This window comes from Bidens hawaiensis, unplaced genomic scaffold (assembly GCF_021521415.1).
Source record: "Bidens hawaiensis isolate Kalapana, Puna unplaced genomic scaffold, B.hawaiensis_p1.1 tig00001087_1, whole genome shotgun sequence".
In the NCBI taxonomy this organism is placed as follows: Eukaryota; Viridiplantae; Streptophyta; class Magnoliopsida; order Asterales; family Asteraceae; genus Bidens; species Bidens hawaiensis.
This window is the reverse complement of record NW_027491062.1, coordinates 2,975,050-3,047,138: the sequence shown is the minus strand read 5'-3', so window position 1 is coordinate 3,047,138 and position 72,089 is coordinate 2,975,050. Positions and strand designations below refer to the sequence as shown.

The window sequence follows — 72,089 nt, the reverse complement described above, 5'->3', positions numbered from 1 at the left end:
TGAAAACAGAAGCAAATTTGGTTGTGTTGATAGAAAAAATGCAATAGGAACTCATAATTGCAATAATAAATCCAGGCTAATCATCCTGAAAGTAGGTTGGATGTAATTAGGTCTGTTTTGGTCAGTTAAATCAATAATCACAAATCACAACAAATTCAGAAAATTACTCATAGTCTTCTATGGATTAATGCTTAACCGTAAATCCTTTTATATATAACACAAACCGAACTACATCTGGATAATGGGTAAGCGAGCAACAAGCTGCGCCGCTATCCCCTTTTGAATCGCAAAGCCTATTCTACTAAATATAAATCCTTGGTTCCTCGGGCTCTGCGAGTCACCGTGGACCACATTCTGCACCCGCTCCAAGAAGCGAACCGCCTCGGGAGCTAGGGATCCAAAAGTGTCGAAGGCAAATGGAATGAACACGTGCTGATTCTCCAAACACGATGTCTCATGCTTAGCAACCTTCCTAGACTCCGCTCTCAAAACCGCCTGTCCCGGTACGAAGCCACTGTCTCTCAGCCCCACCAACGGGGACACCCCAGCGAGGTCAACACAAGCATGCTTACCCCCTGCCCAGCCAAACACAAGAACATCCGCAGGACTGAATCCAAACCTGTAGAGAATAGATAAGCCCTGACTGAATCCATCGTATTAGCCACCGAAGGCGACGGGGAATAGGATGACTACGGCGTATCCTGATTGGCAATCGACTTGGGAATGGCTTAAAGGGTTCAATTGAAACGGTATCGTGCTACTAATTTTCATTCTGCTGGGGTTAGGGCTTTAAAGTGAGCAACAGTTGTAACGACATACGTTTGTTAATATCAATCGATGGAGAATTTATGGGAGGGCTGTTACAATCGGAAGAGAGTAAGAGTCGCCGGAGTGGAGGAGTGCAATCAATTTTCAGGCGGTCCGATGATTAAGCAATTAATACTAATACAGGAAGGAAGATGAAAGGCTGTTCTATATACATATATATATATATATATATATATATATATATATAAGGGAGAGGATAGCGAGAGAACTCAATTTTATGGAGAAAACTAGAGAACTAATAATGAAGTATTTTTAGTTTAATTAAAAAAATATTTTTCTAATTTTTTTTCGTTCATCCTTCTTATATGTTGTTATTCTTCACCACAAAAAAATATAAAAATAAAAAAAACTAACGAGTAATGCATATATACAATACACCGACTTTTTTTATAATGCATATGTACAATAGTGTGTATTTTGATATTTGAAATAGCGTTGAATAGCATATATATATATATAGTTGTTTGTATTGTATATTTGCAATAGTGTTATATTATATACAAAAATTAAAAAAAAATCGATATAGTGCATATGTGCATTAGTGTTGTATCGATATATAGTGCATATGTGTATTAGTGTTGTATTACATATATGCGATAATGTGTTTTGCATACAAATATTAGTGTCGTATTTGCATATATTCAATAGTGTGTATTTAGATAATGTATTTTTGGTGTATTATATGCAATAAAACACTATTTTATATATACAATACACATTAATGCACATACGCATTACATCGACGGTTTTTTTTTTTAGGAACAATATCATCTTATTAGGAGGAAAGAAAAAAAAATCACAAAATAATTTTTTTAAAATAGTTAAAAATAATTCTTTACTAGTTCTCTAGTTCTCTCTTTAAGAGGAGTTCTCTCTAGATCCCAGCCGTATATATATAGGGGATGGATCTTGCGAGAAGTGATATTACAGCGAGAAGTGCGAGAAGTGAATGTATAACTCCATTAATCCCTGATTTCACTCCATTTCATATGATGTTACATACATATATGTAGGTTGGTTGTATTTATGTCTTAATTACACATTCAAACCTACCTACAAACATATAAATGTACCGAGCCACATTCAAACCTATGTACCTACACACATACAAACATGCATACACATATACAAACATACGTGCACATATACAAACATACGTACCTACACACTTACATATGCACCTACACATAAGAAATGGAGTGAAATTAGGTATTAATGGAATTACACCTTCACTTCTCGCACTTCTCGCTGTAAAACAACTTCTGAAATGATCCAATACCTATATATATATATATATATACATCTTCACCATCTTCCTCCACACACTTCACCACTCCACCGCCGCACCTCCACCCGGCTCCCCGTCGCACGTCAACCCGACTCCCCCATCGCACCCTTCGCACCCGTCAACTACACCTACAATGATTTTGATGTTCAATGTCAACTACAATCAGGCTCTCTTTGGAGTCCCGATTGAAGTTAATCTTCGAGTCCGGATCCGGATTCGTAGAATTTCGGTTCGTTTCTTGGTTATTTTTGCAGGCGGTGCCCGAATCGCCTTTGTAGGAGGTGGAAACTCGGGCCGCGTCTCCTTCCGTAGTGTTCGGATTCGGCTCGGTATATGTAAAATTCCGAAGTTTATAATTCGGATGTTTTGTTATATGTATGTATGTATGTATGTATGTATGTATGTATGTATGTATTTTGTGTGTATTGCGTTCGTGTTATATGTATAAAATAAATGTTTGTCTTCATTGTGTTCGGGTTCTAGTTCAGATTCGTTTTGGTTGTTTTCGGGTTTGGTTCGGGTGAAAAGTTTTAAAAAAATGAAATGTATCGGTTCGTTTGGTTGTTTTCGGGTTCGGTTCGGGTGAAAAGTTTTAAAAAATGAAATATACCGGTTCGTTTGGTTGTTTTCGGGTTCGGTTCGGGTGAAAACTTAAAAAAAAATGAAATATATCGGTTCGTTTGGTTGTTTTCGGGTTCGGTTCGGGTGAAAACTTTAAAAAAAATGAAATATATCGGTTCGTTTGGTTGTTTTCGGGTTCGGTTCGAGTGAAAATTTAAAAAAAATGAAATATATCGGTTCGTTTGGTTGTTTTCGGGTTCGGTTCGGGTTAAAAGTTTTAAAAAATGAAATATATCGGTTCGTTTGGTTGTTTTCGGGTTCGGTTCGGGTGAAAATTTAAAAAAAATGAAATATATTGGTTCGTCTGGTTGTTTTCGGGTTCGGTTCGGGTGAAAAGTTTTAAAAAAATGAAATATATCGGTTCGTTTGGTTGTTTTCGGGTTCGGTTCTGGTGAAAAGTTTATAAAAAATGAATTATATCGGTTCGTTTGGTTGTTTTCGGGTCCGGTTTGGGTGAAAAGTTTATTAAAAAATGAAATATATCGGTTCGTTTGGTTGTTTTCGGGTTCGGTTCGGGTGAAAAGTTTGTAAAAAAATGAAATATATCGGTTCGTTTGGTTGTTTTCGGATCAGGTTCGGGTGAAAAGTTTATAAAAAAATGAAATATATCGGTTCGTTTTGTTGTTTTCGGGTCTGGTTCGGGTGAAAAGTTTATGAAAAATTGAAATATATCGGTTCGTTTTGTTATTTTCGGTTCGGTTCGGGTGAAAAGTTTTAAAAAACGGATATTTTAAATTTTGGAGGGAATTAAGTTTCAAGGGTACACTTGTAAATTATATGAAACACAGATCTTCTAATTGCGCAGCTGAAAAGGGCATATTAGTCATTACACAGGTCAACTGACGGAAGGGCAAATACTGAGCCCGCCCAAATTAAGCAACAGTACAAATGCAGAAATTCTTTTTCAGTGGTTAATCCATTTCGTGACGATATATTCCAGGTTGGCAAATGGTAATTTTCTCTTATTTACATCAATATGTGTTTTTCTACACAATGAGTAATTGTGTTTTAGGTAAATGGAAGAGGTGATAGGTAGGACTTTGAAGATATAAAGAATGGAATTTGTTTAAAGGAAAAAGGAAAATAGAGAAAACATTAAAATTACTAAAGTACTATTGACTCAATAGAAAAAAATTGATAGAATTAGATAAAAGTACTAAAATTACAAGTTTTAGAAAACTAAAGTAGTCATTGTAAAAAATTCAAAAACAGTACTAAAGTTACGTAATTAAACAAACCACATATATTAAATGACAAATAACTCTAAAGTTTTAAATGAAACATGTTAATTAAAAATAAAAATATAAATTGAGTAATTTAATATGCCTAAAAATTAGCATGCGTTCATGTCAAATTGATTTTATAGTATTAATATTATAATAAATGTTGTTTAACTATTATGGTAATTGGTAAGAACATAAATTGTGAAAAAACATGACATATTGAGACAGCCACATGACATTTGTTCTCTTTGACAAAATTGGTAAATAATAATAATAATAATAATAATAATAATAATAATAATTCTTTATTTCCACATAACTACCTTCATCAAACAATTTTTCTTTTTATATATCAACCCTCTGATATGATGGTGTCTTAACTTTCCAACCATCGCACAACAATATATATAGTCATCGATCGAGCTCTCAGTTCAAGTTTCATGGTTTCAATCAAGTGATCTCCGGTTATGATTTTCACTAGTAAGGTACGGATAGCCTATTATCATTATGTTTACCGTATTGGTAATTTATTGAGTGTTAATTTTATAGCACGGGTATTTACTGATTGATACAAACTATTAAAAATGAACCATTTGTTCTCAGTTTATGAATAAAGATTCAGTTTTGCATTCCAATGACTTTTTTAGGTGACCTATAAATGTTTCAATGCAAATTTACAAAAATAACCCAAATCTTTCAAGACAGCTTCTATGATTGCTAATCATATAGCAAGAAGTATTATTATTAGATATAGTATTGCTTATTTTTTTAGAAAAAATTCAATACAGGTTTAAATATTTGGTTATTGGATACGGGTCAAAGTAGTTATGTTGAGGTCCAATTTTATCGGTTGTGTTTAGTTCGGGTTAGTGTAATCAGGTATTCGTTAGCTTCATGATGGATTGGTAATCAGGAGTGATTCAAAACAACATATCTAGTGATCACTTTTAATAATAATTTTTTAAATCTTGGTATAACTTTTACATGGTATCAAGAAATTACATATGATCAAACATATTGTAGTAAAAATATATTTTTTTTATAAACTATATTGCTAGCTACAGGCATAGAATTCCTTAATCATTGAGAGAATTATACTAAAGAACCATTGTTTTTAATAATTAACAATGTCACTATACTTTTGGTGTTTTCATTTATAGCGGCATGACTATATTAGCTATAAATATTGGTGTAAAAGGGGTCGTGTTCGTGGGTTGACAGGTTAACCCAACACGAACCGAAAAAGTTGATACGAACGCAAACTCAACCTAAACCTGAAAATCGTGTTAGACATGTGAACCGAACATGAAACACATTTACGGGTTGACCCGAACACGATCCATTTGACACAAAAGTTTATTATTATATTATTTTAGTATAGCAAAAACTAATTATAAAGAAATAATGTTTTGAAACATAAAACAAGTTCATCACGGTAGTAATTTTAAAGTTCCAAAACTACTATGGGTAGGTCCCAAGGGATTCTAAAGTTGTAAAACTACCATTTGTAGATCCCATATCACAGCCCCCGACCCCTATACCTCGAGATGGGAAGCCGTGAACATTGATTGGTAGTATCGGTGTTTATTAAATTATTTTGCAGCGGAAAATTTCATCAGAACCGTAGTTAGGAAAAATGATCAGAGTTATAAAAACACCATGATTATTATTATGATAAAACGGGAATTTAATCCCTTTTGATACAAACATAAGTTTTACAGGGTTAAACCCTTATTTACAAAACACGTTTCTTTATTCTAGTGACAAACCACTTATTAAAGCTGGAAGCCCGCAGGCATCATTCCTTTGTCTTTAACAAGTCACCTGAAACATGTTTAAAACATTCGATCAGCAAGAAATATTGGTGAGTACATTCATTTGAAAATGACACAGTTTACAGTTACATCATTAAGATGTTTTTACATCTGCCTGCTTACAAATTACCGAAAGGTACTTGTCACTTGACCGTATCTATGACTGTGGTCATATTACTTATTGGCTAACACTTGTCCAATAAGTAACGTGTAATAGCCCAGTAGGCAAGCCTTGTATACAACACCCCACAATACCAGTAGTAATCATCCCGTAAGTCTACAGAGTCTTAATCACTATAATGTATTTAAAATACTTTAAAAATATATTTGAAAACATTTAGATCATTTGCCATGAGTTTTATAGGTTTTGAAATCATCATGACAATGTCGGAAAAATAGTTATCTCACGCAAATGTGAGTTGTATAAAAACTCGAATGTCTCACCTTGCAGGTTTAAAATTAAAGAAAACCTCCTGGTATTAAGCACCTAAGATAAACACAATGTAGTATCACTATATTAGTATAAAACCAATAATCATAACGATAATCGCGAGAGTAGAAACTTTACACGATGGCACAATGTCATACCTTAACAGGCAGAGCTTTTGAATTCGTGTATATTTCTTTCGATCGGATAGGGTATCGTTACGACACTCGGGTATTATACTATCTCTTAATATTATATGTATGTGTGTGTTTTCAGAGAAAGAAAGAAATTTTGTGCGAAGAAATGAAGTCCCGTTCACTTCCTATTTATAGCAAGTTTCAGACCCCATCGCGGTACGCGATGGCCATAAATAGAAAGTCGTCGCGTACCGCGAAGCATCTTATAACTTTGTTTTTTTAAATTTCCTTTATTAGCTTAGATGATACATTCGAGTTAAGAAGATCTACACCAAGTAACTTGTAACACAAAGTTGGTTCATAATTCAAAGTTAAATTTGACAAGTCAATGAAGTCTCAGCAACTGTTTAGTGATCTCATGGTAAATTTACGATTAATCTCAATTTGAGCAAATGGATGTGAGACTAAGAGATACCTAAAGGTCATTATTGAGATTAGTAATACCATCAGCCATAATCATATCAACATAAGGATCTATAAAGCAAGATAACAAACTCAAAATAAATAATCATATTTCCTTCAAGTATATTGGAATATGAAGACAAATAGTAAATTTATATTTCCTTCAAATATATTTTAATTTTAGTAAGCATGAAACATTATATGTATCAAAATGAAAAAAAAAACAATTTAAATCAAAATTTTGAAAATATACTACAGTGACCAGCTTTCCTTGCTGCTAGCTACTGTTTGTCAATTGAAGAAACATGTCAAGTTAGTCGGTCTGTGACACACTCACATGCAGCCTCTTTACCCCATCTGAAAACTCTGAACAAGTTCCGGCAGGGTGCCGGAGGAACCGATGGCAGTATTCGGGTTATGCGTATTAGCCACCACCATACCCGCTGGCATATCAACCGGTGGGGGTTTTCGGGTTGTGCGTATCAACCGGTGGGAGTTTTCGGGTTGTGCGTATCAACCGGTGCGGAACGACTTCCGACAGGGTGCTGGTGGAACCGGGGGAACCCGTATTAGCCAACACCATACCCGTCGGCAGTATTCGGGTTGTGCGTCAGCCCGTAATTGTAGGGGTAAATACGTAGAGAGGTTGTGAGAATACAACATAATTGATTATAGAGTTTGTGAAATTGATTTGAGGAAACGAGATTGACTTTGAGTAAAAAACAATAATTTCACATAAAATAAAAAACAATAATTTCACATAAAATAAATTGAATCAGTTTAGCGTTTAAGTATTGATCAACACTATTCATTCAATGACTATAATTAAAATGAAATCGAAATTGAAGATGTAGGGTTCATATTATTGATGAAATCGAATCAATTTGGATTTTATAATTAACACGAAATAGAAATCGATTGGGTTAAAACAGAGCAGAGGATGAAGGGTTCAACGTTGAAGAAAGGAAAATCGCTGGCAATAATACCTTTAAACCAGAAAACGATGATCGATATTAAGGATGGTGACGCCTGTAAATCAAAATCAGGGTTAGTATAATAGTTATAAAAATGAAGATAATGATAAACGGAATTGATTAACACCTAAATTGTTGTTGAAGACTTACAGTTGAAGATGATGAATTTGCTATAACTGTGTTCATTGTTAGGGTTTGTAGGGAGGAGTGCGGATTTGATTTTGTAAATAAGAAAAAAGGAAAAATCAGGAAATGCCACGTGGCATAATAGAGCTTTGTGGTGTAACAGGTTGTGAAGTGTCCACTCTTTTATTAGATAGATAGAGAGATAATTAGGGTGTGTTTGGGATTGCTTATTTAAGTGAAAAAGGACTTCTTGTTAAAAGGACTTACAAACTTATGAATTTTTGAAAAGAAGTTTTTAAAAAAGTGTTTTGATTAACTTATATGTTGGGGAAAACTAAAATGACCAAAATGGACACTCTTTTTCAAAAGGAGTGAGGGTTTGAGGGTTTGAGAGGTGTAATAGGTAAATCAAATCCATTAAGTTAATAAGTTAGAGATTCCTAACTTTTCAAAACCCGATTATTTTGCCTTCATCATAAGTTAAAATCCAAAAGGCCTTATGGTTTGCCAAACACCTTATACACTTTATTAACTTTTCAAAAAGTTTATAAGTTATAAGTTGATAAAAATAAGGAATTCCAAACACCCCCTTAGTATCTTCTTTAAATATATATCGTTATTAAAAAGAAAATAATAAGAGAGGTAGACGTGAAAAAAATTGATAAGAAGAGATAAGACGATCACGCTACATGAATCATTCTTAATTATATAGTATAAAAAAATAAATGGTTGTTAATTAAAATATATTAAAAATTAAATGTTCATTTTACATTTGTAGTTAAAGTATTAAATAAATATTAAATGAAAATTCATTTTTTTTATAAAAATGTAACTCTTGAGCTACTATAAATTTATTGTAGGTGAGTATCCTAATTTCACAACATAAACCATCTTAAGCAAACAATCAGAAGATATGTCGGGCGCCTTGTTCAAAGTTGTTTTTTAGCCACATTATTGCTCAATGTTTACGGTTATTCTCGTACTCTTTCTTTTATGTTATGTTGAGATTTGCTATAGTTATTATTTTTTTCAGTAAATACAAAATACGATTGATAATTTAGCTTTTCTTGTTATCATAGTATTAGAAGCGAGATTGGGAGACTCGGCCAACAAAGTTGTTGAAAATGTGGCTAAATATGTACCCTTTTTCCAAGAATCTGTTACACTTGCTTGTAAGAGCATGTCTGGCTAAATATGTACCCTTTTTCCATTAACAATGCGGCCCAAGGTTTCTTAGATTATGCGTGATGGGATTTTGCTCATGCAATTAGACATAAAAGACATTATAATCATAAGATTTACAACTTCATTATTTGAATGCATTTTATTTTAATTATTATGTGTTTCCATCATATGAAGAACAAATTATAATCACAACTTAATTGCTTTAAGCATTTATATGATTATTCCCAACAATATTTCTACCAAACCAACCATTAACTAGAAACTCAAAACCTCTATACTTGATCATATGACACATAAATGACATCACAAACTTTTCTCAAACAACTTATTACTTTTAATATCTAATTTAGTTTAATTTGTTAAGTAAGTAACAATGTGTGTAACTTGTGATACCCGACTATTTCAAGTCTAATACATTAATAATAAAATATTATGTATACTAAAATAATGCTATTGTTGTCCAAAAAAAACTCCAGAAGTATATGCATCATATTTATTGTGTTCAAAAATGTAAGTTTTGTTGTGTAGCGAACACTGCATGAAACGAATGTCGGTGACGACCCGAGTAAAGTTAAAAGTCCACAAATATCTCAAAACATCATGAATGACTCAAAATGTTATATTTTTAGACTCAAAATAATATATTTTTGATGAAAATATTAATAAAGTGTCATAAACTTATTTTTAGAAGCTTCGGTTCCGGAACTTATAAAGTATGCGCATAGGAGCCGGTATAGCACACCGTAAGAGCACCAAAACCCAACTTTCACCAAAAAAATAATATATCAACTAAGAGACTTGAGTGGTAATATATATAGACCGTTTATCCATCTTTAATTACCTCACAAGTTAAAATGAACTTCAGTAAACTTTCACTCGTTAGTCGTTACCTTGTTATACTTGGAACTTGATTAACACACTGAATATATGAACAACCCAACAACTCTCATTAAATTTATTTTAGAAAATAATTTACTTTTGTAAAAGGATATTATAGGTGCTTTGCGAATGGATGAAAAAAACATTGATTAAGTACTGTTCACACATATAAATTAGAGTAAGTGTGCCGGGAACCAGAGTCATTTACTAGGTTGGATTTAAAAGTTCACCATAATATAGTCTTTTTAAAAAGTCACCTTCTGTCACAAAACAAAATAGAATAAACACGGATATAGAATATAACTATTACTATCATTTTCATCTCAAAAGCTTTCATAAAAAGCTTTCATAGCTCAGTTGGTTAGAGCACCCGTTTAGTAAGCGGGAGGTCTTTCAATGAAAGCAAACTTTTTGATATTTTCACGAATTCTAAGGTTTGAAAATATATTTTTAGTTTAAGGTTACATACCGGTCCTCGAAGTTAAAACAACATTTTTCAAAACAAATAAATCAGGAAGTTTCATATTATTTGTTTCGAATAATTAGATACCGATAAAGGTTAACATATTTTCTTATGAATAATAATTATTATGGTAACTTTCATTATCATAGTAATTAGTTACTACAAAACGATTACAATAAAGTTGGATAGACTTCCAACTAAAGAGACTTTGGCTAAAAGAAATATAAAATTGGCTCGAACATGGGTGTTTTTTTGCTGAGACGTTCGGTAATCAGTGAAGCATGTACTCACCTCATGCTATGTGACAGGTGTGGTTTGGCAGGAATTAGTTAATGGCGTGGTATTCCACCCATCTTTGCATTCATGGTACAAGACTTAATGGAATGCAACAATCACTTACACATGAATGATCACACTAAGTAGGCAATTCAAAATTTTAGAAGGTAATCGTGACTACGTGTTGGAGTATTTAAAGATCAAGAAACGACCTCATATTCTCAAATAAGGAGGCATCGGCGGTCGTTGGTGGGGCTAAAAGTGTGGGGTTTGGTTGGGTTAAAAGTAGGTCAAAGTTGAATTTTGAGTGGAGTCATTTGTGTAATTTTGATTTCGAAAATGACACTATTCGATAGAGATTGTTTGTTTCTTGCTCTAGCTCCTTGCTAGAGGCTTCGTTTGTTTCTAATATATCATCGTCGTTCGAAAAAAAAGGCAGCTTAAACCTAATGCCGTCGATTGATTTGTTTTGAACTTGTTTCTTTGAGAAAATTTGATGGTCCGGGCGACTGTATTGGTGATTTTCCCGAAAATCTTGTGTGTTTAATCAAAATTACCTTAATAAACAGCTGTCTTTAATCTGCTAAATAAAATTCATGGTTATGATTACACTAGACAAGTGCCCGCGCGATGCCGCGGGTGTTTAAACGCGAACCCTATTAATCACGTAACAATTATGAGTGTTCATGGGTTTAAAACCTTGAACCGGTCATCGGTTTGGTTTCACCGCTGAGTTTTTTTACTTTCAATCGGTTGTTTTTTACTTCCTTTATCATTTCAAATATCATATTTTGACTTAGTTGGAACTGATGATACGGTTAAATTAATAATCATTTTAAACAAATTTTATTATCAAAGCTTAAACTGTTAAACCAAACCAAACCAGAACCGGATTGTTAATAACAGTTTGGTTTCAATTTTGTTTAGTTTTGGTTTTGAATGACAAAAGATGGGTACTAACGGTTGGACTCACAAGCTTATAACTTAAAAACAATCAAAACCGGCATTGAACATCCCTACGTAACATATTAACTTTTTTAATGGAAAAATTTATAACAATATTATACTCAAACTAAAGAGAATAAAATACTCGTTTTTATAGTGCAATATTTTTACAAAAATATTAACGTATGAAAAACTTATTGTCGTTTAAAAATCGTGGGTAAGAAGTTGGTTTAAAGTTAAAACTAAAAAAAATAATATGGTTAAAGATGAGAGGGCAAACTTGTAAGTTGGGTGATTTGTGTTTAAAAGACAAGTATACCCCTAATTACACATGTACTTTATGTATGAACACTTGTAAAACTCTTAAAATCAAGTGTCTTAATTTGCCCTTGTTTAGTTCATTATATATTGTATAGATATAGATATAGTATAGATATAGATTAAGAGGTTCAGAAAATTTTGACCAAATGATAAATCAACATAAATATTCGGGATAATGTTGATATCCCATTTGTGTTACTAACTAGACAGTAGACCCCACGTGTCCGCTTCACAGGCATCCTCGGGGCTAAAATGTTCCAACATTTGGTTTGATGTGGTTTCTGTATGCAGCTTCTGTTATTTGCTTTCTATAACTTTTAATCTGAATCGGAATTCGTAAATGGCATTTGGAAAGCATTTGGTGGTGGCATGTCGGTCATAGACGGAGGTACATTCTCGTTTGTTTGACTTTTGGGGCGTCGCCTTCTCAACTTTGACCGGTCAACTCCCTGCAAGTGGCACGAGACGATTACGAAACTAAGAAACATGATTTAGAAACACATGTAAACAGGTTACCCCGGGTTTAGGATCGCTTGCATCATCAGATTCCTTCGGTGGTTTGACCGGTTGATTTCTTCTCAAATAAATAAAACCAAACGACATCAATGCCGCCAAAAGTAACATAGGACCAAACCTCGGATCACCCAAAAGATCATTAATTCTTTGTGGTACGGTTCCAATCCTATGTTTTATTCCCCTTGTTGAGGAAACAATTTGCTCTCTACCCTTTGACCAAATAGGATCTGCATCTTCGGGTACAAGCTCGGGAGTTGATGTCCGCTGCATTAAGTTATTTTAAAAAGTTGGAATTTGTACAATTATATATCAACAAAAAAAAGTATAAAATTTTGTTTGTAAAAATTTAAAAACTCACATGAAATGGGAGATCTCTAGAGTCACCATCTCTAACTGTGTCTGAGATCCATTGAATTATCTGAACAAAATCGTATTAAACGATGCGCTACAAAATAAATAAAATAAAACTTTATAGATGCTCAAACCTGTGGAATTTCATTTAATCCTCTGTATAGTGCAACTAACTGGGATGTGGGGTCCGCATCTCTAGAAGCCATTAAAGCGAACATGTTCGTTGGAGTTTCCTGTACTTTTTTATTTACTTCTGTATCGTTTCTTTTGTAACGTACAAGAAATAACCGTGCCACGTCTGTAATATCTCTCCTTGGTCCACATGTATCGTGACTATCCTCCATATTTACATAAAACATACAAAACTTCTGTAACAAGAAAAGAAAACTAATATCAATATATCATATGTTAATTATGAATACAAAATCATTAATATTACAATACTAAACTAACCTTTTGTACTTCACCATCCACCCAAGCAAATGTTAACCGTTTTTCCTTAAAAGCCACCGCTGCTGATGTGGCAGTTTGGTCATCAAGTTGATCTACATCATCTTTTGATAGTCTCTCTTGGACACTACGCATGGTCTTTAATCATATATACAAACTTATTATCTATATAATCTATACGCATTAAATAATAATTTACAATTAACGTAAATGAAGCTTACTTCACGCATTTTATGAAGTTCTGCACTTTGTCTGCCTATAACAACCGCACAATACCAAACCGTAGTGTCATTCCCAGCACGTGAGTAGCCCTTTGGATCACAGCCTAACTCCATTGATGTAATACTTCTTAATTGTGGAAGGACTGAAATGCAAAAAAAAAGTAAGTTATTAAAAAGAAATCATAATATGTTTTTAAAAATTTAGTCACCTTGATGTTTATTTTGTTCCATGATATCAATAAGTCTTGAATTGTTCATTAATCCTGCAAATTAATTAAAAAAAATTGCATATTTTAGCAACTGTGAGGAAAATAATATTAAAAAATAAAAAGGAGAGAGACGTGCCGTGGTACACTACAGGTTTGACACCTGGATCTCGAAGAATAACAATTGCAGGAGCTTCTTCGACCCCAAATCTGTTTAGAATACAAAGATTTGACTCTTATTGAAAGAGAATTTATAAAAGTTAAATTATTTCATATGAGAAAATTACGTGTTTGACCAAAAGATAGATTCCTCTTCTCTCCAAACTGTGAATGCGAACGAGGCGTACGACCAATAACTTTTTGCCACGTGGCGCACGAATGGAGTGGCTCGTTGACCTGTTTTTGAAACGAAAATGACTTTGACCTTATGTCGACTGCCTTTACCGAGAAAAGTTTGTGCCTGTAGTTACAAAGGTGTTATTTTGCATTAATAATACTTAAACCAATATATAATGAAACGGCTTTTTATTTAACTAGAATTACCAAAGACTCCATAGAGTAGTAAGAAATACGAGGTAAGCTTAGTACGGTTGTCGCAAACCAATCAGTAACAGCATCAACAGATGATTGCCCATTGTACCTAACACAAATAAATAATATTATAATATAATATAATAATATTGCTATTATTTTTAACATGAGAAAGAAAATAAAACTCACCTAATGATGCAATCTGAAGTTTTACATCCAAGTGGAAAAGCCACAAGTGAAGGAAGACCTATATCACACCATAAGGCAAATTTATAAAAATATAATTAACAGGATATGCATATAAAGGCTGTAATAATAAAGTTACCAAGTACCAACCATTTCGAAAGAAAGGAGCTCCGGTATATTTCTTTTCAGATAAATATGTTGCAAGCTTAAGATCGCCGATTTCAATCATTCCAGTATTTGCTATACCGTCCAGTAAACTAGCTGCAAATATACATTTTATTTTATTAAACTATTGGATTTTTGTTAATAAATGAAAGCTGAAAACATGTCTAACAAAGTAAGTACCGATTCTTTTCCAAGAACTATAAAATTGGGCACATTGGCTGCTCCCAGCTGAGAAAACCTGAAACCAATTACCAAATAAATGTAACAAAATTTAGTTAGAATATATAAGATATCATCATATCAAGAGTAATATAAAACAATTATTTAAACCTGCACAAGCAATGTGTTGCTGTTTTGTAGCTTAGAAACAAAGTTCTCTGATGAAATAACTTCAGAAGCCTGATCTGGTTCTGTGAAAGTATACAACAAATAAATGGTATCAACAAAAAAAGTTGGTCGAAAAATCCAAATTTAGAATGCCAAGTTTATAAACCAAATGAAGTCGGTTCAAGCAGCGGGAGATCAATATCAGAAAAATCTGCGTTGGAGTATTTTTCCTTGACATTTTCGATTACATGCTACAATCAACAAAGCAATATAATCAAACAACTATCGCATGCATGGAAATTAATAACAGAACTGTAAGTATGAAGGAGACAAGAGATTAGGAATATTGTAACTAACAAGATATTCATCAATGCCAAATATATCATAATTCCTCTTCCATGTGGGATTGCTAAGAAGTTCAAAAGCATACTGGACCTGTAAATGAAAGTCAACCAAATATCAAAATAAAGACATAAATGCTCTTAATATTATAAAGATCGGGTATGAACAACTGAATAACTTTAGATGAAACAAGCAGTTACACAACCTTAATCATATCAAGAGTTGAAGAAGGTTCATTCCCTGATTTCCTGCAATGTAAACTTTTTCAAAAAACTGTAATTGCATTGTCAAACGCCTATAGTTATACCAATAGATACAAAACATTAAACAGGACCATGATCAATAGATCTTTGATTAGAGATACGGTTTAGTTTATACAGTTAAGAGGGAGGTTCATTGGGGAACTGGAGAACCATAAGATTTACATGTAAAAACCTCATTAAAAATATAAATTAAAAAATAAAAATAAAAACCTTATTTTTACATGTAAAAATGATATTTTCATGAATTATTTACATGTAAAGCATACGGTTCCCCGTTTCCCCACTTTTTTGTGGTTCCCCAATGAACCCAACCCTAAACAGTTATTCAAAGACAACCTTTGGTTTGGCTTGATAGCACACTAACATATTAATATCAGTGATTCAGTGTTAGACTAAACCAAATCATACTTCTATATAGTATATATACATCTATATATTCAAGCACCCATAAAAAGAAATTAAATCACATATCAAGTTGTTCCATAAAATTTGATTATGTGAATTTCATCAACATCAAAAGTTGTAACTGAAGATTCATGAACGTTCGCCTACGTCTTGTGTTCGTTAATGATTTTTTGTATATGTTTAAACTTTAAAGGTTTTAATATTTGTTAATAAGTTTGCTAATGTTATCATATAAATTTAAGCAAGATTATTAATTATTAACTATAAAACAAAACAAAAAAACAAAAAATCTAGGAGTATTATGTAATTAACTTATATGTAAGATTAACATATGAATATGAATTTTAGAAGAAAAAAAACACCAACACAAATTTGGCAGCCAGAGCGAACAGTTGAAACTAACCATTCTCGGTTAGCCAGATCAAATATGACATTGTTTGTCCGTTCATTTAGGTTCGTGAACCGATCACGAACAACTTCATTTCCTTAATGAACGAACACAAACAAGAAACTTCGTGCGGTTAGATGTTCGTGAGTTCACTTGTCCGATAAAAGCTTAGCGAACGAACATGAACAAAACCTTGTTCGGTTTGGTTCGTTTACAACCCTAATAGTTTTGATAACTACACCTAACCATGGTTGTAAAAATCCCACCTAGGCGCCCATTAATCACTAGTCGGTACCCCACCGAGGCACCGACTAGTTTTCGATTAATCATCATTCGTCAAAATCGGTCAAAATTGAAACTTTTATATATAAAACCTGGAATATAGAAGTAAATTTGAAAAACTACATATAAATTCCAATCCAATTAATCCCTATTAACCCCTATTAATCAGTAGTCCCTACCCAACCGCCCGACTAGCGCCTAGTGAGTTCTACAACACTGCAACTAACTGTATTAACATAAAAAACAACTATACAGAATTAACTGAAATACTAACATTTAAATATTACCAGGTTTGACCAGAAATAATCAATTTTCCAGAACAATACAATTTAACACATTCTTTTCTTCACTTGATCTAACTCAATAACTAGTGAATAACAATTAAAACTAATTCAATTATAAAATATATATTACCAATTCGAATATAGCTTCTGGTAGGCCCCATTCACTTCTTCAACAGAACTGAACGACTTGATCCCTAAAACTGCAAATCAAAGTAAAAAACCAAAAAAAGAACAATTGAGTGAAATTGAAAGAGTAAGAGTTAATAATAATGAATTAGGTTAAATAAGAGTAAGAAACCGTCGTAATGAGAAGGCGGGAAAGAGCGAGGAATAGCTACGAGCTGGAAGAACATGGAGGCGGTGAATAGGACAGCCGGTAACCAGTAGGCACGAATTACGGACGGCGGTGAAGGTTTAGATGCGGTTGGATTCTCCGCCATTGGAGACGAGAGGAAGAAGACTTGAGTGTTATGGTGATTGATGGAAGGAATGAAGATTCTGTTTTGTTTTCTTTTTATGGTATTTAAGATTAAGATATTTATATTATTAATTTTTTAATAGACAGATAATTATAAGCGTTCAATTTGTTATTTATTTTTTTATTTTAACGGCCAAAACAAAAAAAGTTAATTAGGTGTTGTTTGTTTTTAAAGATAAAAATTGTTTGCAATCTGATTTCATCTGATTTAATGTCTGTAATTGAAGATGTTGTCTGAAGGTCTGCAATCTGAAAAAATTATACCGACTGGATATCGTCTGCATAAGCTGAAAAGTAGTTACTTATCATATATATTACAGTAGATAAAAGTCATTTAACGTTTGTAGACTGCTAAAATAATTGGTAATAATTGGTAGTGGTGTATGAAGTATGGAACTGGGTGGTGGTAGGCAATTGTGGTAGGCGGTGAACGGTGGGTGGTGGACCGTGATGGTGGCCGAAAATGGGTGGTGGTGGTGGTGAATGGTGGTGGTGGTGGATGTTTGTGGCGGGTGGTGGTGGTGGATGGTGGTGGCGGCGGACGGTGGGTGGTGGCTGGTGGTGGTGGCAACGGACGGTGGGTGGTGGTGGTGGTAGGGGACGGTGGTTGTGGCCGACGGGGGTGGTGGTGGTGATGGACAGTGGTGGTGGTGGGTGGTTAACGGTGGTGGTGGTGAGTGGTTGACGGTGGTGGTGGGTGGTGGTGATGGTGGTGGACGATGGTGGTGGCGGCAGACGGTGGGTGGTGGACGATGGTGGTGGCGGCGGACGTTGGGTGGTGGGTGGTGGCGGCGACGGATGGTGGGTGGTGGTGGTGGTGGCGGACGGTGGGTGGTGGTGGTGTTGGACATTGGGTGTTAGTACTTTGTATGATGTTAAGAAGTTTGAAGATTGTGAAAAAAACTTATTTTTTAAGACCGTAAAAGCAGTTTTCAGATCTTTTAAAAAAAACAAACAGTTTTCAAGAGCTTATATCTGCTCACACCGCAGACATAGGCTCCTTGCAGACCTTATAAGCAAAAACAAACACAACCTTAGATACTTCGTACGATGTGGCCCACTTGTGGTAAACCTCGTAGATCTTCACGATCGAACCGGAGATCATAAAGATTCTTGTCTTTCTTTATTGAGTCTCTCATGCCTTTCTCAAAGTGTTATAAATAAGAATCAAATCTAAATCTCCGTTGAAAAATTCAAGTTTTCTACCATTACACCACATTTCAGTTTTGATTTTGAATTTAAGGTTGGTATAATATTTATTGACGGAGACTCATGGGATTATCCCTTTAATTTGAATAAGTGAGATTTTTGTCATGTTACGTAATTTAAGATTTTAGGTTAAATTGGTTAAAGCGTACAAAAGTTTTTACTTTCAATTAGGGCTGCATATATAATCGATAAATTTGGCAGACTGATTTAAAACTAGGATGAACAACTATCAAATTTAAACTGATATAGAGACTAGAGTACGATAAGTCGATAAGATATACTCAATTGTCATTATTTTCTTCAAAAACTTGTTTTTAATCATTTCTAATTCAAAATTGTTAGAACCCAAGAAACCAAAACAATATTCTATTATATCTCAAGTGATAGTCATTCAAACTTCTTTTTTTTAGCGACCAACAAAATGAATTTTATTAGGAAAAAACACTAGCAAGAAGCTAGACCCACCAATACACCAAAAAAAAACAAAGACCATCAACAAAAAGAAAAAAACCAACACAATGTCACTCCAAAAATGGCATAACCCCCAAAACCTGTCAAACACAGCCACTCGCTACAAACGAAACCGACGCCAATATATTATTCTTTTAATTTCGATGTCCGCCTATCTAGTGCCCTTTATTCTTCTAAATCAACCATCATCTCTGCCTCTCTGGTGTCTCATACTAATATTTCATGTTGACTTCTCAAAGTATCATCACCATTATCATCATCTCCTTATGAGTTATGTGGTTGATCATGCGTAGGTTGTTAGTGAGTATTTACATAAATCACCACATCAGTTTGAATTGCTTTCAGTAACCTACAAAAGTTATTGTTGAATTAGTGTAACATCCCAAGTTTCGGGTAAATTATATACAAGTAGGAACCTTGTGAAACTATTATGATATAATCATGTTGATGCATGGGATTTATTTATGCCATATACGTTTGAAGTTTGATTAAAATGAAAAAAACTATATTTAATGGCATGCGAGAAGATTACTTTGAGTCAATAGTGATATGAGTGTAACTTTAAGTGCCATTATTGATTACTTAAAAGTTAATAAAAACCTAGTGAACTTAGAGAAGGTCGCGGTATTTCCCATTTTGAGTCTCAACGAAATGGGTGCTAATGTGTTTTTGAGTGAATGAGCGATAGATAAAAGGAGAATCAAAGAAAAGAATTGATTTTTTGCATATTTAAGTCGTAATCAAGCTTGAGAATCGATTAACCAACGTCAAGTGAGAAAGAAGTTCTAGTAAGTGATTTCTTGAGTTTATCCCAAGTTTTGGTGTTGCTTAATGAAGTTCATGAACTCCTAAGTTAATTCCATAAATTCTATGTGATTAAGTTGCCAAATGGGTTAAAATTGTATTGATCTTAAGGTGCAAATTGGTGTTAAAATTGACTTTAGGTGCTAATTGGTGTTAAATGTTGAACCTTAAAGGTAAAATTCATCTTTTCTAACTAAATGAATATAATATGTTTAGAGTGTGTTTGGAAACAATTTAATGTGAATCATTAAAAGTTTGGCATTAAGCAGGTCAACGGGTCAAGATTTTGATATAAGGACTCATGGCAAACCATTGGAGTTAAGTTTATTGAAAAAGTTGTATCCTAACTTATAAGAACGACGTCATAGCTAGAGGTGCATAAATCGAGTTTTTAAATACCCGGGTTCGGATATAGAACCGGGTTCGGGTATGATCGGGTATTGGTAATAATTCGGTCGGGTTCAGGTCGGGTATTGTTTACCATACCCTATGCATCGGGTTCAGATCGGGTATAGAACCGGGTATCCTAAAACTGAGTATTTGAATACCCTATTATCGGGTATTGAAAAAACCCTATTTACGGGTTTTTTTTGGGTTTTTTCCGGATATTTTTCGGGTATAGATTGGATTTTTTAAAAGTTTGCACTTTTTAGGGGTGTTTTTAAGGTATTTTTCGGGTATACATCGAGTATTTGAAATACCCGGTTTCGGGTATTGGAAAAACCCGGTTCCAGGTATGGAACCGGTTCAGGTTTTCGGATACAAATCGGGTCCAGTTCGGGTTTTAGTGCCAAAATGCATACCCTATCCGTACCCTACGGGTAGGGTCGGGTCCGGGTTCGGGTATTAAAAACCCGGGTATTAGAAAAACCGGTTCTGGGTTTTCATTTTGGGTCCAGCTCCGGGTTCGGGTTTTTTATGCACCTCTAGTCATAGCCATTTGTGGGCCAACGCGAATTTAAAAACCCAGGCCTATTTCAAATGTCAACGCTATAAATTCTCCTCCCCAACTGGGCTTGGGTTGGGACCAGATATAAACTAAAGGGATATTGGTTTTTAATACTTCCAACTTTCCCTCATTGGTAGATAACACTCCCAACTTTCGATTTGTCGCGTACCACTCCCAACTCTCACCATATTTTCTTATACCACTCCCCGTCTAAATGCACTAACCTCGTTAATGTTTTAAACTAAAAATGTCATTCATATTAGTTGAGGGGTAAAACAGAAATTTTATTTTTAACACACATTCTGCAATATATATATATATATATACACACACTCTCTCTCTCTTCTACACTCTACAATCCCACCACCACCATCAACAACCTACCACCTCCACCTTTACTTTCGCCGGAAATCAAAACGCTGCCACCAGGCCCCAATCGAAACCCACCACCTCCATCTTCACTTTTGCAGGAAATCAAACCGTTGCCACCAGGTCTTATCGGAACCCACCACCTCCACCTTCACTTTCGCCGGAAATCAAACCGCTGCCACCAGGCCCCATCAGAACCCTAACCCCAAACAAATCCGAGACGGGTTCTTGGATTGAGTTTACAAATCTGACAATGGCGGTGCTAGTTTCTAAAGGTGGATGCAGTGATAGTGGTGGAGGGTGATGCTGAAAGTGGGGAACTGTAGCATCTCGAAATTTCTAAAATAATATCATTTATATTAATTATTTTTTGTGAGAAAGTTTACTCGGGTTAGCGGAGAAATAATTAAATGAAGTAGGAGTTAATACGAGTCAGGCTTGTGTTGGGTTAGGTAATATGGGTAATGGATTTGGGTTAAAATGAAAGGAAGATAGACCATGGGCTCAAGCCCATGACCCATCATATAAATACCTCCATTATGCCCAAATCCCTTCATTTACACATATTTCATACACCACCAAAACACACACTTAGCTCTCTCTCATCCTACTCTCTATCTCTCTAGCCGAAACCAAGAGGAAGAAGAAGGAGAATCGGTTTTCAACCCTAAGTAAGATTAGTATGTTGTTGTATGAACCCAAACCCGTTAGGTTTAGTAACAAAACGATGAACCGAAACTGTTAAACCGTTAGAGCCACGAGATCCGGGTGGATTCGGGTATAAACCGAACCTAATATGAGCTTAGGGGTCACCCTTGCTCAGATCTGGATCGAACGGGACGAAAAACGGTGAAAACGGTGCTGGAATGCGTTTTTCCAGCCACCGCACGGTTTTCCGGCGAAGGCGGTGCCGGAGTTGGCTGGTACGAGGATAAGGTAAATGTCAGAGAATGTTCTGACATTCTCTGACCTAAACCTAATTCGTTAGCAGAAGGGAGACGAACTAGCCTTAGTTCGTTATGCCAGTTTGCTAGGGGAAGATAACGAATTAGCCTTAATTTGTTGTGTCAATTCGTTAAGTCAAGGATGACGAATGAACCCCCATTTCGTTAAGGGTTCAGTTCGTTAAAGGACCAGTTCGTTAACAGCTCGACCCCAGCCAGGGGCTGCCGCCCCTAGACCCCGCTGCCAGGGGCGCTGCCCCCGGACCCCCGTTCATTGTGGGTTGTAGTTGAACTAGAAAATACGATATGGATAGAAATAGTTAATTGATACAAGTAAATATTAAACAGTTAGACGCGCACAGCTCGAGAAGGAGTAGCCGTTAGCAGAAGAAGTAGCTGAGATCAGGTGAGTTTCTAGCCCCATTTCCTTGTTATGTTTTCGGGGCTGTGTGCATACTCGATGTGAAGTGTGAATACACCTACCTTAAGTGTAAGTGTATGCTATAGATGTTATACGAGATAGCTATTATATAATGCTTGTCGGTACGTGAACGATCTTCGGATATTGCACGTATCGCCAAGGATAGTGATTGCCAAGTGGTTGTTAGTGTGTATGAATGCTATGATGTGACTTGCTTATTTTGTAAATGATGAACTGATACGAAGTGTGATGTAGACAAGTAGAGGTAGAGTGTGTTAGAAGTGACAAGGGTCTAGTAAGAGTGTTAGTGGCATGAAGATGGTACGTGGTAGGGTAAGCCTATACGTGACTTCGTTATTAAAGTGGCAAAGTGGCAAAGTGGCATAACGTTGTACGTTATTAAAGTGGCAAAGTGGCATAACGTTATTCGTTATTAAAGTGGCTAAGCTGTAGGGGTAAATAAGAGGCTAAGTGGTAAGGTGAGTAGGTTAGATAGTGGGCTATGTGTCTTCGGATACGTATATAATTGCATGTAGTGGTTGTATGATAAGTTGCTTGATTAACTAGAACTCACTCAGCGTAGCTGACTTTTAGTATGCACGCAGGTGAGCTGATTATAGAGTTAGCATGAGGACGGCACATGACATTGATTGAACGGCTGGCATCCGAAGACAGAAGAGAAGATGTTTTAAATATAATGTTTTGGGTTATGATATCAAAGAAAAGATTTAATGTTTTGTAAAGAAGGATGATGTTTTATATTTCGCGAAAAATTTTAATTAACTCTGATTTGTAAGAACTGCGTTTATGAGTAAATCCGACGCTAAAGTAGGGCTACCGGTAACGGGGCCTTACAGGAACCGTCGTCTTGCTACATCAACAACCATCGCCGGAAAAGAAAAACTTCGTTCAAAACATGATATAGAGTTACCAACGACCCTAATTCAGGTTTGATTTGGTCCGATTAAGATGTGATTTGGTCCATCGCCTTTGATTTGATTATATTAAGGTGTGATTCAAGTTCAACTGATGCGTTAATTTGAGGTGCATTTCGTTATAGATGATGAGGGTGATTGTTACAGTGATGGTGTTGATAATGGTGGAGAGTGTTAGCGGTGGCGGTTACGGTGGTTGATGACGGTAAATTAAAAGTGGAGGTGGTGGGTTGTTGGTGGTGGTGGGATTGCAGAGTGTAGAGAGAGAGAGAGAGAGAGAGAGAGAGAGAGAGAGAGTTTATATATATATATATTGTATAATGTGTGTTAAAAATAAAATTTCTGTTTTACCCCCTCAACTAATTTGAATGATATTTTTAGTCCAAAACATTAGCGAGGTTAGTGTTCATTTAGAAATAGAGTGGTATAAGAAAATATGGTGAAAGTTGGGAGTGTTAGGCGACAAATCAAAAGTTGAGAGTGATATCTACCAATGATGGAAAGTTGGGAGTATTAAAAACCAATATCCATAAACTAAAAAGTTTATGGTTGTTTGAGTAAGTTTTTTTCTTATGCTTATGTATTTTTCTATGTGTACAGATATGTTTTAATTATGTTTATTTCTCTAGCCTTATTAATAACATCATCATAGGACGTGTATTGTATTGGGTTTAAATAGTTTGGCATTTGTTTAAATGAGGCCCGAGGTTTCATTTTTTATCCATTGTGTAACTTTTTATTTAATTTTTAAACCTGAACGACACATAAAGCTATGGTTAAAAAAGATAACCCAATACATATACATATAGCCATAAAAACAAATTTATTTATACTAAGATTGCATATATACTTTAATAATTATTTTATTTTCAAAATATTTTATGTTATTGGGTCAAGGAACCACAAAACTTTTACATATTAACATGTTTATTACACTCAAGTTAACTTAATCCAGCTCTACAAAACTCACTTCGACCTATGCTTAAATAACCTTTTATTTGACTATAAAGTGAAACTGTTTAACTGAATTAATCATATAACCAAAAGATAAAGAAACAGTCATTATTAAGGTGATTTTTTTTAATAAAAGATGTCGTATAAAAAAAGGTATTGTCATTTTAAAACGATTGTGGAATTGACATGTGTCTAATATGTGGAGAGCGAGAGTCAACAATTATATTCATTTTTTTACCTTTTTCCTTATTTTATACTTAATTTTTCTCAAAATCAATCTCAACCATTCAAATTCAAATTCAAAATTAATGGTATAGGTTACTTCGAATCCCTCATACAAAAATCATACTTCTTATTATTACTTGACCATAATAATCTTTTAGTTCATAGCAATCAACTTTTTATATAAAGTTCATAACACCATTGCATTTAACTCTTTTATGAAGTAGTTTATTATTAATAAAATTAAACATATATTACTTGCAAAAGGATGCAGACCACAGGTGTGCACTGCGCGAAATATCGACCATAAGTGTTGTTGCAAAACAGTGTTGGTCACATGTGTGTATTTTGTGCTTGACTCTGACATAAAATATTAAACCAAACTATATAACTTTTTGACACATGTCACGTATCATTATTTGCTTGGCAACGCATCTACACGTCTCTATACATTTTAAGACAACATTGCAACTTCGTTTTATCTTTTATTAGCAAATGACTATAATCGTATATATCCTAACAAATTCTTAAATTAATGTCAATCATCTTCCACACAAACATCTTTGTTTTGTCAAACTTGGTTTATTGCCAAAATTGCATGAAGCAAAGTTTTGAGGGTATTAAATTATCCATTTTTGTGTATACAATTATCAAGATTTTATGCACTAAAAACCAAAAGGCATTTTATATCTCAAATTGAGTTGTGTCCATTTGTGTTTAACTTTAAAAACTCAAAATTTTCTAATTTTTTTATATATTCTAAAACTAGTTTTTCTAAAACTATATTTTGGCATTTGCTTGCATGATACCAACATCTATCTCAGGGTCCGATTAGACTATTAAGCTTCCTTTTACTACTAAATAAATACTTCACTGTTGTATATTTACCAACACATCCTGACAAATGCCAAAATAAAATTTGGAAAAGGCAAAACAAAATCGGGTAGTATGACATCTCAATATTTCGACGTAGTGGGTTTGTTGAAATTGATGTTCTCGAAACTTAAAACTCTGCCATCAACTTAGCTATTAACAAAATCCTAAAATGGCTAGGTATCGATGTTGTAAGTCGATTAGGTTCCTCAACTCTTGAGATTAGAGGTAGTTTATTTGTATGTCTTGTCCATGCTTAGTCAATAAGAAAAACTAGGCGCACATATAAAGGTACTTTTTATTTGTTTATGTGTTGTATGCTTCTAGTAATTGAGGCATGCACGCACATGTAAAGGTAGTTTATTTGCAAGATATAAATTGTAACGTAGTTTATTCGTAGAATGTGGAATTATAATGTATTTTATGTATAATAGTTTTTATCCCCCGTATTATGGGGGTTGTTTTATATTATTTGTTATAATATTTATTTATTTTATTAATTTATATTTTTTTATTATATGAAAATTAATAATATACTTATGGTTTGATGATAAATTATTTCATAAATAAATAAGATGCTATAAGCCGGTTTAAAAGCTATATTGTTTTGATGAGTCCCAAGACCCGTTTATCTTTTTTACTATAAAATTGGTTTTTTAATTATAAATAATATTTATGAAAGTTAATAATATACTTATGGTTTGATGAGACCCAATACCCGTTTATTTTTTTTTTTACTATCAAATTGGTTTTTTAATTTATATAATATATGTATTTCTTTTTTTAAATAAATAAGATATTAATTTTTATTATATCCTATTTTATAGGATTTTTACATCAATAAATTGGTGAGAATAAATTTTAATTTAATGAGATGTTATAACCTGTTTAAGGAATATCTGGGTTTGGTAAGACCCATACCCATGAATTCGGGCCAAATGTATGAGAAATCTCCATTTAAAAATCAAGCAAATCTGGTGACTTCAAAAAAAGGGGAGCGACCACATCGCGACACTTAGGATTTTTATGTCTTCATTTATATATATTACTAGTTTTTATCCCCGTATTACGGGGGTTGTTTTATATTGTTTGTTCTAATATTTATTTATTTTTTGAATTTATATTTTTTTATTGTATGAAAGTTAATAATACACTTATGGTTTGATGATAAATTATTTCACAAATAAATGAGATGTTATAACCCGATTTAAAAGCTATATGATTTAGATGAAAACCAAGACCCGTTTATTTTTTTTACTATAAAATTGTTTTTATTAATTATAAATAATATTTATGAAAGTTAATAATATACTTATGGTTTGATGATACCCGAGACCCGTTTATTTTTTTACTATAAAATTGGTTTTTTAATTTAAATAATATATATAGCTTTTTTAAAATAAATAAGATATTAATTTTTAGTATATTCTATTTTATAGGAGTTTTACATCAATAATTTGGTGAGAATAATTTTTAATTTAATGAGATGTTATAACCCGTTTAAGGAATATATGGGTTTGGTAAGACTCATACCTATGAATTCGGGTTAAATCAATGAGAAGTTACCATTTTAAAATCAAGCAAATCTGGTGACTCTAAAAAAAGGGGGAACGACCACATCGCGACACGTAGGATTTTTATGTTTCGTTTATATATATTATAGATAGATATAGATAGATAGATCTATCTATAATATATATAAACGAAAACCAAAAAATCCTAGGTGTCGTGATGTGGTCGCTCCCTCGTTTTTTGGAGTCACCAGATTTGCTTGATTTTAAAATGGTAACTTCTCATTGATTTAACCCGTTTAAGGTTTAAATTTCGCGGGTCATAATTCTTATCAAACCCAAATGCACTTAAACGGGTAAACGGACCCATTCCCCCTTTTCTGTTCTCTCTGGTACCGAACCCTTCCTCTCATCCACCCTCTTGTCCACTTCTTTCTTAATCGAAGCCTCCACCACCCGTCACCCCAAATTCACAAAACCCTAAACCTCAATTCCGGCCAAAACTGCTACTCTCATCAATTTGGTGATAATCGAAACTGTGTTGCGGATCCGATGGCCACCAGATTGCTAGATTTTTGAATGGTGAACTCTCTAATTTCTACTCTTTCTCAACCGTTCAAAATTTTTTTTTTTTGAATGTTAATGCTTTCTTCCTACTATTTACATTAAACCGCTATTGCCAGGATCGAACCCTGGACCTCTCAACTAAGATATCAAAAAACAAATTGTCTGCATTTTATGGAACTGATCAGCTTTTTAAGTAGGTATGTTGGTTTTTTTTATAATCCGTTGTCATGTTCGTTGGTGTTAAGAATATGTATTTTTTACATACACTGCTAGAAAACTGACTTTCACCGGTGAGAAAATCATCAACTGCTGCGTCGTGTCAGCAATCATTTACGGATATGTCAAAATCCATAAAGAAAGTACTATGTAAAAGGCGTTGTTATGTCGACGGTCATGAGCAATCACGGTCAAACACTAAAGAAGATATAAAAAAACAGATTTTCTAAAACTCATTTTTCTGGTTGTTTGTGATTGTGGACGGATTTTAAAGATTAGATATTGTGGACGGATTTTAAAGATTAGATTCATATAAGATTTTGTCTTAGGCATTGTCGATAAGCTAGACACTGTCAGTGATTCGTTAGTGGCATCCATAAAGAAAGTAGTTTATGTAACAAATAACCCGATATTTATAGAACCCTATATCACCATACCTTCTCCACGTTCCCACACCACCGTCCTCTACCCACCGCCCTAGCTAATCTCTCCTCCGATTTGGAATTTGGTTCTGATTCAGAAGTTTCCTCGACCCTAATCGATGGGCAAGATCTCACCAACGGTTTCGAGTTGGATTAGAGCAACGTCTTCTCGCTTGATCCTCCGAGGCAGGGCCGGCCCAATAGCTTTGTTGGGCCAAGCAAGGGCTTTAGGCCCCAAAAATATGAAGGCCCCCAATTTAAAATAAAATTAAAAATTATATATTAGGTTTAATACGTATGTTCTGCTGAAGCAAGGATGGAGGCATGGAACTGAAGCGACAATCTTGGCAGTTGGAACACCCCATGCACGAAATCGATGGAATAAAGCGGAGTCAATCGCGTATTCCTATCATGTTCATCTTATATACACCTATGGTGTAAGTCTCAAGTCTTTCTGTTTGTTTGACTCGATTTGCCCAATTAAGGTTAGTTTACTACACTTATGCCTTTATAATGAATATTCTTCCCAGTTTGGTTGCTTTATTTTTAATCTTTTAGAATATGTCTATTGTTATAATATTTTGCTTCCAGAATATTAAGGTAATTTGCTTTCACATAACATTGTTATTTGTTTGTTTCAATTTAATCGACACCGAACCTACAAAGTTTGGTTATGCAAAAAATCAAAAGCGAAAATAAAATAAAAACTAACAAGGGAGGCTTTAACTGAATCACATAATAAGATGTTTTAAAATTCTCACAACCTCAAAAACTACACTTAATGAACCTACAAATAACGATCGTCGTATAATAATAATAAATTAACAAATGAGGATCAACCTACAACTAATGAACCTAAAAATGATAATTTTACAAATGAACAACCTAGGAATTATTAAATGGTTTAGCTCATTTGCTGATTGATAAGAAGTTTTAAGTAGAGATTATTATTATTATTTCATTATAATAGTTTGTATCAAATAAAGATAGAAAAGAAAATTTTCATGTAAATGGTTTTTTTTTTCACGACAAAAACTATAACTTAAAAGCAATAAAAATTTTAAGTACGTCAACTATAAACTTTTTAGTTAAATATTGTCATATTGTCGGTCCTAAGCATTAGTAAGGAAGAATGGTTTATATTAAAAGGTTTTTGAAAGGGGCCCCAACTTTTTTGCTAGCTTGAGGTCTCTAAAAACCTTGAGCCGCCACTGCTCCGAGGTTTCTGAATTTCCTTCAACGTCAAACGTATCCATGTTCTGATATAATGAAACTAATATGTTTCTAGATTTGGTGACCTAATTTTGCTTTTGCTATGCAAATTTCATGTTCTGATATAAAGAAACTAATATGTTTTTGTGAAAGTATGATTGAAACTCACTTACTAGAAACCGGTACTATTGCTTGGAGATCATGATACTGCACGATCAATGATAATGTTGTAAATTATCTGGCACTACAGATGATTCTTCTGAAATTTTGGAATGCAAACCAGTAATGTTTTTTTTCCTGGTTGTTTTGTTTGTAACGAGATGGGTCTGTAAGGTAACATGTCATAGGGTCTGAAAGCATCTAGACTTTTGTAACGGGTCAAACTGAATGTAACATTTTGTTGTTAACGACTTATATTGCAGTTTGGATTAAAGGATCATATTGCATATAAGTTAACGACCCGGGTTAGTAATGCCACTATCAGGTCTGATATGAAGAATAATAATATATTACCTTTTTTTTTATATATCTGCATTTAATTAAAACTTTTGACCCTTTAGGCTCCAAGATAGCTCAACACTAGGCAACATTCATGTCTGCCAAAATGGTCAAACAACTTGCCATTTTAAAGTTGCAATTGATTTGTTTTATTACAATCACGATTACTAACTTCATTAATGAGGCGATTAACTTAAAACATCAAAGTTGTAATTGATTTGTTTTTCAGGCTGGAGCAGTTGGACTCATATTGCAAGCTTCGTTGCATGCTATGTTATTTGTATTTTAAAGATCTGCACAACCATGAATTTGCAGCACAGAAATAATCACAAGGAAGGAATTACAGGGCTTGGCAAGCTAAGTAACATATCCTTTTTGTTGTTCTGCCTTTTAGATTTGACAACATAATATTTTTAATATGTAACACCCGTTAATTTCCTTCTCGTTATCCCGGTTCGTTAAATCATTTAACTTTCCCTCAAGTTGCCATATGCTTCAATTAGGAGGGGCTATGGTGTAAAATTGTTATTATATTTTAACAAGAAAACGATTCATGTTAAATAATTCAACCACCCCATGCGCCTTGTCTTCCACCTGCTCTATTTTGATCAGCCCTCATGAGAAACAGCTCGGGATTCAACCACTCCCCTCACCATGTTCCTCACCTGCTCCCCTTTTTCCTTCTTTAATTGATCGGACAGCAAAGAACACTCATCCACTTGCTTTCTCTTTTCTTCTCTATCCCGATTGGAAGTAGCAGCAGCTCCAGCCTTGTTTTTCTCCTTTCCAGCACACATTAAGGTGTAAAACAATAATCCAAGGTTAGTTCTACAGCAATGCTAGTATTTTACACCATAACCCATTTTTATATCTCGCGTATTGATCATAAACTGCTTGTTTTAGTCTTACCGGGTGGCTTATCGTTTGAGCAGTTTCGGGGCTGAGGTGATAGAGGTTTTTACTCCATAATCTTCATAGGTATGTCTAGTATAACATACTTTAAGATTATGTCTATTGGTGTTCGTTTGATTGGTCAACTAATTGTAGATTGAAAAACCAGTATTCGGTTGACTAGTTTGTGAATTGTGATGTCTAGCGCGTTGTTTGAGTGAACTAACAACCAATTTGGATGTTGTAGTCTCGGTATGAATGGTGGGCTGTAAGAAATTGATTTTTAAAGGTAATGGGGCTGAATTGGTTGTCGGTTACTCAAACGGGTCGGTACAACGTGAATTCGCGTTTATTGAATAGTTAGTGATTTGTACTTACGAGTTACCGACCCATTTGACTCGTGTAGCGTCGTGTGGACTTGTTAGCTGTGAAATTATCATATTGGGTCCACACGGGGCTGAGTTGTATGTTAATAGCCTAACCGACTCTTAAACGCGCGTGTTAGTATCATATAGTGCTTCCGGTGGCAAATTGGGAATTCTTTGTTCTCGGGAGTATCTAAGAATTGTGTGGATATAAGTAAGGACCGGGAGCTGTTATGAATGAGTTTGATGAGGTCGAGACCTTAGGTACTCGAACCGTGTTAGAACGTCCCGTAGGATAAACGAGTCTTTTCGGTGTCGTTAGTAATGATTGTTTATAAACCGACAGGCGTTTGAGTTGTGGGAATACTTAGGGATTCTCTAGCTCGTGGTGAATTCGTGCCTTGTGTCAGGTGAGTTCATGATGCCCTTTTTACTCTTTTTAAGTTTTGGGCTAGCATGTACACTTAAATGATTTTGCTTGAAGAACCGTTTAAATTATTTTGCATAGGCTTATTTATATAGGATAGGCCTTGAAATGATAATATTGGATGATGTATGGATGTGTATGTATATATATTATTGAATGACCAATATTTGGCGAAGTCGTTATCGACTACGGATGTTACGTATGTCTACTTCGTGTTTGCACGCGTTGATGGAATGTTACGTGTTGGGGTTGTACGTTTTCTCGGCCCTGAATGTTATTATTGAATGTTATATATATATATATATATATATATATATATATATATATTTATATATAGGAAAGCATGTATAGAGACGTTTATATATAAAGAATGATTACCATTACTATTGTCAATATGGTTTTTCTGCAGGGGCTACCGTAGCCTACAATAGCCACCGTAGCATACTGTGGCTTCTGAGGAATGAAAATCTATTATTATTATTATTATTATTATTATCAAAGATGTTATATATTTAAACTTGAACTCACTCAGCTTAAGCTGACTTTGTGTACATGTTTGTGTGAGTTTCAGGTTAAAAGGAGGATGCTTACCGCTTGGACGTGCTCGAGATTACTCGGTCGGTTGAAGGCATACTTAGTCGGAAGTTCAATAAAATTAAGCATTCTCTTTAATGTTTTATTGAATACATTTCAATTTGATGTTGGGAATTTGTTTTAATAATTTTCCGCTGAACCTATACTCTGAATTATTATTTTAATGGAACGAGCTGATTAAGTTTAAGTATTTTTGTAAATATCGTGTATGATTACCAACTGTGGGACCACTGGGAGTCGGGGTCTTACATAATATTATTTTATTTTTCATATTGAGGCCTAATTTTATAGACAGTGGTTTACCCGAACTGCAGTTGTCATCATTGGGTCTAAACAAGTCATGTTAAAAAAATCGTTAGATTGATTCCAATCAGAATGGGTTCAGGTCATAACAGTCAACACCATATTGGTTTGATGTAAAATTAGTTCGGGTTATAACAAGGGTTTTAAAAGTACATAAATTTTGGTTCAACTTAAAACAAGTTCGGGTTAAAACACATTATTTTAAAAAATACACTAATAATGATTATGTTTATATATTAAAAACACTCGATGGGAGACTTCTCCTTTTCGCCCGATTTTCTGTTCGCCTTTTGTTTTGTTTGAGCCGTTAGTGACAAATATAACCCAAATAGATCCACTCATAAGTAAATGGGTTAGCGATAACTTCTCTTTTACTGGTGGAATTGGTCAGGTTAGATTGATCCGTAACACTTATAGTCCAAAACTCTTAAAACCTCAAACCCGAATGTAGTTATTATCCATCTTTGTTCCAATTGTTGATCTTTTTATATTATTGTTGAATAAAGGTTCAATCCTGAAGTCATTAGGTGGATCTTGAATATGCACATGATAATTTGAACCAAAAATGCATGAAGACATGTCAATCTCTTGCTAATCAAGGTACGTTACTTCCAATTTTGGTTCATCGTTGCCACTTACAAGTACCCGCAGCTGTTGGTATGATAGCTCTTTTAGTAACTTATCATTACTTACAGATGGTTATACCTAAAAAGACAATTATATTACATTACATTTTAAACTTCAAATTACGAGTCCTTATACTTATAGTCACCCATTATACTTTATTTATTTTTTAAAATAAAGTTTTTTTAATGCTGCTTTTGATATATATATATATATATCTGTCCCAGAGCATATCCCCTGTATTCGAATACTTCTTTTTTGTTCAACAAGTTTCTGTTTCACGGTCTAATATTGGATATGTGTGTGTGTGTGTATAGAACACGAGCGTGTTCATTTTCTTATTGAACGAACATGAACAAGAAAACCGGTTCATATAACTGTTAGTGTTTGTGTTCGGTTAAAGTGAAATGAATGAACACGATAATGCCATTGTTCGTGTTCGTTCGGTTCGTTTGCAAGCCTACAAAATCCTTTTGACTGCCTCATTTTTTTGTTTTACTCAACAAAAATAAGGAAATTGTATTATGTTCAGGTCATTTTAGAAATGCAGAATTTTGGTCCGGGTCACCATTTAGGATTGTAAAGCTTATTGTGCTAAAAGTTTGAGTTTGTTTGATCCCTGACTAAGGTAGGTATATGTTATTCAATGGAATATTGTAGCTAATCATCCACCATTGAAAACAATGCATTTTTATTACCTGTCGTGCAGTAAGTTTTATTTTGTTCTTATTTACTTTTAGATAGATTATTTATATTTTATACTCACTCAGCCTTATGTGAATCTGTTAAAGTATTTAACAAATATGGTGTGTCATATGTTTTTTCTTTTTTGTGTAATGATCTTCAAAGTAGTGTAAGACTAATTTCTAAGATAAGTAATTTATAAATTATAAAGTAAGCACTAGAATTTTAACCTGTATCGCATTTTGTTAGCAAATATACATAATTGTAAATTGGCATTAGTTGTTTCACACCTGTGGTTTAGTCGGTTTGATATTTTTCAAGTCTGGTTCATAATTTACGAGTTGACAAATTGGTGGTGGTTTGAAATTTAAAATCGGCACTTAACTTTATTAAAGAGTAGTTTCTAAGTGTATAACCAATTGGACTTGTATTATAGAACTTACATCATACAGGTTGGCCGTTGGCCATCGTGTGAAAATGGACTTGGGTTGAAATAGATCAATTTGTTTTTGTGTTCAAAATACGACGAGTGATTTTATATTAACGTACTTGGATGGAACTCATGTATAGCTTATATCACATATAGTTTATTAATTATAAACATATTTTTTTTTATAATTTCTTCTCTTTGATTATAAAATTACTTGTATGATTAAATTAGGATTATATCTATAATTTATATGATTTAGTAAAGTATCTCGAAGTTTGATGATAATGAATAAAACTAATAACTATTTGTGGCAGGGTGAGCCAAGTTTTTCTTTTTAGATATTTTAATCTCGGACGTGGCATTGGTGTGTCTCATTATTTAAAAGTTAAAAACCTTTTAATCACAATTCCTTTTGTTTTGATTACAGGTAATTAGGTAATAACCCTAGCATATTTTTGGCATTCAAGGGCATAATGGATACTTTTGGTTACTTTTAAATAGAAGTATGAAGAGTTGAATATTGCAGTCTGTTTTTGTTCATCTGCATGCGTTTTACATCTAGGGTTTGATTGGGAATAATTGAAATTAATTTGAATTGAAGTTAGTGTGGGATTCAAATTGGTGTTGCATATGATTTAAAAGAATAATTGATGTTTGACCTCAATTTAATTCAAATAATGGATTTTTGGTGGTGCTGCATCCATTTTAATTTGGTTCAAATGTTGGATACCGGGACCGGGACGGTGCCAGTATTAGACAAAAATGGTAAACAGGTTAAGAAAACCACAAATGTCGTTTTTAAGGAAATTTTCTCTTATTTGAAATAAAATTATTTGTTATCACTTAAAATATTATGAATTCTGGATTTAGTACTATTTTATAAATTCATGATGTACAACAACAATGATTTATGGAATTAATAGAATTAAATTAAATCATGATAGTATAAGGTAACCAATCAAATTGAGCTAAATCAATAGTTAACAAACACTTATAAGTAAAATTCATGATGTATAACAACAATGATTTATGGAATTAGTAGAATTAAATTAAATCATGATGTATACTAACAAACATAGGTAACCCGCGTGACACTTATAAGTAACAAACACTTAACAAACACTTATAAGTAACCCGCGTGACACGCGGGCTAAAAGCTAGTAATTTATATTTATTTAAGATATGAAAGTGTAATCTAAGTTGTTGATTTGTTATTAACTAATGTAGTCTAAAATTCTAAAGAACCTATTAACTTATTGCAAGCCCATCAAGACCCAACACTTCATAATTTTCATGCACTTGTATCACGAGGTCCAAATAGCTTGTTATTGCATAATCTAAATTGGAGGAAAACAATTCATCATATAAAACCAAAACCTTTTTGTTTGTCTGCTCAATTTAAGAAACCAAAAATATTTTCTCAACAGGTTCGTTGTATTATGACAGAATGATAATTTCTTTTATCCCACAAACATTATTTACGGAGCTGATGATTATAGTAATGTGAAAACAAATTTACGGAATATAAAATATTAATCTATCTTTACTAAATACAAGTCTGTTTGGTATAAGATAATGAAATAGACAAAAGAATGAAATAGATCATTATTATTAATTCATTGTCTTGTTTAATTAGTTACCATGTGGTAACAAAATAAATCATTACTTTGTGTTGTTTGGTAGACATGAGAGACGAAGGTATAAAATGTAATTGATGATGGGTGGTGGTAGCTGTAGTGGTGGATATAGTTGTGGGTGGTGGCAGTGAGCGGCGGTAACATGTGGCGATGGTGGGTGGTGACTGGTGATGGTAGTTGGTGGTGACAGATGGTGGCAGGCGGTGTGGTGGGTGACGAGCGATAGTGTTGGTCAGTGATAGTGGCGGTGGCGGGGCTATGATGGTTGTTGGTGGTGAAGAAGGCGATTGCAGGGTGAAATAGCGGGAAAAAAATAAGAAGGCTGATGCAATTAATTTGAGGTATTTTAGAACGAATAAAATGAACAATATAATAAGTGATTTTATTCCATTAACCAATAGAACATTCTAGTTTTTTCATTCATTCACGATATTTTGTTCAATTTTGAACATCATACATATTAAACACTACCTAAAAATGTGTTAGATTGAGATTAGAAATCACTTACCAACAACTTGTCTTAAATTAACATACTTCATTTGTTTTTTACATGAAAAAAGGTTTATTGACAGAAAAAGTAATATACTAAACAAACTACATATAAAAAAGACAAACTAAATAGCAAGAATAAAATCAAATTTAATAATGGGTTCATTTCTTGGACGACTCTTACGTTCCTTATTTAGAAATATCATGTTAATCCTGGAAACCTAATTCAAATAGATTTCAAACACCCGTTCCATTTAAGATTTTGAATTATTATTTAACCTAATTTACTTACAATTGAGTGCAAAGTGAGAAATGAATTACATCATCACAATTTCGGCACAAGTTTTTAAGGTTAAAGCTAAGATTTGCGTGAAGCTTAGAGGTAAGAATAGGTCATACATTTTCTATTTACACATGTTTTAATTATTAAATATAATCTTATTTCTACATAAATTTTTATAAATATAATGTTACATAAAATCCAGGGGCGGATCCACCTAGTCAGGTCGGAGTCCTGGGACCCTAGTAATTTTTTAAAAATTTAATAGAGACGATAGGTTAATTTGTTCAAGAACTTCATAAAAGTATTTAGGTAGAACATATTGAAACAAAGTTATCTTTGATGTAGTGTTAAATCCCTTGCTTTCAAACCTAATGGTAGTTTGTGAATTCGTTTGCAATTTGCATTTTCATAAACTCTAATCATAACTTAGGAATTAAACAAACACCCTCTGTCTTCTCATTCTCATTGAAGCAACAACAAAGGTTAAGGAGAAAATCAGTAAAGAGGTACAAAGATACCGAGACTTTGGTGGACTTTTTAATGAACATGTATAGCATGGTTTTTCTGTGTATCAAACACATAAAGTTTCATCACAAATCATATTATAAGAACATTTTCCACTGTTAGGTTTAAAAGCAATTCCTCAATGACAAAGTTTATAAAATAATCACACAACCTATAGTATTTCATATATTTACAATTAAATTGTGAAATTAATGACTAAATTACATATATATATATATATATATATATAAATATATATAGGGTAGGGTTAACGTAAAAAACAATAGTTTTGTGAGAAGCATAAGAATAGAGGTCGACCATTGGATCTAGGATCTAGTGGTTGAGATCGATAGTTTTTAAAAGTTGTATAATTTCTTATTTACATGGCATAGTGTCCTATTTGGGTGGTGTACTTTATTTTAAAGTCTTCTCACACTTCTCACAAAACAATTATTTTTTATTTGAACTATTTTCTATATATATATATATATATATAGGGTAAGGATTCTAAGAGAACCCTTTGTAAATTGAGAACTTTAAGAACTATTTTGAGCCACAAAAAAAAGCTCTAACAATATTTTTAAAAAAATCATAAAACGAAAATAAACAAAAAATTTAAAAAAGTAAAAAAACCAAATTTTTATATTTCATTCTGGTTTCATAAAAAAAAATACCCTTTGTATTATACACATGTGTATAATTTCATTTAATATCAAGTTACGTAATGTAGACATATGTACATTATCATTTACCTTGAATTGTACATATATGTATAAAAAACGTGTATAAAATTTAAAAAATAAGTATTATACATACGCGTATAATTTTGTTAAACCGATATTTTTTTTCAAATTTTTTTTATAAAACTGGGATGAAAAATAAAATGTTTTGGTTTTTTTACTTTTCTTATTTTCGAGTTTTTTTTGTTTTATAAATTTTTTTATTTTTTGTTAAGAAGAGTCATTTTTTTGTGGTTTAAAATTATTCTCAAAGTTCTCAATTTTAAAATAGTTCTCACATGATCATATATATATATATATGGGAGGATTATACTAAAAAGAAGTAGTTTTCTAGGAAGACTAGGAATAAATCATAACCATTGGATCATGTCAATCAATGGTTGAGATTTAAAATTACCAAAAACCGTCATAGTTTCCTAAAATTACTCTTTCACCACTATAACCGACATAGTTTCTTAGAATTGTTCTTTCACCATATGTTGTAATGTCACTTGTCAAAAATCTATTGGTTCTTACCATTTTTAAGAAACTATTTCTTTTTATTTGAACCCATTTCTATATATATATATATATATATATATATATATATATATATATATATTACACTGAAAATATATGATTGCGAAATTACATTATGATTGTTCGTGACAATTTTTTATCGAAGACTATAAGCATAGGCAGACCTTTTTAATCCTTCACAAATTTTTGCACGTAAACTTTTTTAACAACTAATATTGTAATTTTTTATCCAAGACTATAAGCATAGGCAGACCTTAAATCACCTAAATTGTTTACTGTGTAATTTGAATCCTCAACCTCCCGAGAAAGGAAGCACCTATTACACCACCAAACATTGGCGAAGCTTCTTTAGGGCTAGGAGTGGCCCCGACCTCCTTGTGTTTTTTTACGTAACAGTGTAAATTTACTTATTTTTCCTCCAAACAAATTTATATGTAGTGTAATTTTACGTGTTTCCAACCGAAATTTGAGCCCTCTCCCTCACTCTCGGCGTTCTCGTCCAGGCTTTCACTGCCACCAAATGCAATTTGGAATATCTACATAAATTTCGAGCAATATGTGTTGTTAGAAGGATTTATGATGATTAATTAATATGCAAGTAATCAAAACCTAAATTACATGCAAATGAATTAAATCATGTCCAGAAATATATGCAGAAGTACTTGAAGAGTGCAAGGCATGATTTTCGTCGTTACAACTATTAACAACGTAAGAAACATTATTAATCACAAGGTAAGTTATCGTCAACATAAGATTATTAATCACATCAAATATAACAAAACTTATATTTTGAGGCAAACTATTTATGACTATTAATACTACATAATTTATCTGCGGTCGGTTTTGACTAGGGATGAGATCGGGACCGTACCGGTACCGACTGGTCCCGGTCCCGAAAATCGCGGATTCTTGGTACCGGTACCGAAATATTCGGTTCGGTACCGGTACCGGTACTGGACCGGGACGGTACCGGTATTTAAGGTAAAATTTCGGGAAATACCGGTCCCGTACCGTACCGGTACCGAAACTCAAAACGTTGGTACCGATTCGGTACCGACGGTACCAAATCGGTACCGATTTTTGTACCTTACCGGTACCAGTCCCGAATTTGCCCATCCCTAGTTTTGACTGTAGATCAAATTCTGATTACGGTTGATTTTGGTGACTGAATTTTATTTTTATTTGTATCAAATTTTCTAGCGTTTTACAATCAATGTTTATTTAAATGAAAAAAGGGATTTTAATAATCACATTGTTGTCCGATAATAACCCATAATTACACTTTGATCAACAATGTCTATTTTAATCACTTGAGTCTAAAGAATGAACATAAAAAAATATAATATTTAATTTATTAAACTCGTGTAATATATGAAATTCTAATCTGCTATCAAAATAAATAAATATGATGGACCAATTAAATATATATATTAAAAGTTTTCAAACTTGATTACTTTGATGAAATTTGAAGGCTATGCGTTATGGCCTCAGAAACATTTTTCATCATTCTGAATAATTCGCAATGTCAGCGTTACCTCAATTTTTTCTTTACCACTCAGCTCATGTTATACTTCGTTCTTCATCATTCTATTTATTTATATTATTTAAATGCAAAAAAAGAGATTATGAGAGGGGGGAGGGGGGAGGTCTACTGACCTCACTCCAACCACATGAGCATCACTAGCGATCTAGAGTGGTTCATACCCTTCAGCCTTAGCTTTAGGTGGTTCACACATTATATGTGTATACGCATGCATATACATTTAATATATGTATTATGCGCATATTCGTGTATAAAATAATTTATGTCTCCTTATAACTTTTTTGGTCCGACAGATATAAGAATGCTTGTAAAATTTGATTTGATTATATATGATAAATAGTAAGTAACAAGCATGTAGATTGAAATTTGTTAAAAACAAGTCATAACAAATTTCCAATTGGAAGTGAGTTGATCATTTTCGAATAATTTAAAATTGAGTTTAATATTTTTTTCTGTTGTGTAAGAATTTGTTTTATCACACATACACAGTTATAGTTCGAGAAAAAAACACATACACAGTTAGTATTTTTTTATATTCACACAAATCTTTTTAACATCAAGCTCAACATTGTAAACAGACGAATTTTACCAACAAACCGATCCAATTCTGTTAATGAAAGGGTCTTATTGGTATTCGGTGATACTCAGTAATAAATACGGTATGGGTTTGCATTCAATGGTGTCGATACTCTGTCGGTAAACAATCGAAGATCAATGTTTAGTTTACCAACATCAGGAGCAATCAATAGCCCGATGATGATAAACTCAAATCAACGAGTTAGGGTGGTTATATAGGGATCACCAATAGATATATTAACTATCCTTTGTATTCCCTTTTACCTTTTAGTGGGGTGTATAGGTGATTATAGATTAATCTTACCTACCAATAAACTAACATCGATAAATACTTGCATTTCTAACAGTTTGAGTTGTTTTTTGTCATAAGAAAAAAAACCTTAGCTAGCAAAGTATAAAATTAATTTCAAATGTAACCTAGACATTCAACTAGTTTTCTTTTCCTTTTGAACAGTGACTACTACACCCTGTATTTTCTTCAAAAGACAAGAGCCTTTGCCATAAAAAAAACTCGTTTTAGTAGATCAACGACTAGGAGGAAATTTTATAAGCTCAAATTAATGTGTCATAAATATGCCCATTAATTTGTTGCATCGATCTATGACTTTGACTTTATTTGTTAGTTCTCTTTTCCATTTGAAGGGTTAAATTCTATGAGCCATGTCTGAACGCGTATATTTGTAGTTGTTATTGTGAATATGCGTTGAAAATTAACATTAATCATATATAACGTAAACTAGCTTTTATCTCTCGTATTATGGAGTTGTTTTACATTATTTGTTTTTATTATTTATATATTTTTTACATTTTAATATTGTAGAGAAAAATAAGATACTTAGGGTGTGTTGATAAAAAAGTTTCACAAATAGATGAGATATTATAATCCAGCATAAAATTTATCTGGGTTTGGTGAGACCCATGACCCCTTTATTTTTTTTACTATAAAATTGTTTTTTAATTATAAATATTATATATATATTTTTTAAATAAGTTGAATATTAATTTTAATATATCCATATTTTGTAGAATTTTCATATCAAATATCTGGTGAGATTAATTTTTAATTTAATGAGATGTTATAACTCATTTAAGGGCTATTTGGGTTTGATTAGACCCATACTCGTGAATTCGGATCAAATGCACGAGAAACTTTCATTTACAAATAATACAATCTGATGACTTGAGAGGAAGTGGAGCATCCAGATAACTTTTAAAAGTTTTGTTTACATATATTTAAGTTAAGATATGTAATTTCTTATTAAAATAATTTAAATGGTTTTATATCACTTCAAACATTTGTAATGAACTTACACGTAGGGGTGTGAACATAAATAAGGTAATACCTGCGATACACAAACCGATCCGATTCATTTATATTATAGTAGGGTCGGTTCCCAGCTTCAAAGAATACTATTAACCGAGTCTGGGTCTGGGTTCGGGTCAAATATGGCAGGTAAGACTCATTTGCTTCTATAGAGATGAGCATAAACCGGGTAAGACCCCGTGAAACCCAAACCGATCAAACTTGGTTATTTACAACGATCATACTTGGTTATTTATAATAAGGTCAATTTTTAAGTCTTAAGAATATCATTAACGGGTTCGAATTACTTTAGACAAGACTTGTTTGTTCACCCCTACCCACTCGTGGAAGAGAGTAGCCGAGTAGGTGATTGATTACATTCTGTATCGTGATGTTAAAATATGTCTATATGAATTTTCAATATTAAATACATGTTCTACATTCTACCGGCATAAATTAAAGAACACGATTTATATATCTAGTGTAAAGTTTGTCTAATATTATATTAATCCAACTAAAACAAATGATATTAAGTATATATATTCAAATAGTTTAAATTTAAAATATCATATTTGTCGGTTTTAATAAAGTATTAAAATACAATTTATTATTATACTTTTCTTATTTTGTACAATAAAAATATAACACTTCACACTTATAATTAAAAATAAGTGACTCTATATCATTCCAAGCATTTATAAAAAATCCACTTGTTGAAGATGAGGTGACTGATTACTAATATTCTACATCTTGATCGTTAAAATATGTCTATATGAATTTCGTCGTTAATGTGTTGCCTTATTAAAGAAGGTAATTTCATATGTAACTATGTAATAGCATCATGTATTAGAAAAATATAATATAAATACACACATTAAATAATTTAATATAACGGTTTTTTATTCACAATATACAACTTACTATATACTCATACCTTCTCATTATCTTTTTCACTATGATTCTCCATAACAATATAAAACACTTTAAACTCTAACCTAAATGATAAATCCTAACATGTTACAAGTTTTAGAAAGAGCGTCAAACCAAGGGTGAGCATTGATTGTTTAAATTCGCTTATATGCCAAAGCCTAACCTATAATCGGCATTTTGTGTTTGCCTTCTATAACTGATCGATTTTGGTTACACACGGGCCAATTATTCAATCTTAATGGAAGATTGTTCTATTAATATGGTTAACCAACGGTTCAAACTTAAGGCCAGTTCAAACTTATTTCATAGATATAATCAATTATATTTTTATTCATATATAAAACAAAAATTATTTAAATTTAATAATGCCACTTAAGGTATATCCATCAATAGGAATTCAACTACAACCCTTTATTTGATGGCTATACAAAATTACAAACAAACAAAATGTATAAATACCGTTAAACTGATGAAATATGATAATAATGTCAAATAAAATAAATAGTATCATATTTCCCCTTGTGAAGAATGTTATGGATAATTACATGTTGAAACCTAGGCACCTAGCCCATCTTTCTAATGTACTTTTTTTTTCTTTTTTTTTTTAAATTATGTAAAGAATGATTCTAACATAAACATATTTAAAACTACACTAAAATAAACACGTTGAGAAAAATCACACCATTAAATTACTGTGTTCGTTTTTTCGATACAATATTCATATAACATTAGAATTGAGGTCCATGTATATCAAACAAAACGATTATGGTCGGATCTAAAGTAGTTCGCACCTCGGCTTGTAAACGATTACATATGTCAACTTCGTTTAGTAACCATATTTTTTGAATTAGGTCATTGATAAAACATTGCGACCCATCAACTTATTTAACAAGCGAAAAAGATCGATTAAAAATTAACCCTACCTCTACAGTAAGTTCAATAAGTAACCCCATTATCTAACCTCGGATTAATTATGTGGGGTATAGACTAAAATTAACAATCTTTTTTGAAGTTCATAATATCATATTACACTTTAGTCGTTCATGATTGTAAAATAAGTAAATCACTCTTTAAACCAAATTCTATCTAAATATAAGAATGCATTTGACCTGAAAATAAAGAAAGGTATATTTGTTCTCGGTCAGAATGTTTTTTACAACTACTCATTAAAATATTAAATTATTTCCCACGTGATGTGCTTGTTTACCAGTAATTTCAATAAAATATTAAGTCTTGATAATAAAAAAAAATGCGAAGATAATCAACAGACACTTCTCACAATCGCTTTGAATTGGTTGTAAATTTGTAATTTAATTTAACCTTACCAAAAAAACTCGTGACTGTAATTCTTTTTGGATATTATAAGTATAATTTTTAGGTATTCTTTTTTCATTTCAGAATCACCATATAACTTTTTTGTTATTATGTTTTGATGTAAAGAATCGAGTTGTTGTTGCAGTGAACGGATACATGTATATATTCTTTTGATCATTTATGACTTTATATTTTGGGTTTTCTTTTTCCATAATGAACTGAAACAATATTGATCAAGTTCTTGCTACGTCTCCGCCGCAACACACGGGTTTAACCGATACAATTGAGTTCCCGTCACGTCGCCGTTGTATTCAACAATGATTGTGCATTTGTACCATAACCAATTTTCACTGTGAGCTTGTTCTCAAATTTTGAGATAAACTTTCAAAATACCTAATAATTTTCTTTTCAACTCTAATATACACATGCATGTTGTAAAACAAATAAATTTTGGTGTGGGTGTCCAGCTAATCGAAAAATGAATTTTGAATTAATTGAAATTTTTCTAATTATATTTTTTACTTGAATTTGTTTTCAAATTTAATGCCTAACTTAATTCATATTTTAAACTCAAATTCGAATCAAGTTCAATTCTATTCATATTCATCCTAACTAATAAATTATTTTACTTTTATTATAAAACTACCACAAACTAATTACCTTAACATAAAAAATACTAAACAACTAAATTAATAAACTATCAATAAAATGAAAGACCAAAATAATAGTTATAAGACATGGATACAAATCTAAAATAGCTACGATGTCACATCTTAACATAAAAAATACTAAACAACCAAATTAATAAACTATCAATAAAATGAAAGACCAAAATAATAGTTATAAGACATGGATACAAATCTAAAATAGCTACGATGTCACATAATAAAAGTGAAAAATAACGTGCTAACTATGAAAATTAATTAGTAAAATTATATATACAACATAGTGTAATTTTAGTGTAATTTAATTACAATATAGTATAATTACAACATGATATAATTTAATTACACTACTTGTATATATAATTACACTACTTAATTCGTACAATTAACACTTTAGTTGAATTTGTATGTTAACTTTCCCCTATATATTAGTGTGTGTACAACACTTTACATTTGAACTTAAAATTAAGTTGAATTGAAAATTATAAGTCATAAATTCGTATTTGCTTCGAATTCGATTATTAAGCTCGAACTTAAATCGAGTTAAATTAGAATTTTTGAAAAACCATATTCGAATCTTAATAATCGAATTCAAATCAAGTCAAATTTCAAACTTTTCAAATCCAAATCAAATTCTAAACACCCATATTAAAAATCCGATCCCAAAAATTATTTAAAAGGAAACCCCTAAAAAAACAAAGTTGACAAACGAAACCATGGATTTCCACAACAATTAAATAAATAAAATCCCATTGATTATTTAATTAACAAAACTAAAATACTAATTACCATATGACATATCATCCTTACAATATGACTGTTTCTTCATCACCTGAAATTATGCATCTCAGGCATCAGAAAATTCTATGCATTAAACACTCAATTGCACCTTTCATATCCATTTAATCTTCATCTTCTTGATCCCAATTTAGTAATTCCAAATGTTATCCATATCGATCGGTCCACCCGAAGCCAAAGGAGCTTCTTGATCATCATCAAATTCCCTCTTCCCAATTTCAAAGTCCGGCATAACCGATGAGATCTCGGGGTTCATCTCATTACTCATCGTGGTCTCTTGAGAACGCGTATCAATCTCTTTTCCCATTTGATAATCACCATTATTTCTTATTATGCCATTAAAATATGTTTGATTTGGGACATGATATGTGTAGCTTGCAGGGAATTGGAATTGGAATTGGGAATTGTCATCAAATTGGTAATTTGGGTTATTGAGAATATTATTAGGCAATGGTTGAACATTAATTGGATTGGAGAAGCAGGGCACGGGCACGCGAAGGGATTCGGGTTTAATCACACCGCCACCACTTCCGCTTGATGTTGAAGACTCCGTCAACTGCGGGTGTCCAATTCCACCCGAATTCGCCTTCTTCTCGCCAGAAATTTTATGAAATACACGACAGATCACCCACTCGTTCTGCAATTCGAACCAATAACGACGAAATTAGCAACAGAAAAACAGAGGAAAACAGAGGAAAACAGGGGAAAACAGAGGATTATTCAATTATACAATTATTCAAGAATTAATCAATACCTTGGTCGATTTCGGTCCGGTTTGAGTAGATTTGCCTTCCAATCTGAATTCATGAATTACCCAATTAGTCTTTTCCCCTTTTGGAGCTCTTCCTTTATAGAACACCAAAGTTTTCTTCATTCCGACCAACAAATTCCCTCGATAAATCTCCTTGTCTTTCCCAGTAGCTTTCCAATAACCGGCATCCGTTGCTCTATTCGTCCTTAACCCGGTCGGGTACTTCTTATCCCTCACACAGAAAAAATACCATTCTTTTCCACTCATTTTCGCCAACCCTTTATTCCAAATCAAAAAACAAACAAATCCCATTAAAAAAGTTAAAAACTTTCAACAAATCGAATCAAATTGAACCGAACTGAACCAAACTGAATTGAATTGTAAGAATTATAAGAATTAAGAAATTAAGAGGTTACCAGGCAATTGCCAAGGCTCAATTCTATTCATATCAACTTCTCCAATTGCTTTAGCAGAGAAAGTATTATCAATAACTTTCTTGATTAGATAGTGAGTGATCAACTCTTCATCGGTCGGGTGGAATCGGAATCCGGGAGGGAGGATCATCTCATCATCCTCCTCTTTTCCAATTCCAGAATAATTTCCCATCATCATACTAAACAAACCCTTGAAAAATCTTGAAAATTTTAAAACATATAAAGATTGAATCTTGGAAACTTGTTTAGAAGTTGAAGCTAGAGAGAGAGAGAGAGAGAGAATGGAATGGAATGGAATTGGAAATGAAAAGTATGTGGAAGTTATAAAGGAAATGGAAAGGAGGAAGGCATGGAAGAAAGGAAAACCATAATAAAGTGGTTTAATAAGTTAAAAAGAATGATTTAAAAGAAAAAGAGAAAAGAATTCAAGAACTCAAACTCTCCATAAATACTGGTTTGTTTTGGAGAGACGTGCTATGGAAGTAAGAGCATCTACATTGGGGTTTTTTCCCCTAGGTTTGAAACTATGTGGCACTTACAAACTTATAGAAATTCAAACTTTATTATTGTAGTTAAAAGTTTGAATAGGTTTGTATCATCAAACTTTAAACAAACTGCCATATAGGATTATCAAAAGGTTGTTTATTTAAAAAAAAGTATATAGTTTAACAATTGCCATATCTCACATATGACAAGACACACTTCACTGTATACCTTTTTTTTTATCTTTAAATGTGTTTTGTTTTTTTATGTTAGTTGATGTATTGTTTTTATTTTAGGTTGATATACGCTTTATTTTCAGTTAATGTATGTGTCATTTTTATGTCAATGTAATTTTATTTTTATATGCTTTATTTTTAGTTGATATATCTTATACGTTTAATATATCATTTAAATATATATGAATTATAAAAACAAATTTGTTATAAAAGTAATTTAAATAGATATAATAAATTAATTGTAAAAGTAGGTGATTATGTGGCAGTTTGTGATGGTTTGTTGTTGTGGAAGAAAGTGTGAGTTTTTAAGAAAAGTTTGGAATCTAATATGACGCTGATGTGACGGTTTTTGAAGGTTTGTTGTTGTGGATGCTCTAAGCCAATTGGGAAGAAGAGAAGAGAGGGTTGGGTTCATGACGTGGCTTTTTTTGACACATTTTTTTTATTGAAGTATTATTTTCTTTGAGGTGAATTTATGTTTTTGACTAAACATGGTTGATTACTTAAACTGGTATTTAATATATGATGGGTGTTAATTAATGATTTATGGTGGTTTTGGAGTTAATAATATCTCTAATTCATGATATTCTTTAACATTTAATTCAAATTATGCATTAATATTTAATACTCGTCATCATACTAATCTTTGTTATTTTTGAAAACATTTGATTAGTATTTTGTAATAGTTCCATTTAAACAAAATATAGAACTGGTATATAGATATAAAATCGATATTAAAACAATATGAAGGAGTCAGAGGCTCCAACTCGTGTTCTAGTCTTTAATAATTTTTCAAATTCCAACTCAGTTGGTCTTGACTAGGGGTGCAAACGAGCCGAGCCGAGCCGAGCCCGAGCTCTACTAGGCTCGAGCTCGGCTCGTTTAACTTACACAGAGCTCAAGCTCCAGCTCGGCTCGTTTCGAGCTCTATTTTCAAAGCTCGAGCTCGGCTCGTGAATGGATTTTGAAGCTCGAGCTCGGCTCCGCTCGGCTCGTTTACTATTTATCAATTATTTTTTTTATATAATTATAAATATTTTATATATTTTTTTTATTATAATTTTATGTATAAACGAATATATGTTATTTAGCTATTTTTATATATTTTTCATAACATTATATTTATTAATTAATAATTATTAAATATATATTTTAAAAAAAATTATATAAATGGCAGGCTCGTTTAGGCTCGCGAGCCGGCTCGAGCTCGATAAGTAAAGCTCAGGCTCGGGCTCGTTTATTAAACGAGCTTATTTTTAGGCTTGAGCTCGGGCTCGATAAAGCTCGGCTCGAATGAGCTTTTTAACGAGCCGATCTCGAGTAGCTTGCGAGCAGCTCGGCTCATTTACACCCCTAGACTCGACTAATTTATTATTTACAAAACATTTAATTGTATTATTTGTACACACCAGTAGTTATTGTATATATATAACTAGCTTTAGAAACCCGTGTATTACACGGGATAAATTAATGTATAAACTACAATGAATAATTTAATACAAATAAAAAAAATAATTAAGTCTCTTTATATTACGTAAAAAATGTATTACAAATATAGTCGTTTTATATCATCAAATATATTTGAATTTTAAATTAAGAATGCTTGTTGTTAATTTTTGGAATTCACCAAATATTTTTATCTTAATATTTATTTTGGAATAAAATGTAAAAGGAAAGTGAATATGACATATATTAGGATCAATTAAGATGTTGGTTTTGGAGGGAAAAAGTTGCGAGTTTTAACCATAAACTGACACGTGTCACAATTATTTTCTTTTATTAGAATAGGTAGATTTGGAGTTTATATGTATAACAAAACACATAGTATTTATTTACTTATATCATATTATTACATAATAATCATATTTTTTACATCATAATATAATGGGGCAGGTTCAAGAGAAAACTAAAAAAATGTGAGTAATTACGAAACTCTTCATTTTATATGTAAAAGAAATCAAATAAAGCTCGATTTCACATGTAAAAAAATTAGTTTTAGCATAAACTTTTTTATACTTTTTGCTTATAAATACATGTAAAAGACATTTCAATAAAAAAGTAAATTTTGTAATAAAAATTAATTATTTTATATTTTTTTATTTGTAAATTATTTTTTAAAAAAAGATACGGCTTCTACATGTGTTTATTAATAAAAATCTCTAAAAAGATTATGTAAAAATATGTTTTTTACATGAAAAATGATTTTTTTAGTATTTTTTACATGTAAAATGAAAAGTTTTATATGTAAATTGAAGAGCTTCCCACTTCCCTATTTTATTGAGTTCCCTTTTGAACCTATCCCATAATATTATTATATATGTATTATTATATAAAATAAATTATGGTATATAAAAAAAAGTAATAAACTCGTAAAATTCGTTGAACTAGGTACATGAAACTCATGCTCGAACTTGTTTATTTTATAACCTTCAACTTGTCTTCAAGTTCATTTAAGCTCGTCTCAGTTTAAGTTTGTATCAAGTCAATCTCGACTAGATTACGGAAATTTTAGTTCGATTACAACCCTACTCTAAATACGCAAAGACTAATCACCTTGTATTTAAAAGAAGAAATACAAGAAAGCCTAGGATCCCTTTCAAAACATTAGAAACCTCACCCAAAAATAATGTATGTATTATTCTATATGAAATGAAAGTCATAACAACATGATAACTATGGATAAGATCAATGTTGTTGAGACCGGACCGGACCGGCCGGTCGGACCGGTTCGACCGGGATTTGGTACACCGACCGGTCCGGTTATGTGCGGTTCGCTCGGCTCCCAGTGAACCGGCCGGTCCGAACCGGTTCAACCGGAAACCGGACCGGTTGAACCGGTTTTCTATGAATTTTTTTTTTCTAAAAACTGTTTTTCGGCCTTTCCTGTCATTTTTTCCCGAAATTGTTCGGCCGGTCCGACCGGTTTGACCGGTTGAACCGGTGACCCGGTAGCCTGTCCGGTTCGACGTCCGATCCGGTTATGAAAATATTGGATAAGATAACTACATAATTTGAAAACAAACTAACTTAGAAAGCCTCATCTTGATGAAAAGAAACGAGTCTTTGTGCAAAATTTGTGCCAGTTTTCAAGAAATCTTTTTTGTGTCTATATTGGTTCTTTAGATATCTTGATAACTCTAAAAAAGTTGTCTTTTTTTTTTTTGTTTTTTGTTCTTGTGTGTGAAGTTTTACTTATTTTAATAAACTTTACACTGTTAAAGGAACAAATATATTTAAATAAAAGCTTCACATTATTCCTACATACATAAAAACTAGAAGAAATGTGTGTTTCAAAGTACGTACACAGTTTTCTGTGGGCAATGAAATAATCTTGCATTTTACTATCATAATACAATTAGCGGGATAAAACCTTCCTAACAAACCCCTTCTAGCGAGTGATTCTTGGTCTAACTGATTGAGGTGAGATACTCAAATACTGGGGGGGGGGGGGGGGGTGGAGGGGTTGAGTCATGAGGTTTTCTCATCCATGGCGAGCTTCCTCCTGAGCGTGAAATGGAGACGATCAAGTAGGTTAGTGCAGTCAGCGATCCAAACATCAATTAGCTCTAGCTTAACTGGCATTATGGAGCTACAAGGTATCAAGTTCGAATCCAATTATAAATGGGTTTTACTACAGCGGGTCATCAAATGACGGATTAATATGGTAGGTTTGGGCTACCCAACGTTATCTGCTTTCGTGAAGATACAGGGTCTCCTTTTCCTTTTACCATAAGGTTACCCGAGTATCCTGACTTTTATTCATTTGTCATTAGAAAACAAACAAACACTTTGTCATATTGTAATAATTAGTTTATCACATCATTAATCAAGTGAGTAGATATTGTGTGAAAAAAAAAAAACTAAAAAACAATTGTAACAACTCATGCTATGCATACAAAAGAATGGAAAAAGACACTTTTTTTTTTCATAACTAGACTGGTTGGAGTTAAATCATGCTAGTAGTCGGTGTAGTTTCAAAAACCAAATGACATCATAAATAAATTAAATATTATTCTTGAGTGAATTTACAATGTTTTAAGAATATTGAGACTTTGAGAGACTTCATATGGAATATCTCTTGAGTGAATTTACAATGTTTTAACGTTCTTTTTTGCTATTATTTTAGCCATTAATATAATCACCTTTAAGAATAATTCAATCTGTTTACTTGGTTCGATGGTTGGACTTATGATTTCTAACTCAAGATTTTGTTTTTGTCAATGTTTGAGTCTTCATAGCAATTGTTTTTTTCTTCTGGGATTAATCTCACAGAGATGATCGATCTTTCACATGTTAATTCGATAAATGCATTATCTATTGATGATCTTGAATCGGATCAATATCATGAATACCAATACATGAGCTGTTTAATTAATTTGTCACTGAGAATTGAATAGTATAACATACGAAAATCTTTTATCCATGCCGAATTCAAAATGGGATCCCCGAACCAATAAAAAAGTCTCCTACTTTATTTATCATTCTTTTCTTTATTTTCTATAACCTACCTTCCTTAGGTCTTCCTTATATAACCATCAAACGAAATCTAATTACCAGCCTAAACTACAAAAACCCAACAAACAACACAAGCGAAGTGGAAAAAGGAGAGAAATTAGGTTTTAAATTTTAGTGATCTTAGTTTCTTTAGAAGACAAAAGGTATGAGAAAGATAAGTTAAGTATGAGAAAGATATGTCGCAAGAGAAAAGATGGAAAATAAATAGTCAGCCTAGTCAGTAATCCCTCAATGTGTGTGGTATTAAGTTATTTTTATTAGTTTTTTTTGGTTTTTTGTTTTAAATATGATATATGAAAAAATTATTTTTTAAATTTAGTTTTGTACCCGTAATGAATCTAATTGATACCAAGCGAATTCGCATCAACTCACAGCCGTAACGCCCGTGTTTTTGTTTCAAATATTAACTTGACAGAACTATATTTTGGGTTTAGTTCCAAACCTTAACAAATATAGCCGATACTGACCAAATTCGCGTCGACACGCCGCTGCAACGTACGATCGTGTTTTATCGACCGCATAAATGTTCGTTTAAATATGTTAATTGTTTGTATCATATACAATACGAGTGTCACTATTATTCTGGATATTTACTAGTTTGTGTTTTGGGTCTAATGTCCGTCCCAGTACAAACCTAGCTAACCGATACCAACCGAGTTGTGCCCCACGATAGGTTTGCTACACAGTTATTAACTTTGGATTGTTTCAAAGCAGGTACAATGTTTTCTACGGGCACAATGAAAAATCCTTGCATGACCACTATCATAAAAATCAACTGCAATATATAAATATCAAGTATATACACATTTGTTGGATAGAAAAGTACTTTTCCTAACAAACACTTTGTCATATTGTAATAATGATTTCATCACAGCACTAATCATTAATCATGTGAGTTAATATTTTTTTTAATTTTGAATTGTGAAGTTGTAATTTATATATTTACAATTTCAAGTGAAAGTGTGCATCAGAGTTTGTACAATGTGTAGCTTTTGTTGTTGCTTCATTTATTGCATTCATGGTTTTGTGTATTGTTTCTTGTGACTGTTTTATACTGGAATCCTTACGTTCTTATTTTGTGTTTACTTCTGTCTTGCTTAACTAATATTATAATATGTGTTCATGTGCATCTAGGTTGTAGTCCCTTATGATTACTCCATGGATTTTACATCAAAGAGGGCTGTTTTTTTCCAAGTAACCAAATTCTCTTTCAGTTTTCTAATTCATGTTGGTTTGATTTCATCGAGCAAACCCTGAGTGTGGACGTTGTTTTCTTTGCAGGGAGCCTTGATTTAATCAAAAGGCATGAACTCGGATGATTTGAGTCAATGGTGCCCACACTTTGATCCTTATACCTAAAAAAGGTACATCGTGATTTATGTTATGAGAAATCTGAAGCTTTTGTGCCTGTCATATATTTACTCCTTGCGAAACTTCCATGGAAAGTTATTTTCTGGTTTTATTTCTCTTAATTTCAGTAGGTCTTTGTGTAGTATTTATTATTTATAGTTATAGTTAATTGTTGTTGGACGACTGGTCATTACTTTTTGTGCTGCCACTCTTGGATTATTAACAATTTTGTTTCATGCAATTTGGGTTTTTGCTTATTAATGCAATTAGGATCTCATGTTGATGTAATTATGAGATTACCCTTGCATGTTGATGTATTTTCTTTGCATCTTTCCTTCCATTGGCTTCCAATTTTTTATCATAAACTCACATAGGTATTGACTAATTAGAATTACGTAAACAACAAAGTCAACATAACCAAGAAAGTTAAGGTACTTTGTGATAGCATGTGCAGGGGTATTAATAAGGATAAACTAACATTACAGCTATACAATAGAAATTACTCTAGGAGTTATGTATGAGTACAACTGTTATTAGGTCAAAAACACTTTTAAACTATATTAGTATAGAGGCTGTTGCAAATTAATGTGGATCAAATTATTACATTGAGAAAAGTCTAGATTTTTAAATGCAGATCTATGTGTGGAAATTAATATATTTATTTTTTTGCAGATGGGTTTCGCAGCACGTCTATGTAAAAAATACAGATCGAGTCGATGTGGATTTTGGGCATAACAAATTTGGGTCGGGACAGTCCACAACCGGAACAGATTTGGGCGGCAATTAGTTACAGTAACTTAGCAATTGTTCAATTGTATATTCTTTTGTATTCTCTTCTTGACATTGAAAGTATACTGTTTACCCACTAAAGGCCTGCCTGACTATTTCATATTGCTACTAGCAGGTTGATTTTATTCTTGAAAATGATGCAAAATTTGCATCTGAGACCGGTTGTGGGCTTTGGCGGCAACGGCTTTGAGTCCCCACTTAGGTGATAAAGGTTATGATGATGACTAATGTTAGCCTATTTGTGACCGTATCTATCTTCAACGTTCGGTAATTTAAATGTCAAACGGTTTTACCTAAACTGACTTCTTTATCGACTGCACACCCCCCTGGCAACGTAGGGGGTCAAAATACTAGTTATATTATAATTATAGAAACATCCAAACGAACATAAACAGATGAGTTAATGAAAATAAACTAAAAAATATTAGTAACAACTCGTGATATATATATATATATATATATTTCTTTAGTTTTTTTTCTTTTGTCATTCTTTTATCGTTGAAAACTATTATTTCTGATATTTCACAATTTCCAGAAGGTTGATAGACACGGTGTTTTAAATACCGGTTCAAACTGGTCTGTTGAACCAGTTAAACCGGATTTCGCACAATAGTCCGTATTTTGAGTCCTGTATTTTTGACCGGTTTGCTAGAACATTGTACCGACGTTTTTTTGTCTAAAATACCGGTTTTTACCTGCAAACCGGTTTTAATCTCGAGAAATTTTTGATATTTGTGGCATATACTTTTTCAAAAATTACTTTTAACCTAACAATTAACATTCAAATGTGTAAACTTCAGAACTATTTTTTTAAAATTGATTGCTTTTGCATTATTTTTTTTTAATATGAATTAACTTTTGGATTATTTTTTGTTATAGGAATCATTTAGTTTTGGATTATTTTTGGATTGAAGTTACATTTATAGGAAATTATAAGGTAAACTATTCAACCGGTTGAATCTCCCAGTATAACCCGATTCAGCCGGTTGTACTATTTTTTAGCTCAATCCAATACAAGTAAAATACCGGTTTTGACATAATGCCTGAATGGCTGAATCACCTTCCTGTTTACAGAAGATACATTACACGTTGATATTTCCCATTTTCAATCACTTGTTTGACCAAGGAAAGACAAATTAACCCAAACAAAAATTCTCAACCAAATAGGTTTTGCCAATGTACATGAGAGTTTGCTAATTCATTACAACTGCCACAATTAACACAGATATAAATTCTGCGGAGACATGGCTCTAAGAGCTAGAACATCTTTTGTAGGAACATCTTTTAGACCGATCTCCATACACCATATATAATCTTGAGTAGAACCCAAATTTTAAAGTGAAAATCTATGTCAATAGGTTGTGGTGGCCATTATTAAACCTTTAATCTTTCCTTAGAGATATTACAATAAATTGCTTACACTGGCTAAGCTCGAAAAATAACGCCCGGGGGTTCAAATTTTTCGGACAAAAAACACGTAAATTTATACTATGTATAAAAGTTTTTGGATGAAATATGCCAATTTACACTACTGAGTAAAAAAAAGAAGGGCCCCGGGCCGAAGCTTTTAAATTAAGCTACGCCCCTGCTCAACATCTACAAAGCGTTCTTCTTGGTGGTCTTGTTTTAAAAGCTAAATGACGTTATAAATAATCTAAAACAATAAACACACATATATGTGTTTTAGAAAACAAAATATAAAACTATTTCATTTTATCAACGTAAACTTGCGGTGCAAATAAAACTTGTAGTAATGGATCAGCAAATTAGATATTCGAAAGAAAAATGAAAAGGAAATGAATGTTGGTTTTTAACTGTTTCAACCCTCCAAGCATCAACACGTGCAACCATAATGGGAAGAGTATAAAGAAGTTCACTACGAATCAAAGAAGTTTTATCGTCGGTTATTTCTCAGTTAAGGTAGAAACCATTGGTAATTTTCTAGTGAAGTTTTGTGGAGATTGGAGAACCAGGCATAGGTAAATACTTCACTGGTAGAGCAACGAAGGAAAATGTTACTAACGAGCTAGTATTACCATGATACTAATGGCAATATCATTGATAGATCTTTTGGGGTTTATCATTAAGTTTTACTCATAAAACAAAACAGAAGTTTGTAACTAAAAATGAGAAACCCGTCACTATGATCCAATTACTAGAAACTAAAAACCTGATATCAACGAGAGGGTGTTCATAGATACTTCACCTTGATTGGTTGAGAGGACAAAAACTAAAGAAATCATACATTGTGATATGATGTAACCGGACTGGAATGCAAGTCTTATGAATCCAAAACACGATCACAATCGAAGGGATTCACCCTGACTAATTTGGTTATGGTAATAATATATATGAACTAACCACCATAGCTGAATAGAACCATTTCATTATTGAAGGCAACAAGAGGATAATAGAAACACGTGTCAACATAAGGCAATGTGTTATGCTTTTGTTTTTTTTTTGGTTTGGGGGGGGGGGGGGGGGGTGAGGGGGAGGATTCCGAAAGACATGTAGGTAAATGAGGTGTGAATCACCACTACATAGGAGCGTGAAAGTGGTGCAGGTGTAATGGCCGAACCCGACCGTGTCACATTTGTTCGGTTTACACATGCAACATAGTTCTTAAACTTGGAACTCTAAACATTAGCAAAGGAAATACGTTTCGATGACAGACCTAGATAGATAACCAGAATTAGTGCCCAACAGCAGCCCCACACCCAAAGATACACTATAAACTTTACTTGATATACATACTAAAAGTCAGCGTTTCTGAACGAGTAACTTTATTGCTAAACCAATAATGTTATGTTTTATATAGTTAGAGGGTTTATTATGTAATATTTGTGTCTTTATATTGAGAGTCCTGTAACCCTATAATCTCAATAAAAAATAAACAACGATTAAGTTTCAATATGGTATCACAACAAGGAGTCTACTCGCTCCAGTTCCCCTTCACCTGTAACCTCTTCCTTCTTTTTCCGGCCAAATCTATTCATCTATGGCAACCTTGGCTGCCTTCACTAATGCTGAGAAAACATCACATAACACACACAAATTTGCTTTCACCCTAACCCTAACAAACTATGGGTATTGGTAAGCAATTATCGAACCCTTCTTACTTACCAACAATCTGTTCAATTATGTGGATGGCCCAGTTCCTTGCCCGAAACCAACTATCAATATTCAACCATCTAAAGAAGGTGAAGCCTTATCAACAACTAGTAATCCAAGTTATACTTAATGGATTGCAAACGACGGCCGCATCCGGATGATTATCTTATCAACCATATCTGAAGCATCTTTTCAACATGTTCAAGGTACCACCTCTCGTGATCTTTAGCTTTCTCTAGAACATTCTTATGCAACAAACAGAACCGCTTGTGAATATACTAATTTCTCTCAACAACAGCTTGCAACCCTACAACAATTTACTAGCTAGCAGCTCAAATGGGTTATCAGTTGAACCCGGTTAAACCACCAACCTAGCAACCACAGGCCTTCTATGTTGCCCGACCACCAAACCACCAAGGCAATCTTCGGGGAAATTCCCGGGGTAAGTACAATGGAAGTTATAATTGAACCCGTGATAGTCAACAATCTGTTTCTAATCGGAAATTTGTTTAGGCATCAACACACAATATGGTGTATGGTCACTGTAACCGATGTGGCATAGGACATTTACCATGTGAGTGTCCAAACCAAACAGCTCTTCGTTTTGCCTCGACTCATTCTCAAACCTTGACCATGTAACATTTCGGATTTTTCGTATTTGTATCCGTATTTGTTTCCCCGATCCAGGAACATAATAAACTTGGTTTAACTTATTTTATATTTTCATAACTTTCAATTATTCCAAATAGTCCTTAAAACTCTTAAAATCGCTTAAAATGGTTAAAAATGCATTTTTGGAACTACATGGACTAAAACTGTTAAAAATAAAAATTTGGTAAAAGTGCTCCTTAGCATAGCGCGAAGGATCAAACCTATGTTCCTTAGCGTCCCGCGAACCAACATCTGTTTAGCCAGATTTCTTTTCGATTCTTGTTTAATGCTAAATCTTTTCCTAAACAACCCCAAGTCTCGAAAATTGAGCTCCAAAAAAAGCAAGGGGTTGTTTGTTTACATCTCAATGGAACCACTCAGATGTAAACATCTGATTCATTCAGACTTCAGACTGTTTGGTTCCAAGCAGAAAAACATCTGAATGATTAAAATTAGGTCTGAATCATTCAGACTTGTTGTTGTTGCTGAATGGGACAAATGCTCATTCAGATCTGAATGAACCAAACAACCCCTAATTAGATGTGGAAAAGTGTCTAGGTTTGTTTCCCACGTTTTCATCGATATTTTGTTGATCAAAAGATTCAATTTCGTCTTCAATGTAATATTCGTTTACCTTAACAAGTCGTTTTCTTGTCCAACAAGTTGAACCTCTAGTTATTTAAACAAACCACACCTCCAAACCCTAGAATGTTACTAAAATATCATTCCTCCATCATTTTCCCTTAGCTCCATCCTATGGTTCTAGTGTTTTCGTCTTCAAGAACAAGTTGCCTTTTGACTTTGACGTTTTCCAACGTTTGACTCAGTTTTCTTCATTATTCTAAGCGCATTCCGGGTAAGTTGTCTTATGCATTTTTGTTATTTTTCGTCTAAATAACAAAACCCATCAATCAATTTCTCTGATCGGGGAGTCTCGGTGGTCAATTTGATCCCGACCCGTTAAAGGTATTTTAGTAAACTCATTTAACTTATCAGTTTCGGGTCGGAACTAGCTTTCGGTCCAGAAGACTTTTGTATTCACCATTAAATTTGAGTGTACAGGTCAGAACCCAACTCCTAACTCGAAGTTCGGATTCTGAACAGTACCAGCTCATTTAAATCTTTAAAATCTCATATCTTGAGTTTTACACATCCGTTTAATCTGATTCTAGTTGCATTAATCTCGCTTTTAATTTTAGTTTACTATATCAATGTTTCAGGTTATTTTGGGCCGTATCAGTCAGCTCGTTAATTTCCTCATTTAACAATATTTTGTTATTATGTCGCCTAATCTCTAAGGTGAGTCTATTTTACTATTTTCAAAATCTTTTTAGAGACTGCGTACCATATTATACTAAACATATTTTTATCTCAATTTAAATTCTCAAATATTGTGTAGTAGATCGATTGAATGCTTATATGTTATTTGCTTTCTTGCTTATTGTTTATTTATCACATTCGGAGGGGTCCATCATAATCACATGAAAGTATGAACATACACCGTCTTAGTACCCAAAGCCCGTTTCGCTAGGCAACGGCCAAACGACACCAATTACTTGCTTTCATTTCATTATTGATACTCATGATATTGATTTGCTTATTTATTTTTCTTTAAATATTATATATATATATATATATATATATATTAATTTGAAAGTTCTTGAACACTCACAATTCACTACTGTTCTACTGCTCTTACATTTATGCATGGTTTATGTCACACCCCGAAAATCTTAACTTAACACAGCGGAAGTCATAACTTAAATCGTTCGGGTTATGACAGATGCCGATAGCCAACAATAATAGACAATTAATAATAAAAGCATCATCTTTTATTATAAGAAAATATTTTACAAAATCAGAGTTTATTACACGTGCTAATGCACGGTTTACAACACTTCACTTTTGTTCAAACATCCCACGCTCTCGTTTCCATGCCACCTCGAAATCTTCACTTTCCTGCAAAGCATATTTAAATAATATTTGGGTCAACACGAATGTTGGTGAGTTATTCCTGAGAAAAAAACTTATTATATAAATATAGACAATTTATATATAAAAACATGAATATAATAGTGTACGGCTATTATACTCCCAACAATACCGATTTATACACGGTACAACACAATAACGAAACCCGCATTTTACCTTTAAGCACAAAAAGCGTTAGTTGTAAACTAGCTAAGAATACAACGCGTGTATGACTACCAATTTGATAACTCGAAACGTACCATACTCGAAATATTCCCACTTTTAACCCAACGCGAATGGAAATGGGGGGCGTCACCCCGATAGATCTACCAACATTTCTGTGCCCTCAATTCGGTTAACAGTTATTTAACCAAATTTATTCATTCCACAATAACGACAATTTGTAAAGTATAATGCGCTTTCAAAACATATATATAAATACGAATATAGATATACAATATGCTTTTCGGAGGAAGAACTCACCTTTGATTTCGGTGTTCGAATAAACGCTCGTTCCTATATTAGTACACGTTCGTTAATTTTAAATTCGGGTTTGACTAAAGTATATATATATTCTTATTCTAAAAATCCACACAAGCACACAACACATAAAGTTTACTACTTATAATTCTATAAATACATACTTAAAAATATAAACAAGTAATAATCAACTAATAATTGTTTTATTTAATAATTTAATTTAATTATTAAAATTTATAAAAATTATTACCTTTAGTTGCTGGAGTGTTTTGGTAAAATTCAAGTTATTATTTTATTTAAAATTTTGAATCTATTATAATCGGTTTTGTCGGTTTTGCCGGTTTCGTTGGTTTTGAGCTTAAAAACGAACCGGTTGTTATTTTATGAAACTTTTAATTTTAAATTATCTAAAACACTTTTTATATAGTTTTTAGTCAAGTTTTATTGGTTTTTCAATAAAAATGTTTTGGTTTTTATTTTGTTGCCAATTTCTTAAAAATGCCAATTTTTAACGTTTTCGTGTCGGTTTTCGCGACACGAACCGTGTTGGTTTAAGTTTTGCTATTCTTGACTTTTCTTATGTTAAATATAAGAATATTATGACTTTAGGAGCTGTTTTAATTCAGTTCCAAAAACTCATGTCGGTTCACCTTAAAAGTCGAACTTTCCGACCGTTAAAGTCACCGACAAGCTATTTAAGTCACAATGTCAAAACCCAACCATTTGGTACAACAAATGTACATATAATAACAAATAATATATCATCATATACATGTTTGATCATCTAGCACCAAGTATGCACACAAAACAAATTTCTAATTACACATACTCAAAACCTTAACTTAAGTCTTCAACTACACAATGAACATGTTATTTCTATGTCTCTACAAAGTGTTTATGTACCAAAATTTCCAGATCTTAATAACCCATATTAACCTCTTATTTCATCCCATTATCATCTTTAAAACAAACACATTCTTGATTATTTAACAACAAAGTTTCTATTACTAGTAAGTAGCAATTTTTAATAACCTTATTATCATACCAACAATCTTTACAATAGAGTTTACTAAAGTAATCCTAACCACAAGTCTTTAATCATCCATAAAAGATTATGTTCACTTATCATCTTGCAAAACATCTTGTACAATTTACAAAGTTTCTTTTATTAGTAAGTTTAACACAAACTCTTGTTTATCTAAGTTATCATGTTTCATGCATCCTAGTACTTCTAGTAGATTTTATTCTTTTCCATATGTCCCATTCAATCACTTAGTTTGTCATTTTCAATCCATATAAAAATCAATACAAGACAAGTATGAGCTTTATGATCAAAAATCAAATTTTTGTATTACTTGCATGTGTAAGTAACTTTCCAACAAAATCAAATCTCTACACTTTTGTCAACCCTTTTCCAAGATCCTTTTTTTATCTTTTCAAAACCATTATTATTATTACTTACAACTTTTTTCAAGAAATCAAGTATGTGGGTTTTCAAAATTATCATTCTTTCTTTAACCATTTTACCATTTAACAAGCTTACAACTTCAATCCAACACCCAAATCAAAACCCATGGCCAAAAGTGGGTGTTTTTACTCATTATCCATCTTTGATCTTTTGGCCATTTACACATTTACTTCCATTATTAAAACAATACTTAACCCATTTGTTAAACAAACTCAAGTAACATCAATATGGACAATCTATACAAGCTAAAATGCAACCATAACAAGTCCTATAATCAACAAAACCCATCTTATGCAAACTCACGGGTCACACACATGCATGCATACACCCACATTATACTTGCATGCACATTATCAAACATACCAAAATCAAGCTTTAAACATCAAATAGCAACTAATATACACAACTCTTAAAGTGGGTTACCTTGGATTTCGGATTTGGTGCCTATGGAGGTGATAATGTGGCCTTAAGTTAGCTTATGGTTCCCTCTTTGGCTTCCTACTCCTTTTTATTTGCCTAATCCTCCATCAAAACTCCTAATCTTTAACAATGGTGTAAGGTGGTTTTTGAAATGGTGATGATGGTGAAGTGGTGGTGGTATCCGGTTTTATAGAGAGTGAAAGAGGTATAGGGTTGGTGATTAGGATGGTATAAGGTTGTGAGTTGGATAGTACAGTGTGAATGTGTCCATGTTTGAAGCTTCCAAGTAATCTAGGTAATCATTGTATGTATGTATATATTAATATAATAATGCAAATGGGTGTGGGGTTGTGTGAGGGTTGGCGTGAGAGAGGGTAAGGGAGTGGAAAGGTTGGTTTTTAAATAATAACATGTGGTATTATCTAGGTGTTAAGGTTTAACGTATCTCGTAATTTATCTAGCCAAACGACATCCGTTTCTAATAATTTTTATCAGACTTTGAGCAAAATTAGATTACAGTCAATGTCTGTCTAAAAAGATAATTTTCTGAGAAACTTGATATCGGGTCCTTACGGTGTCCTCTACTGGCTTTCGGTTACTTATTTTCTAATTTTCGCGATTCGAACATTCTAAAATTAAGTTTATATACTATCTCTAATATCCTAACATAAAATTTTATTTTTCGAGGTCATCTTGACACGTTTATGAATTTATCTGTTTTGAGACATTACCCGGTGTCAATCTGTACCGTGTCAGCTACACGACAAAATTTAACTTTTTCGGGTTCCATATTTTAAAATTCAACTAAAATCAAAAACTTTGGCTAAAAATATTATTCCTATGTATTTATTTTACTAATTAATACGCGATTACGGTTAAGATAATTACCAGATTAGTCTAATTTTTGGCGGTTGTCACAGTTTACAAGTGTTTAAAGCATCTTTTGTATGCAAGCTTGTCATACGTGTCCTTTTAAATGTTGTTGCAGTAGACCTACTAACACTGTTTCTCTTACCCATCTAGATCTTATCTCCATATTGAATCTAGAGACAAATTACTTGAACGGTTGTTCTACAGCGAGAACGAACACTTGGACGATCGTCTGTCGTTGCCAACTGTTTCGGACGTCTATGGCGGCGGTGGGCGATGCTGTCCTTTGTTTTTGGCTGTGAACCTTTTGGTTAGGTGGATGGTGATGATAGAGAGAGAGAGAGAGAGAGAGAGAGAGAGAGAGAGAGAGAAACCAACAGTCACCGCTTTTGCCGGTGGCTCTGGTCGTTCATGGCGAAAGCGGAATTGCGTCTATGTCGCCTTCCATCTTATGTCCAGCCCATTTCCGGTGAGTGTTGACGTTGGTGGTTGAACGGTGATTTTAGAGATAGAAACAAAGAAGTGGCTGTTTGGCTGCCGTTGTCTTTGGCTCCGGCAATCTATGGTGACTGTCTTTGAACATCTTGCTTTTGCGTTGCCATTGCCGGTGGCTCTGGCTGTCCATGGCAAAGGCATTTTATTTTTGTATTCAATTACGTTTTTGAAACAAATATCTCATTTATTTTTTATTTTGTTATTTTTTGACAGTTTTATGGTTTCCTGCAACAAATTAATTGTTAGCTGCACATATTATAGGTGGTCTATTTGATAGACATGCCATCTGCTTGTGACCTAACACAAAATGAATAGATTGAATTTTTTTTCCATGATGTTGATTTATTCTTATTATAGTGATACAAGGAGACTATTTGGTGTTTGATGATTGATAATGAAATGGAGTATCTTGGGACATACATCACAATGTTAGTGATTATTCCATATATGGGAATGGTGCTATAATCGAAATACGCAGTATGGACTTGCGCTAAATTTAGCTACAAATAGAACATAACGAGCCTGTAAAATTTAGTCACAGATGTAACATAATGACCTAATGACATGTACCGACAATTGTGAATTTCATTTCATGCCCGCGCCGCGAAGCGCGGGTAATCCCACTAGTCATATTGATTAGCAAAAGCTGGTGATTACTTACTGAACATGTGTTGTTGAAAAAATATATCTACTTTTACGCATATTGCATGTTTTTCTTTGTTTTGAAGTGAAGATAAAAATATCACATATTGGCTTTAGGATATTTAATAAAAGAAGGACAAGATGTTTTTGTATTAATTGTTTGATTTAATTGTTATAATTTGAGATAATGTGTACATGTTTGAACTTAATAAAATAATTAGATATTGTCAATAATATTGTTATGTTAGTGTCTTGTGAGCTGTGAACCAATAGTTCGCACCCACATTTCCGTCATAGGTTGGGGTGTGACAGACCACTCTGAAGTATATCCAAGTATTGATGTACTCCACGTTGTGTCGGTAATCCTTTGCCATCCTTCATATTGGTTCATCTAAATTATTTTCAACCAATAAAACATTTAATCTTGATTATTTCCTTCATGTTGTCACTATTCAACAAAAGCTATTATCTGTTAAACAGTTTTGCATTGATTAACAATGTTTATTTTGAATTTCATGCATCTTTTTTGTTGTGAAGGACAAGTTTTCCCACACTATCCTCCTCATGGGTTCCAAGTGATAATGGTCTCTACTCGATCCATCTACCACAACTTAAATCAATTCCCAAGAAGGTCTTCACAACAATAAAAGCACCCTCTTCAATTAGACATCAACGTCTAGGTCACCCACATGACCAGGGTTTTCAGTCTGTTATTTCAATTTTTTTTACCAGTTTCAAATAAATTACATTCTATCATATGTCCTCAATGTTAGTTAGGAAAATATTCCAAACTCTCTATGGATAAATTTTAAGTTTCAAAGAAATAATATTTTGGATTTGATAAATTGTGATGCTTAGGGACCCTCTCCTACTATTTCCGTTGATGTAAATCTTTTCTTTTTGTTATGTGTTGTCATGTTGATCACTACTCACGTTACATGTGGTATTTTCCACTTAAGCAGAAATATGATGCATATACAACCTTTACAAATTTTGTCACCATGATAGAAAGAATTTGATACCAAATTAAAATGTGCCCAGGCTGATCGGTGGGGATTTTCGTAACCTATCACCCTTCTTCGCAAAACTTTGCATCATTCATCAGCCTTCATGCCCTTATACTAGTGAACAAAATGGTTTTGTTGAACGTTGCAACCACCCACGTTGTTGAGCAGGGCTTGCCCTTCTAGCTCAATCTCATCTTCCACAATGTTTTTGGCATTTTGCCTTCGAACTCGCTGTTTATCTCATCAATGTATTACCATCAAGTCTATCCTCCAACAAATCCCCATTCCAACACCTTTTTAAACGAAAACCTGATTACTCGTTTCTCCGTGTTTTTGGGTATCAATGCTTCCCATACCTTCGACCATATAACCATCAAAAAATGAACTTCCGCTATATCTTATGTGCGTTCCTTGGTTATATCCCAATCATCTATCGTTGTTTTGATCCTTTTGCTGAGCATATCTACATCGTCCAACATGTTCGTTTCAATGAGGAAGTTTTTCCTTTTAAAAATCCTACCCCTCAACCTACTATTCCTGCGGCCTCTCCATAGGTTTTTGTCAATCCTACACCCGCTCCACCTCTCTCCAATAACAACACCCAAACCGAACCACCAAGTCCTACACACATCACATCACCAAATACCACTAATCCCACCACCCCCAAACTGCTAATGCAATTCCCTCTCCACACAATCGCCTCTATATTCACCTAATCCAGTTCCTCCTCCCACCACTCGGCCTAGGCCTTTCCACCTTTGTCAACATCCAGAAAAAAATCAACTCCATATGACCCATCAACCTTTAATGTTACCCGGTCTCCCTCTTTCATCGATCCTACATCTTTTACCGGTGCCAATAAATCCCTGGTTTTATGCCATGTTTGAGGAGTTTCAAGCCTTTCATAAGATTGAACATGTTCTTTAGTTCCTTATGTAAACAATACTAATGTTACTGTTTGTAAGTGGGTATATAGATTAAAGAAACACGCAAAAGGCATTATCACCCGTCATAAAGCACATCTTGTTGCAAAAGGGTTTACCCAACAACCCGATATTGACTATCATGAGACATTCAGTCCAGTAGTAAAGTCCACTACAATTTGGGTTCTTTTGTCTATTTCCGTGACAAACAATTGATCTTTGCGCCAGTTAGACGTGTAAAACGCTTTTTTACATGGGAATTTACAAGAAACAGTTTACATGAAACAACCACCCGACTTTAGGGATGGCAAAGGATCGGGTTTAGGTATTCCCAAACCCATACCTGTTTATGAAAGTCCATCTTAAACCCATCGGGTTTTAATCGGTAATTACCCGTCGGGTTTCGGGTTTTCCCATCGGGTTTCGGGTTTCTTATCGAGTTTTGATAAAATACCCGTCGGGTATACCGGCTCAAAACCCGCTAGGTTTCTACCGAGTTTTGATAAAATATAACTAATCGATTACAAAGATGGTTACCAAAAGATAAATTGTCACAAATAGTTGGCATAAATAAGTTTCGACAAATAATATATTTGGAATATAGTATATATATAATATAATAAGCTATATCGGGTACATCGGGTATATAATCGGGTAAATGGGTTTATGTTATCGGGTAATCGGGTCGGGTAATCGGGTATATTAGAAATCCTAAACTCGTCCCAAACCCGCGAAAAATTTCAAAACTAATCCCAAACCCGTCCCAAACCCTAATGGTTCGGGTATTACCCGTCCCATTTAAGTTGGGTTTCGGGTTTTCCCATGTTACCATAAAGATAAAATGTCACAAATAGTTGGCATAAATAAGTTTCGACAAATAATATATTTGGAATATAGTATATATATAATATAATAAGCTATATCGGGTACATCGGGTATATAATCGGGTAAATGAGTTTATGTTATCGGGTAATTGGGTCGGGTAATCGGGTATATTAGAAATCCCAAACTCGTCCCAAACCCGCGAAAAATTTCAAAATTAATCCCAAACCCGTCCCAAACCCTAATGGTTCGGGTATTACCCGTCCCATTTAAGTCGGGTTTCGGGTTTTCCCATCGGGTTTGGGTTTCATTGCCATCCCTACCCGACTTTGTTGATCCGTCTAAACCAAATAACGTGTGTCTTCTACACAAATCTCTTTATGGGCTTAAGCAAGCCCCGCGGGCTTGGTTTCACCGTTTGTCGCAAGTGTTGGTTCAACTTGGATTTTGTGGATCCAAAACTGATCCATCAGTGTTTATTTTAAACTCGGATGACACTTTTGTTTATGTTCTTGTTTATGTGGATGACATTATCATAACCGGCAACAACTGAGCATTTAATGGTCTTTTCAACGCCTAAGTTCCATATTTGTCATCAAAGATCTTGGCAAGCTTCATTACTTTTTTGGGAATTGAGGTTCTTCACCATAAGAAAGATCTTGTCTTATCACAAAGAAATACATTCGGGATGTTCTTCAACGGTTCGGTCTCTCAGCTTGCAAACCTATGAGTACTCCAATGAGTACATCCCATGTGTTGACCATTGATTATAGTCCTCTTCTCCCAGATCCGATAAAGTATTGTTAGGTTGTTGGAGCCTTACAATATGTTTCTCTTTCCCGTCTCGATATTGCCTTTGCTGTAAATCATGTTTGCCAATTTATGCATGCTCCAACCAAGAATCATTGGTCGGTGGTTAAACTTATCCTTCAGTACCTAAGAGGGACAAATGATTTTTGTCTCTCTATATGTCATGCTTCGGGTACCACCTTGGAAGCATTTACTGATGTCCAATGGCCAAATTTTGTCCGTTCACCGATACGGGCTTATTCTAATTCCGATTGGGCAGGCTGCCCTTTCGACTGTCAATCCGCAAGAGGGTTTGCCATATATGTAGGATCGAATCTCGTCTCATGGTCTGCAAAGCTCTTGCATGTACCATGACAGAATTAATATGGTTACGGTATCTCCTACATGAACTACGCATTTGAGTTAACACGTCCCTTACACTATGGTGTAACAATCTAGGGGCTACTTATCTCTCAGCGAATCCTATATTTCATGCCCGTATAAAACATGTCGAAGTAGCTTTTCACTTTGTTTGTGAACTGGTGGCTCATGGTCAACTACATGTTCAAATCATCTCTACTAGTGATCATATCGCAAATGTCTTCACAAAGCCTCTATTATCTCAACGGTTTCTATTTTAAGGTCCAGGTTGCAGGTCGTTCCCCGTCCTCAACTTGCGGGGGAATGTTAAACCAATAATGTTATCTTATGTTTTGTATAGTTAGAGGGTTTATTATGCAATATTTGTGTCTTTAGATTAAGTGTCCTTTAACCCTATAATCTCAATAAAAAATAAACAACGATTCAGTTTCAATATTTACTTACTAATAAATTAGGATTTAGTGTATAACATAACTGTACGATGCTTCAACACTACATATTACGACAAAGTGGTATATGTGATATGGATTCTGACTATGGTTGTGCCTTGGCTTGCCTTCGTGATACAACTTTAAGCTTTTACTTCAGCAGATTCGGTAACAAGGACATCGCTCCATAAAGCTAAACATGCATTGGCGAGTGCCATTGTTAGTAAAATGTTCTAGGATATGGAAGTACACTTTGACATGATCGTTAGACAAAAATCCGTTTTTGAGTGACAACGAGTAACACATTCTCAATATTTTCTTCTAACTATCCATATAGATGGGCTCAACATATGTCGCTGATGGGGTATCTCACTATCCTTAAGTATCGTCTCATGATTACCTTCTTCCCGTTTAATGAGATATGCTCTATTTGTGGCAATATGTGTTTGGACTCTTTTGGGGAGCACATTGTACATTGCAGAGAGCTCATGGGGTTCAAATACCGATATGATTTGGTTAAGGACGTTTTTTGGCGTATTCATGCGTTCTAGAACATCTGTTAAAAAAGAAGAACCGGTGAATTTCTTGACCGAGTCGTTGGAAGGAAGATCAACACTAAGATCAATTGACATTTTGGTCTTTGAATGGACGTGAGGGAAACACGGGTTGAAGACTAGTGTTTTTTCGGTGGATTGGGTTGCTTTAATAGTTGATTCATACAAATGCAGCAAAAGTCGCTAGGCAAACAATCATCCCTAGATAGCCGACCCCCTTGGAAGGAGTACTCGAAGTACCCGGTAAGTATTCAAACATGATAAATATAACGAAAATTAATTATTGAATATTATATATATGTCAAAACAAACATAATTCACGTCAAAATAAACATAAGTATAATTCAAAATAATACATGTTTAAAATAACAATTTGAAACAATCATTATGTTTTGTGATAGAATTAGTGGTTTTAGCTTATTTTTAATAGTTCTTACTAAAAAAAGTCAACATTGATATTGGCTGAGAAGGGTCGGGTAGCACCGAGTAGACCGAATCTTGATCGAGTTTGACCGTGGCCGAGTTGGAAAAAGTCTCCAATGTGGAGGTTTTAGGACCGAGTAATCGTCGATTTTAAAACCTTGGAATCCGACTTTTACAACACTGATTCATACAAAGTGACTAAACACAAGAAATTGTGTCTTGACAACCAACACGATAACACGTTTGCATACGATTTTCATTTGATACTTTTGGTTTTCTAGTGTCTGCGGCTTTGAAATATTTTGCAGTACAACATGTTATGCATTATAATGTTACGACTTCAAGATCTATCATGTAGGTTTCTAAAATACTTGGTTTTGCCATCCAAAAAGGACTAACCATACATTTTATTACCTATTTGTTTTCTATTTTAACGTAAATTAAAAGTCAATACATATGATTGAAGGGTTTCCATTTATATACTAAAAAGATGAAATAATAAAAAGGGTAAAAGATGAAATAAGAAAAACCTAAATAAATATGTTAAGCTTATAGAATTATAACACACAACAACAACTATTATATTGTTGTTTATTTATTATTTTCCTATTTAATAAATACTTTAATTATGTATAAAATAAGTTCTCCTTTTTTAAAGGAAAAAGAATAAGTGTATGGACGCTTGTCAAGATAAGCGTTTATGCAAATTATTATAATCGGCACCGTCACACACCAATTTGGTCAAGAGTGAAAATTCAACGTCCACAAGAAGGATTTGGTGGGAGCCATCACTCGCCTAATCTTTATATTCCTTCTCTTATCTTCTATCACCGATTGCTTGACTAATGATCACTATTTGTTAACAAATAATTAACCAAAAAGGAATATCTGATAAAGAGTGATGTTCCTATTTTAATTTAAATATTCCTAAAAATAGTAGTCTTCATTATTTTAGTAACTGAAAATCATAATCATCTATCTATATCTATTATTATATAACTATACTAGGTTATTGATTCGTGGACGCCACGGGTGAAAATAATAAAATTTTGTAACATCAACCGATAATATGAAAATGAAAAACAAAATCCGTACATACATATAGCGACGATAATAGAATATACAATTGTTAATAACGTCTGTATCCAAAGTAAAACTTTATTAAACATAACTTTCAAAGGAAAATAAAATGAATTTTACAATCATTCGAGATGCAAACCTGTAACATTTCATAAAAAATTCATAATGAGGAATGAAACATATATTAAACGATCCTATTTAACTGTCGTCATTTAATGTATAGAATTTAAAACTATATTGGTAATAAAGAATCGAGGAAACCTATTGTTTCATTCTGAGGTATGTTATTGGCTTTGATACATCAAAGGTAGCAAATAAAAATCCATAAACTTGACCTTAAACTCATCGCTAGGGCTGCAAACGAGCCGAGTCGAGCCGAGACAGAGTGTGCTCGAGCTCGAGCTCGAACTTAATCGAGCTGGCTCGAGCTCGGCTCGTTTTCTTTGTCGAGCTGAAAATCAAGCTCGAGCTCGGCTCGTTTAAAGCTCGAGCCGAGCTCGAGCTCGTCGAGCCAGTCTCCTTTAATTTTTTTGAATTTTTTTATTTTTTATTTTTTAATTTTTTAATTTCTTATTTTACAAATTTTGATATATAAAAGATAAAAAAATATAATTTTAACATACATATTATAAAAAATTAATAATTAGAACTTTATATGTTTTATTTTCGTTATTCTTTTATAAGGTTTTATGTATCGAGTGACATAATATATGTATAAGTATGATATATATATATATATATATATATATATATATATATTAAAATTTAGGGTTTAATCTAAACGCGCCAACGAGCCGAGCTAACGAGTCGAGCCAAAACCGAGCCACGAGCCGAGCTGACCCTGGCTCAAGCTCGGCTCGTTCAGAAATCGAGCCGAGTCGAGCGAGCTCATTTTGAATCGAGCTTTTTCGAGCCGAGCTTTTTTCGAGCTATTTTCGAGCGAGGTTCGAGCCACGAGCCACGAGCTTTTTGAACACCCCTACTCATCGCAAATCGAAAGACGAGTTTCTGATGTGAAACATAGCTTATGTGGGCTGTCAACATAACGGTATGTTGACAGATTTGCACCAAGTGAAGGTTTTCGAACAATCAATGACCTCAGCTAGCCAAACATCATGTTTCGGTATGCAAGCTTTCCTTACATATGCCTGCATTCTATAACCCTGTTACATTATTAATAAGACAAACATTATAGAAATTAATTTTATATAATGAGGAAGAAAAGAAAAGAAATATAAACAATTATAGTTGTATATAATAATACCATCTCATCTTGTAAAATCATTTCTATGGATCAGTCCTCTCCTAGTTCATTGTTGTTCTTCAAACACCATAGTCTGAGTATACGACCCTTCAGTACACAATCGTTGTTCGAAACATCCAAACCGTTGAACATGGTAATGTTTGATGCTCCCATGTTGCTGTGTAACAAATAAAAAATTCAAGCAAGATTCAG

General features: G+C 33.3%; 2 protein-coding genes across 2 annotated transcripts; both read right to left on the bottom strand.

Moving 5' to 3' along the window:
- Positions 1-12,095: 12,095 nt before the first annotated feature.
- On the bottom strand, positions 12,096-17,362 carry LOC143558664 (uncharacterized). Its single transcript, XM_077047464.1, has 19 exons — positions 17,185-17,362; positions 17,017-17,086; positions 15,470-15,512; positions 15,280-15,357; positions 15,089-15,173; positions 14,926-15,005; positions 14,776-14,833; positions 14,581-14,691; positions 14,434-14,491; positions 14,257-14,353; positions 14,001-14,173; positions 13,853-13,923; positions 13,717-13,770; positions 13,508-13,650; positions 13,290-13,424; positions 12,971-13,204; positions 12,844-12,903; positions 12,486-12,749; positions 12,096-12,418 (listed from the first exon to the last, which is right to left on the bottom strand). Exons 1-19 carry the CDS (start codon positions 17,324-17,326, stop codon positions 12,287-12,289), a joined length of 2,088 nt encoding a protein of 695 aa, XP_076903579.1. The 5' UTR covers positions 17,327-17,362; the 3' UTR covers positions 12,096-12,286.
- A 28,172-nt stretch (positions 17,363-45,534) lies between these two features.
- On the bottom strand, positions 45,535-47,224 carry LOC143557338 (NAC domain-containing protein 100-like). Its single transcript, XM_077046440.1, has 3 exons — positions 46,728-47,224; positions 46,315-46,589; positions 45,535-46,197 (listed from the first exon to the last, which is right to left on the bottom strand). The coding sequence occupies exons 1-3, from the start codon at positions 46,921-46,923 to the stop codon at positions 45,691-45,693; spliced, it is 978 nt and encodes a 325-aa protein (XP_076902555.1). The 5' UTR covers positions 46,924-47,224; the 3' UTR covers positions 45,535-45,690.
- Positions 47,225-72,089: the final 24,865 nt, after the last annotated feature.

Bases quoted from the DNA above. Each gene is read 5' to 3' on its own strand.
- LOC143558664 (XM_077047464.1), bottom strand. From the start codon at position 17,326: ATGGCGGAGAATCCAACCGCATCTAAACCTTCACCGCCGTCCGTAATT. The intron at 14,354-14,433 runs GTGAGTTTTATT...TATTTGTGTTAG, and splicing joins ACTTCAGATTGCATCATTAG to GTACAATGGGCAATCATCTG. The intron at 13,651-13,716 runs GTGACTAAATTT...TTTGCATTTCAG, and splicing joins GGAACAAAATAAACATCAAG to TCCTTCCACAATTAAGAAGT.
- LOC143557338 (XM_077046440.1), bottom strand. From the start codon at position 46,923: ATGATGATGGGAAATTATTCTGGAATTGGAAAAGAGGAGGATGATGAG. The intron at 46,590-46,727 runs GTAACCTCTTAA...TTTGGAATAAAG, and splicing joins TGAGCCTTGGCAATTGCCTG to GGTTGGCGAAAATGAGTGGA. The intron at 46,198-46,314 runs GTATTGATTAAT...TTCGAATTGCAG, and splicing joins CCGGACCGAAATCGACCAAG to AACGAGTGGGTGATCTGTCG.